Below are 72,089 nucleotides of genomic sequence, written 5' to 3' on the forward strand. Positions count from 1 at the left end.
GTGTCATACAAGCTTAGGTTGGGCTGAAGTTGGCAGACATGTATATTTTCACCATACACACAAGGGTACTCTGAGGGCCTAGACTCGCGAAATAAAGGGGCATATTATTAAGGAACAGGGAAAATTAATGCTAAGGGCGCTTAGCGTTCATTTTTTTAACGCCCGCTATTACTGGATAATATCACCTGGTTATTGCGTAATTAACAACGCTAACCGCCTAGGGGATAAAAAATCCAGCGATAGCGGCATTTTGGGAGGTTATCGCTGGTAATGCAGCGATAAAACTACAAAGATAGGGATATCCTTGTTGATAGCCCATTGTGGCCTTAGCCATGTAATCCACCTCCCATTGGATTACATGGCTAAGTCTGAAAATTAGCAGACGTAAAAAAGCAGCGTTAACCATGGTTAGCGCTGCTTTTTTTGCTTCTAACGGGGTTAGCGTGAAGCTTGATAATAGGAGAAATGTCGCTTAGTGACATTTTTCCTATTATTTTGCACTGGAACGCCCACTTTGCATCGCATTAGAGATGCAAAGGGAAGTGGAGTGAAAAAGGGTGCTAACATGCGATTTTGCATGTTAGCACCCTGTTGTTGATAGGACGATATTTTTATCTCCGCTTCTTAGGCTTTTAAAGCCAAAAAAGCTAAGATAAAGCCCTTGTTAATATGCCCCAAAGTTTGTGCGCAGAAGCAGCATATCGGATGGAGGGATAGTGACCAAAAAATCAAAATTCAAATGAAGACAGCCTGTGAAATATTTACACCTTTAAATAAATCGATCGTTTTCATTCGAGGAGCGTTATCAGGGTGATAAAGGTTCAGGTGAAGAAAGAACTGTTATTTGTATTCCGCAGCTGCTACCAGAACTACATGTGATCTACAAAAAGCTCTCTCATTTTATTACTCGCCCCATATTGGAGCCAGTGTAGTATATAAGTCTACCCTCTTCAAGAAGGGCTTTGGGGACGCCCGTCTTGCAAGAATTGCTTTTGATACATGGGCCCAGGGGATTCATGTATTTGTCACATTGTCAAAATATATTATCTAAAAGGCCATGCTACGTCTGCCACAGCCCCGGGGACATTGTTTCTCAATTAGAGGTTTCCCCTCTTCCATTTGGACAATCCAAGCCTGGTCGTTCACCCTCGGTAACCAGGCTCTGAACCAACTCCATCTTGAGGGGTTTCATTGGCAGCTTTTTATAACGCAACAAAAAAAATCTGGTAAAATAATTGTTTAGCCCTTCAGGTCACTGGTCATCAATACAGATGAAAAGAAGAGCACAGTCAGAGTGGGGGGTGGGGTGGGGGGGTGTCTCTCCAAACTGTCTGAGTGAAGTGATGAGTGCCTTAGTAGGCTACTGGTTTCACTTGTGCAGACGGTTTGTTACATTAGAGAAATTTGGAGCATTCCACATCATGCAAATTCCATGACATTTCAGAAATTACACAAGTTTACAATTTCTAAGACTTTTTTGCCACAGGAACTTTGGAGGCAGAAAGTGTATCACAGTAGACTGGTTCGAGCAGGCACGTTTTTTTTGCGCCAGACATCTTGTGCTAGTTTCTTGAGCGGCTTTTGAAGACAATGTATATACCGTTATGTTTAAAATGTCGGTGTAAGGCCTGGAAGGTCTGGGCAGCTGACAGGAATCCCAGCACATCAGTAAAGGTCCAATGGTCAGCATAGGGGGGCCTTGCACCCAGAGTGCCTGGCCTGAAAGAGGAGTGGGCCAGACGGGTGGGTGGGCATGGTTGAAGTCTGCCTGAGCCAGATGACCAGCAGATTGAAGTTAGATTTTCCATAGAGACAGTGTCAGAGAATGCATCTATTCATGCAATGCCCGACACCCTGAGACGCGCTGACTGGACAAGTCCCATCCTCTAAAGGGTATCCTCCGCAGGTCCTTGGGAGGATGAGACCGGTACAGCCTGACATGCTACCTGATGATCCATGGAGCTAGTGTACACTCCCTAGGCCTTCTGCGGGGTCAGTCCATTGCCTTTTGTCGAGGCTGGGTGCAGTCCTGTAGCCTAGGTCTGCTAGGCATCATCTAGACATCCTAGAGTTAGCCATCACAAATAGCCCACTCCACATATGAGTTCCCTGGAAGAAGGGACACAAGGGAGAGTTCCCTCCTCAAGACCCCAAAAGACACTGCCTCATCTATGTGGTTATTTCACTTCCCTCCTCGCCCATGGGAGCCCCCACCACCAGGGATGCATCAGAGCCTAGGACATGAAGTAGCCTGGAGACCCCAGAAAGTGTATTAACCGTAGGGATGCAGGTGAAGCCATGACCCCATTAGCCAGCACCCTATGCTATGTGTCATAAAACCTCTCAGGCGGTTACACTGAATGAGTACCTGTGTCCTTATGCAAATGGGATATGACGTATGCCACTGTTGGCTCATGAGGGCAGGCTAACCCTAATGATAACACCTTTTTGTGAGAGTCCTGGAGAGTTCGAAGCCTGCATTCATCGATTATGAGTGGTTTTGATGTTGATGGGTATAAGGAAAATGTCAGGAGTCACTTAGGGGCATTGCTCTGCTGCGTGACAGGGAAAGGGCGAGAATCTGCTACATTTATAAGAATACGGCACTTTCCTTTCTTTGTTCCTGCGCTGGCACCATTTTGGCAAGATGCAAGGGAGCATGTGTTGCATGCAGGATTGTTTTTGAGCAGGAAGGACACCTTCCTGCACAAAAAACAATCCTGCGAGGCATATTCCTCTTTCTATGTGTGCTGCATAATGCAACACATATAGAAAGAGGAAGTAATGAGGAGAAACAAAGATATGTCTCCTTGTTACACCTCCCCTGGGAAGGTGCATCTTTTTGGCGCATTCCTAGGTATGCCAATTTTGGTAGATCTGGGAATACATCAAAAACTGTGGGAGTTGAGTGGGAACAACCACGCAACACCCATGGAATGCCTTCCCAAAGCAGAGTAACGCAACGCAGCGATTTGTGCTGTGTTTGCTTTATTCCAGCTTTATGAAGCCACTCAGGGTGGCCTTGCATGGCTTCATATATCGCATTTTGGGCTTGTGTCCCGCTTGCACCATGTTGTGTGGTGCAAGAGCGATGATATATATGAAGACACACAAGGCCACCTTGCGAGGCCCTGAGTGGCTTCAGAAATCTTGGGTAAAGTAACGCAGCGCAAATTGCTGGTTTGCCTTACTCTGCGCCAGGGAGGCTTTCCATGGGTGATGTGTGGGTGTTCCCACGCAACATCCATGGATTTTGACGTATTTCTAGATTTACCAGAAGGGGCAGACCTGGGAATGCGCCAACAGCCTACACCTTCCCAAGGGTGGTGTAATGAGGAGGAATATGTTTGTTTTGCCTCGTTTCTTCCATTTTCTATGTGTGCTGCCTTCTGCAGCACATGCAGAAATAGAAAAATGCCTCTATGCATTGCTTTTGTGCAGGATGGTGTCCCTCCCTGCACAAAAACAATCCTGCATGCAAAACAGGCACCCTTGCACCAGGGAGCAACGGTGCCCGAGTTGGCTCTAGGCTGCAAAACGGCGCCAGCGCAGGGAAAAGGCAGGAATGAGCCATATTCATTTAAATTCTGCACCTTCCTGCCCTTTACCTGTCATGCAGTGCAGTACAGCAAGATGTCTTGATGCGCTGCGCTGCGCTGCGCTGCGCTGCGCTGCACGACAAACTCATAAACATGCCTCTTAGTTTCTATGGCTGAAGTAAAGACACTCTAAAGAGGAGTGCCCTTCCAGACTGGCTTGAGGCTGTGTTTGCTGCGCTGCACCGCCGAGGGACGGTCGTGCCCTGACACCATTTGGTTGAAATGATGAGTCACGGGTCCAGGTGGGCTTGCCCTGACACCCTTTGGTTGAAATGATGAGTCACGGATCCAGGTAGGCTTGCTCTGATACCATTTGTTTGAAATGATGAGTCTCGGATCCAGGTGGGCTTGCCCTGACACCCTTTGGTTGAAATGATGAGTCACGGATCCAGGTAGGCTTGCCCTGATACCATTTGTTTGAAATGATGAGTCTCGGATCCAGGTGGGCTTGCCCTGACACCCTTTGGTTGAAATGATGAGTCACGGATCCAGGTAGGCTTGCCCTGATACCATTTGTTTGAAATGATGAGTCTCGGATCCAGGTGGGCTTGCCCTGACACCCTTTGGTTGAAATGATGAGTCACGGATCCAGGTGGGCTTGCCCTGACACCATTTGTTTGAAATGATGAGTCTCGGATCCAGGTGGGCTTGCCCTGACACCCTTTGGTTGAAATGATGAGTCACGGATCCAGGTGGGCTTGCCCTGACACCATGTGGTTGAAATGATGAGTCTCGGATCCAGGTGGGCCCCCTGTAGGTTCCCTTGCACTGTAGAAATGCGTCCCAAAGCACCACATCCTGGTAGGACAGACCGCAGCGCGTAACCCCCTTGGGTGTGGGGGGTCCTGTTTCCCAAGCACTGGCTTCCTCTGTCCCCAACCACAGTCACGCGCCACTTCCTTTTTGTGACATTTCTTCATCCTGCCCAGTTACCTAAACTTCCCTGGGTGCCGCGGCTAGTCGTCACTTGGACTCGGTAGCCCTCGGCAGCATCGGCTGGAAGCCCTCCGCGAGCGGGACATCCTTTGGAGAGAGGTAACTATATCCATTATTGCATCCACCTGTATTAGAACAGCTCAGGGGGTGAGAGCGCCTGCTGCAAACATCTGTACGGATCCTGTCACCTTACGATTCCCTCAGTGCAGCTCAGTCGGTTGAGAGCCTGCTGCTGACGTCTGCTGCACCCTTCACGCATTTGAACCCATGCATCGGTCAGTTCAGCCTTCCATCCTTCCGTGCTCGGTACGCCAAGGAGCATTGCATGAGGCAAGGGCAACCCTGCTGGTTAAAGTTCAAATAACGTTTGATATGAAACACAACTTGTTAATATGACTGCAGTGTGGCAAACACAGACGTTTATCATTGTAGAGTTGATATAAAGACCGCCATTGACCTGGGTGATAGTAACTACTTCCGTAGCATCACTTAGATGGAACATGGTGAAAAAAAACTCACTGTGAACTCCTGTGAAGCCCAATATAGAAGTATTATTATTGTTGGTTTTGTTGAATTACCTCTCAATTCATTTGATCATCATCATCATCGGTGTGTTACTGTTGCTGGCTCCATGGAGTCCGCGAGGCTGTGGCGAAAGGCTCCGATGCAAGTAGCCAGAGTCCACTTCACACCGTTCTTCCTTCGATCACTGCGGAGCCTGTTGCAGCCGCATTGCTGGGTTTTGGGGATTATTGCACCCGAGGTGGGCTTCCGCCTTCCGCCCCTGCACATCTGAAGTATCTTCGATGCGTCGAAGAGCACGGTAATATGTCTAGAAATCTGCACAGTATTTTCTGATCTGCGAACCCCCGGGCTGTCCCCTCGTGTGTGAGGAGTAGTGCAGACCCCGTGTCAGGGAATACTGAGTGCACCGGGTGGAGGCTGAGGTGTGAACTTCCATTGATCGCACCTCGGAGTTGCAGTCAGCTGTTTAACAAACAAGCATTGACAAAGCCAATGGTATTTGCTTTTTTTTAATGAGAGGTTTTTTTTCGGGCATCACTAACAGTGCAAGCGTCACTCATACATTGAACATACACAACACAACAGCAGTTTAGCGAGCATACAAGGCGAGGGGCCAAGAGGGTGAACATAGGCAAGGGAAAAAACGGGAGTAGGGGCGCACTAGGGAAAAGGTACATTTCAACTTTTATAGGTCTGCTTTAGCAGTGCATCTGTAGCTGTACCTTATGTAATCAGAAACAGAGCTTTTGGTAGTACTACAGGCAGGGACTGTGGATCCGCCCAGATGTTGGCTTGCCTTAGTACAGCTTTTGATTTGCCAAACGTGTGTGCTTCCACAGAAAGAGTGCCTTCCTTTCAAGCACCTGCCCTCATCTGTTTATCAAGCTGCAGTGAACCAGGGCTGGTTATCAAGTCAAGCTTCAGTGCTGCAACAGGGGTAGCTTGGCCTAAAGTCTGTTCAGTCTCAGACACACACCCCTCGTCGACAGCAGCACAGATGGGAGGAGGGCAGCCAGGAGGAATGTGCTGCTGGGCTCTAATCCCAGCCACCCCTTCCCTTTCTATCATAAAATTCAGAGTCACCTTAGCCTGGCATCTTTCAGAGAATGGTATTTTGTATTTTTAATTCATATTTGAAAGATTCATGGGCTGGAGAGCGTCAAGCTCATTGGCTCACCTTTGCTTATTGCTCTCTGTAGTTGTGCCCACGGTCCTGTCTGTTCTTTCCTATCTAACCCTTATATTGGGTGTCATTACATCAAGGTGTGTCCATCGGGAGCCCCTTTACATCTTCGTTTTTCACATCTGAGGGAGGTAGCGTTAAGCAGTACTAAGGGGTTTTTAGGGTTCAGGAAAGGGTAGCATTGAGCGATAAGAAGGGGGTTTTAGGGTACAGAGAAGGGTAGCGTTGAGGGGCAGGAAGGGATTTTTAGGGGGCAGGGAAGGGTAGCATTGAGGGTTGGGAATGAGGTTTTAGGGTGCAGGGAATGGTAGTGTTAAAGAATAGTAAGGGTTTCTTAAAGTTCACGGATGTGTAGTGTGGTGCATGTTTTAAATGGTTAATTAAATAATACAATAGTAATATGTTTAATTGAATTCAAATGTATTTGTATGTATTAAATTAATCTATTTATTTAATATAGTTTGGTTTTAAATGACCCTTCCCTGAACCCTACTTCCCCTCTCCAGCTCCCACCGCGGGCCTGTGCCCATGGTTGGTAGTCACCCATCCTTTCTGCGGCTCCTCGTGGGCTCTTCCGTCCATGTGGCTTCAACAACGCTGCGCTTCCCTTTTACAGCTGTTGTCGCAGGAGCAGTTACCCTGTGAGGTGCGGCTCCAGATCTTACTCTCCTGCATGACCTGGTGTCTTTTCTCACTCACAGAAACCTATATTTTTAATTTTGAGAGTCTGGTGGCTTAAGGAGGGCACTCACAGCTCGGAGAGGTATGGGCCTTTTCTTGTGCCTCTGGTGGGTGAAGTCCTCCTGCCTGCCCCCCTCTCTGCTACCAATGAGGAGAGCAGTGTTTATTCCTCTCCTCCTGTGTGTCACGGATCACGCACTTCCACATTCTCCACCCATCAGGGCAGATTTACAAGCCTCGTATGCCACTTTTGTGCCGCCGTTGCGTAGAGCCAGCGCCATGGTGCGGGGTATTTACAATGTGACACATCTAGGGAGATGCGTAACGTTGTAATCCTTCGCCACATGAAACCTGCGTCAGGTTTCATGTGGGTGTTCCAGAGCAGGGTGGGGCGTTCTGGCGCAGGAACGCCTCGCAAAAGTTGCTGATTGAAATCTACAAGATTTCACTTAGTCACTTTTCCAACCCCGCAGCGTCAAAACCTTGCGCCTGCTTCGAGCAGGCGTAAGGCTTGACGCACCATGTTGGACATAGGGAGGTTTGGAACAGTGCTGGAGTAGCGACGCGCCCACTACGCAACTCCAGCACTTTGCCAACCTTACGCTGGCAGATGTGACACACATCTGTTTATCCTTGCACCATGATATGCCGCATTGTAAATGCGGCGTATCTGTGGTGGCGCAAGGGTAAACTTGCGTGATGCATCTTTCCTGATGCATCCCTGCTGCTTTGCAGGGATGCGCCAGGAAACGTAAATCTGCCCCTAGGAGGTCTCGTGCAGCCTAGGGTTGCGTGTGTCTTGTATGAGACCTTAAAAGCTGTCATGGAGGCTGTAAAAGGCTCTGGGTCTAAAGCCCCTGCAATGAACTCTCCAAGAGGTGGTGAGAGGAAACAGCAAACAAAAGTCCCTGTTCAGATTTACGAGCCACTCCCTATGACCTCTTTATTTTCAATTACGTTCTTCATCGTGTTCTCTCATAAGAGCATCTCTACGAATTGATACCTCTGTACCCACAGCCCGCACGTGTTTCGGGGACACACCCCTTCCTCAAGGCAACCCTTGAGGAAGCCATCAACGCTTTAATAGTATTTTCTTGTATTTTCTCTCCCACTTCTTGGAGTTGGGAGTCAAAAACGAACTCTTGCAGACAAGAAGAAACTTTAGTTGTGTTTTCTTAAATGACTATCCTCTCTCCTGGTCATGGAATGCGGTGTCAAGACGAACTCTGCGGGTGTTCCTGGTTTCTTTGATGCACTGCCCCCTGCATGGCTCCAGGGAGCTGTGCCTTCATGCTGAGTGTCTCTTAGTAAATTGACTCTGCTACTTTTCCCTCAGTGAACCCTCAGAGGCTTCTCCCAGTTTGTTTATGAACCCCAGACCTGCGTTCTGAGAATGAGGGTTACCCAGAGTAAGTGAGAGCGTAAACGTGCCGGCAGTGTATTTACGGTGAAGGGGCAGCGAGTCATATCTGTGCTCCTAGGCAGGGGTTCCTTCTAGGGTCTCCTGTTGTAAATGCCATGCCTGCAACATGCATGGAGGATGCACACAGGGGCTTAACACTGGTCCCTGAAGCCCCTGCCGCACAGGAGGGGGGCACCTTTCTGGGGGCCCTTCACAGCCTTAGGCCTGTGAATATTTGAGAGATCTGGAAGCATCAGTGCCCTCACCACATTCTGCATGGAGGCACTTCGGGCCCTATTCACAGAACTAACTTAAGACAAAATCCTAAACTTACTATCATTTTGGTATTCACAGAAGGCACTCACTCATTTTGGTATTCACAGAAGGCACTTACTCATTTTGGTATTCACACAAGTTAGGACTCCTAACTTTAGGACTCCTAAATGCCTTCTGTGAACACCAAAAGTCATAAAGTTAGGATTTTTCTCAGTTTAGGAGTAATACATTTAGGACTCCTAACTTTAGGACTCCTAAACTGAGAAAAATCCTAACTTTAAGACTTTCGGTATTCACAGAAGGCATTTAGGAGTCCTAAAGTTAGGAGTCCTGACTTCTGTGAATACCGAAAAGAGTAAGTGCCTTCTGTGAATACCAAAATGGTAGTAAGTTTAGGATTTTGTCTTAAGTTAGTTCTGTGAATCGGGCCCTTCATTTTGAGTTATGCCACTTCGGTGTCACTACATGTGTGTAGGCTTGTGCTTGAGGTGCATGGGTATGCTTAGCTGCATGCACGGGGGAGCCTGTTTGCCACTATGTGTGTGTCATTCAAAGTTACAGCTGCCTTGTGGAAGAAGGCACACTTGCCAGCCTGTGGACAAGATGCCGGACTTCATCTATCCGGATGTGTGAGTGGCTGCCAGAGAGGTACCATGATCACTGCCAAAGGGAGATTTGGTGAGACTCGAGAATGAGCGTCCTTCACCACTAATGTCCCTAACAATGGGGAGCCGGTGTGACCATCCTGTGGTCTCCAGAGTCCTTGAAGATCACATCAACCTCAATCACCCATCTGTGAATCCAAAGAGATACCTAGAAGATGTCTTTCTGAGTGCGTGCCCCATGGCCACAGGTTTCTAGACTAAGCCATTCCTGAGATGTTCATATTTGCACCCTTCAATCCCCACCCAAACACTGCATTGTCTCCATCTTTGTTTTTGTTGCTTCTGCTTCAGTAGCCATTGCTGGTGCCCCTGGCCCTGTGCCACCCGGCATCAGAATTTACAAACGATGCCTGGTGAGCTTTACGCCACAGGTATCCTTTCATGCCATTTCTGGGGGTATTTGGGTGTATTAGCACTGGAAGCTGCTGAAGCCCCTATGGACCAGCCTGTCCCTACCTGGACCCCAGTAGACTGTGCCCTACACAGGCCACAGCACAACGTCATTATCCCCCAAGAGAAATTATTGGCATTCGCCAGGGGTAGGAGGATAATGTATTCTATGGGCAGGGGCACCCTGAGGCTTTCACCCCCATTAACATCCCATCAGGGGTACCTGACACTTGCATCCCTGCACTTCAGACAGAGATACAGTTTCCTTTGAAGTGCAGCAACGTGAAATTCGTCTACTTTGTACTTTTGCACTAACAGATTGAGATGTAGGGCAACTGTTTCCCCAGTTGTTTTGCACAATAATTTTACATCAGGAGCTGTGAGAACTGTAACTATGTTTACGGCCAATCTCTGGTCAGGAAGGTGCTAGAGACATCATTCCGCCTTTGCTACTCATCATTTTCTGTACAGGTTACTTATTGCATGCATATTAAAACATTTCCTTAGGTACTGCAGTGGTTAAGTGCCAGCCTACTTGATGGGCATCACTGTGTCCTGGTGGTTCAGGGTGTCTAACCCACATCTCGTCATTGAGGTGGTCTGAGGCTGCTTTGCTTCATTACCCTGAGAGAGCCCAGTACTAACGGAAGACACTTGACCATCCCCTTTGGGACCAGACCTGTGGCCTCAGAACACCTGTCGAAAATGACTCCAGTTGTCATAACGGGTGTCCAATAACCATTGATCCACCAAAAAAACAGCTTTGCATGTCCGTGACACAAAGCTATCAGGCCGCTGTAGTTAAGTTTACATCAACAAATAGCCTTCTCTGCAGGTGTAAAATCCACGTTTGGACCACAAATTCATATAGGATCCGATTAGATGCACTGGTGGAGCAAGGGCTCCATAACCCATGATGAAATGAAGGATATTGGTCCGCCCATCCCTGACTTTTTTTATTACAGCCACTAATTGGGGTGAAGTGGGCGCTGGTGCCACTGCACCTGATGCACTATTGCTAACACACCTTTGCTTAGAGGTGGGTGCGTGGTGAAGATGCACACTTTAGTGCAGCACTGCCAATGTTTCAGAAGGTTTCATACAGACTAAAGGCTCCCATGTGCTGACATTCAGCATCATTTAGTGTTGTAGAGACAAGCGAGAAAGGCAGTGTTCCACTTCCTGCAGAGGAAGAGAGCACAGAAGGCACATTCCTTTTAGACATGCTCCCATTTCAAGCCTTAATGCAACTGAGTCATGTTTTCAAAACCAGTTTTCTAGCGCTATTCTGTTGAATAGAGAAATTGAGCCATTTACAGTGGTGTGATCTTAACTGCCCATAAAATGTCCATAGAAGTGATCTTCTACTCAACTGCGTTCACCAGAGCTAACTACAACCGAGCCTTCATCACCCGATGGAACAGTTTGTCCCACTTCTGGAATGATACAAAGATGATTTGGTATGCTAATCTAACATCCACCTCACGCATTCATCAAATGTCTCTGATGATCCTTCCTGTTAAAGCTATCTCTCAGAGATTCAATTTACTTAGGGCATATCATCAACATGTAGCGATAATTATCGCTAAACGTGCTTACTGCGTTTTTTGCTATCGTTGGATTTAATCACCATGATAGTACTGTATCAAGAAAGCTTTATGCATTGGCGATTTAAATTCCAGTGATGGCGGCAAAATGCTTGAATATCGCTGGAAAGCCAGCGATGTAAACTCACCAATGGCGAAATCCTTGTTGATACGCCCTGGTGGACTCAGCCTGACAATCCACCTTCCATTGGTAGGATGGCTAAGTCAGGTTTCCACTGCTTATGGTTTCTTCAGTTGAGGTTTATTATTAAGCAGACACATATTACAATGTTTTGCATAGTATTCCACCGATCAATCGAGGACCGGCCACCGAAGGTCTTCACAAATTCTCCTTTTCAATGCTTGTGGACTTCATGGGTCAATTCGCGTGCCCTTTTCGATACCCCGGCAGGTGTCACTAACAAATTCAACTGCTTACCATGCCTCCAGCACAGGCCAGATTATTTCTAACCTGATTGTAAGCACCCAACTCTGGTACCACTTCTTGCCCTTTGGCTATCCCTCCATCACACAAAGTTAGACTTGATTGAACTCTCTGTCCTCGTCCATTTTCTCCATTCTTTTTTACTCAACACTCTCCCAGGCAGCACATGTTCCTGGCTTATCATGGGCACTTCTTCGGTGTTGTCTCCTGCACTGTCTCCACCCTCTTCAGACAAAGGCAGCCAAGAGAAAAAATAATTTCTGAAGTTCTTCCCCCCTTGGCACATACTCCGGAATGTACTGGTACACCTGAACGCTGTAATGCCACTTTGGGATGCATTGTGTGGCACGATCTCCCCCTTGTGATGCTAAACAGATGTGTGTGGTCAGGGCGCAGGCTGAATGTTTTTTGGCTTGACACCTCCAGGTTTTAGTGCGCTTTACAAATATTATCCTATCCTATCCTAACCCAAAACTATGTCTTAAAATACTGAGCACCCCACCCACAAGGCTAACGCTTCCTTTTCTATAACTTAAAAAGTCGGCTCAGAGCCCTATACGCGTCTAGATGTAAACACCACCCTATTTCCTCCCTACCTTCTCCCTGTGTGGTCACATCACCAACACCACTGCAGCTGGCATCCGACATTATAGTAGTTTCATAATGGGTGTCATGTGGATAGAACAGGCGCATTTTCACATTACCCTCTCTTATCTGTTCTAATACCACCTAATGCTCTTGACTCCATAAACATTTCAATGTTTTCCTCATGAGAGTAATTAAGGATAACACTTCACTTCTGAAATGGTGTGCAAACATTCGTAATACTCCACACCACTAGGAAAGATGCTAATTAAAACTAAAAATCGTACAGGGAGCAGTGCTTAGTTTGTAAAAACAAATAAGTTCCAAGGCCGGTGTCAGGAGGCCGCTGCAGCTTGCACCACCCATTGCCCTGCCAGTGCCGCCAATGACAGTGCCAACACAACTACTACCAATCACTCGCTTAAAGTGTGGCAATTGAGACTATTGCAGGCCCCCAATTCGATAAGAATGGTTTGGGAAGCAGATATTAGACAGTTTATTGTTTTTTTAATTAATAAACAACTGTTGTTGTGTCCATCTCTAATTTAGACAAGCAGAACCACCATGAGGCAAAATGTTATAAGTGCCGGTGGTCACAATGAAGTGCCGGTACCAAGCACTGAAAACCACTGACTCAAATTAAGGACTGACTTGGAGCATCTTCAATCCTCTTCTACAATTGTCCTTAGGCTTTCCAGAATACATAGTGGGCAAAATAATCCACGCCAATCCCTTGCATACTTGCAGTTCTCACAAACAGGACAGCACACAATTAATCATCATGTTCCCTGACCTTTCTCCTATAAACCGAGTTGTCATCTTGAAAGAATGTCACACCCATTAATCTATGAAACTATTAAGCAAGATACCCATGATCTTTTGAAATGCTGCAGTTGTGGATGGCAGGCAAACTTGCATTCATTTGCAATGGTAGACACCTTCCAGAATAGCAAAAAGGTAAAGTTATATCATTCATGATGCAGTTCAATCTGCTGAATCTGCTGATGTATCAAGTGAAGTGCATACCTCGAAATCCTTTCTTTCAAAGTTATAAACATTTCAGATTCGCTCAGAAGTGATTGGTGATTCACCTGAATTTTGACATTGAGATAGTACAAATCTACACACAGTCTCAATGACTGGTCTGGTTTTCCTGCCAATACGTTGGGCACCAATCACTCTTAATTTTACATTTCCTGTGTGATTTCCAACTGGCACAATCTCTACAGTTCTGCTTTCAACCTGTTCTCTACATTTAACGTTACTCACAGTGCCCTATGTACTCTAGACTCAGTGCCTTCTTTTCATTCAAACTTGTGGCCGGAATTTTCACCACTTTCACAAATTGTCAGAAAAAAAACTTTGAACACTCTCTAACTAATTTATTTCCTGTTTCCTCCCGTGTCTACAGACTGATCTTGTTTTTGCATCTGTTAATGCTGTTTACTATGCTTTTGGTTAGAGACTCTTTTTTGGTTTCCCTGATCTGGCAGTAGTATTTTCTTTGGGCGGCTCTGATGGTGTCCTTGTCGGTCTCTTTTCTGCTGGTTCTCCTTTCCTCTGTAATTGTGTGCTGTGTACTTTGGTTGCTCTGAGGTCTTCTGAGTACCAGTTGGCCTGCTTTCTGGCTCTTTTGTGGTGGCTGTCTTTGAGGGGTGCCAGGGAGCTGTCCCAGTCGGATAACCAATTGCTGAGTTGGTCTGTGTTGGTGTTTATGTCTCCTGGGAGATTGGGTCTGGTCTTGCGTAGGGGGTTTAGACCAGACTTCTGCTGTTCTACTGTTAAGTGTGACTAGCCGGATGGTTTTGGTGGATATTATGAGGTGGAGGATGATTATCTGGAAGTGGACGATGGGGTGGTTGGTCTAAGTGAGGGATGTAGTGACAGTGAACTTAAAGGTAGCGTAGACTGGGTTGAGGGTATGTCCAGCAGCATAGGTGGGTTTGGTGACATGCTGGGTGAAACCGAGGATATCTAGGATATTGAGGAGTGTAGTGGAGCTGGGGTTGCTCTGAAGTAAGGTCTCCTAGGACGATGTAGGTGTTGGTGTACATGGTGAGGGGGTGACGAAGTCCATGATCTAGTGAATTAAATTAGTTAACTGACCCGGTGGGCGGTGAGCAATGGCCCTGGTCTGGGTGTAGCTAGCTGTCATTTAGAGCTGGAAGTGAAGCTGCTCCACTGAGGGAATAGTGTTTTCAATGGCTGTGATGCAGTTGAGAGATTCCATGGAGTCTGTCATGACTCCTCCTCCTGGTTTGTGTTGTCGGTCCCGTCTTGCGATCTTGTATCCTGCCAGCATCGCTGTGGTGATTTCTGGAGCCGACGATGAAGTCAGCCAGGATTCAGTCACAAATAGATCTGCGGCATCGTTAGAGAGCAGGTCCCAGATCTCAGTGGTGGGTTTGCAGACTGAGCAAGTATTAAGTAGCATTCATGCAACTGATTCTGGGGTGCTAGTATGCTGGTCTTGTTGGTCAGCGTGCTGTGGAAGGGTTGAGTGATTGTAAGCTTTGCCTTTGTTGGGGGTCTGGAGTTCCATGTGAAATTACAGATGGTGCATGAGTAGGCTCCTTCTCTTGTGTGTGGAGCGATGCGGCCAGAGGGGAGGATTTTGTGGCCAGTGATGGGCAGGAACGCAGCAGAGACCTCTTGGGAGTGTTCAGGCCACAGATCCTGGAGCTAGGTTATAGTCCAGGTGCAGATGGGCTTTCCTTTGGCGCACCAGCAGCACACCTGCTGCATGTGCCTGCTGTCAATCCATACTGCTGCCGCCATTAAGTAGGTACTGGGAGGGGATGGGGAACAGGAGCAGGGGGTGGGGCTTATCAGGAGCGGAAGCATTGGAGAAGCAAGTAAGGAGCACAGGGAGGAGGGAATGGTCTGCAGTTGGGGGCAGGCAGGAAGAGGAGCGCAGCACATGAGGCGAAAGTGTGGAAAAGAAGAGGCCCCAAGAGAGGCACAAAAGGGTGAAAAAGTGAAAGAGTGAGTAGAAGATACCCATAAAGGGCGAAAAAGTTATTAAAAGAGGTTCAACAGGATAAAAAGTGAGCAGAGAGAGGCACAAAAGTGTGAAAGAGGTAGAGAATCAAGAAGTTCAAAAGGGTGAGAAGTGAGCAAAAAGAGACACAAAAGGATGAAAAAAGAGAGAGAGAGTCACAATGCTCAAACGGGCGAGAAGCGAGCCAACAGAGGCACACAAGGATGAAAGAGAGAGAGGTGAAAAGTAAGCACAGAGAAACACAAAAGGGTGAAAAGAGAGATAGCGTGTCGAGAGAGAGAGTGGGAAGAGAGAGAATGAGGAGCATGGATGACGAGGCGGGTGCCTTGAGGCACAGGATCCTGTCCCCCGAGGTCCTTGACCAGTCGGATGACTTGTGTAGGTAAGTAGGGAGGTTTATAAGTAATGTAAACAATAGAAAAGTACACCAACATTTTTGTTATGAAAGCTATAGAATTAACACCATGTTATGTTATCCAATTGTTAAAGCGCAAACAGCTGCCCCAGCAACGGAGCGTCCCGGCGCTGACCTAACCAGTACCTGAGGGGATGAGGGGGATAGCCAACAGAAGACTAGATAAGGGAAAAGAGATGAGTTTTTAGTTCTTTCATTCACAACTTCTAAGCACTATACTAATTCTAGCACTTTAGCCTATTTTGAGTTTCAAAGATGATTCACGCCAGCATGCCTTATTGCAAACAATACGCAGGGCCACTGTAATTATGTGTTTGTGCGCCTGCGGCCATTTTCAGATAATTATAGATTTGCCGCATTTGCACATAATCCATCAGCAGCAGCAGAATCTTCAGATTTTAACAAAAATAGCTTTAGTTCTAGCTGAAACAGTTCAAAAGTTGCTAAAAATGCAGTGACACGTGCTGCCGTGCACGGAAGGCCCTCTGCAAAGGTTGACGAGTTCCATTTCTGTAACTGTTGCTTATTCCTCTCCTTGGGTGTTAAACTGGTACTAATGAGGTGCAACCAATGCCCAGACAGTGTTAACACGTTTGAAAATGACCGACTAATGAAGTAATACTATCACAAAATATGCCACGTTATGCTGCATAGTTTGCCTTTTCTTGCTGCAAAATTTACTCCTCAACCATGCTGCATAATCTGGCCCTCCCCTGCCACATAATTCCGGTGGCCCTGACAATACATTCTATTTTCAGCTCAGAAAGGCAGCTGTAGGTGCTTGTGATAAGGCACAGTCTACAGCGCTCCCACCCGAGCAGCCAATGAAAGTCAAATAAATACTTTGCAACTTCAGTTCCGATGGGTGTGGAATCGTCTCCCTATGTCCTTCTATCACCTGCTATAAAGTCCTCTCAGATGTTCTGCTCTCTATGTTTGTTTTTCATAGATCCTTCCTGGCTTTGTTAAAACGTTTTAGGATAAATTCAACAAAAAATGGCGTAATGCCCTTTCAGCTATTTTCAATCCGAAAGTGTTCTCTCGGAAAGACAACATATTTAACACATAATAATCAACCTTCATTACACCATATTGATAAAATATACACATGATTTAAAGCAATAATTAAATACTACAAATATATTAATGTAAGCCTTATTAACATATCTTCAGGAAGAGAACTTTTTTGAAAAGAATGTGCATTTAATTCGAACTCTGGTATGCCCTCTCTTATGAATTCAGTAGCACTCAAGTCATTCACAGAAGGGAAATTCCAAGAAGGGAAATTCAGCTCCTGAAAGGGGAAGTCAAAAGGTGATATTTATGACAAAGGCCTGCTGTGAAGAAGAACAGAGTTTGAAAGTGAACCAGGACATCATAATGGAATAGAGAACCTACATAGGAAGGACAAGGGCAAGATGTTGCAAACCAACACCACCGTATTACACTCGCATGACGGCCATCTGTTTATTTACAAGACCAAAAGCAGTGGCCGCCAGCACAGGATATGATGTAATGTTGTGTTTCTTCCCCTTCCGGTGTCGATGCTCCGGTAATAACTAGTTTATACTACGTATCGAATAGTGAGCAAATTGAGGCCGGAGAACCATATATTTTTCCTTCTAGGAAGAGACAGGTTCCAGAACGAAGAGTGCTGTAGACAACTTAGCTTTTGTGCATAGTACATTTTACATCTGGTGCTGTGCTTTGTTTATGCTGCTGCACGCTTTAGAGTAGTACGAATGATGCTGCCTTCGCGTGGAATCTTGATCACATTTCACATGTGAGTGTAATTGGGTCTTATAAATAGCAAGCATTGTGACTAGAGTAGTATAACAAGATGCACAGACTGTTACCAGCACCGTCACATTCCTAGTTAAGTCAATACTCCCAGTGAATTATGTGAAATCACATGTGATGCCAACTCCACAGACTCATCGGCTTCAAGGTACAGTAAAGGTCAACTAAGTAGTCACACTGTCAATAGTATAGTCACCTTCCGAGTCAAGTCAATGGCCCCACTGACTCTTTTTGAGTCGTGTTCCAAGTAAACCCAGTGGCCACTCTGCCTTGTGTGATGTCCTAGCGCGGGGTCTGGTGCGGCGGGGAGCAGCATACACAGAGACCACACCTCGGGTCAGGTCGGAAGTGACGTGCCCGCGAGCAGACGCCTTCCTTTTATTAGTTACCCGCAGGCCACGCCTGGCCTGTGGATGCATGATAGGCGACCACTAGACCGCCGACTATTACATCCCTATCCAACTCAGTTCTTTTGTTATAACTTGTTCTTAACATATTTACAACGATGCGCATACAGTATTCAGTCCAATACATGACAGGGGTACTTGCGTGATTGGCAGCTGGCGAGCCCCAGGTATTCAGCCAGCATAGTCTATCAACCTCTGACTCAGATGGGGGTTTGGCCTCAGGCAGTATCTTCGGGTGCCTGTACGCTCTCCCAATACGTTCCGGCCGGAGTCGTCGGGACAAACCTCGAGTTCTGGTGAGGGGCTTACTTCGGGGGTTTCACTGACTTGGCCACTCGCCGACTCATCAGCCCGTCCCCCGGGCGCCTCAGTAGCCATGGGACTTGGGTGGTTGCTGGTACTCTCTGGGCTTTGTTCTGGTGGGACTTCCTTAAACCACGAGATGTTTCTGGACACTTCCTCCGCTCCTCTCTGCGCCGTTATCATGGAGCCATGGTTGGCAGTGACGGTCCAGGTGCCCGGCTCGTAGTTTGTTTGGAATTTTCTCCCTGGCGCCGGCTCCGCAGGATGACTGTCGCTCCATGGTTAAGGCTCCTAGGAGTGGCGAGGCGTCTGACACTCGCATCATGGTTACGTCGCGTTCTCCGCTCTTGTAGTTCCCCGACGTTCAGTTGAGGTGGTGACCAACCCGGGCAGGTGGGGAGTAGGTCACGGCAGGGACCATGGAGCATGAGGGCCCATGGGCTCTGCTGAGTCGTACAGTGAGGGGTGCTTCGGTAATCTCTCAGAAACTTGTGGAGGCTCTGTTCCGGGTCTACTTGTTCCACGACTGCTATGCGGAACATCTTGTTTAGGGTTTGCATGAAGCGTTCAACGTCCCCGTTGGCTTGGGGCCACTGCGGGGTGATGCAGCGATGCAATATGCCTCGTTGTTGAAGGAATGTAGCAAACTCGGCCCCTTGGAACGGGGGACCATTATCACTGCGGACTTCCTGGGGGAAGCCAAACATGGCGCAGACCTTGTCTAATACTGGTCCGACATGGTTGAAGGCTGTCGATGTGACTGGTTCCACAATAGGATACTTGGAATACGCATCCACGATGAGGAGGGTGTGTTTTCCTCCGGGGAAGCTTCCAAAGTCTACGCTTATCTTGGACCATGGGACAGTGCATGCTTCTTCGGTGATAATCGGGAGGGGCCTCTCCGAGCCACTTGTTAGTTGGCACAGTGAGCACCCTCGGACGTATTCCTCTACCATATCCTCAAGTTCTGGGAACCAGACCTTTTCTCGCATCCGTGCCTTCATCTTGGTTATGCCCTGGTGTCCTCCATGGGCTAGTTGGACAGCCCAGTTCTTGAGGCTCTGCGGGATGACTAGCTGGGTACATCGCAGCAGGATGCCATCACTGGTGGCACTCAGTTCATGATGGACCCGCCACATTTTCGTTAGGATTTCTTGATCTTCCAGGGTCCACGAATTGGACTGGCAGAGGTAGTCTGTCCACAAGCCTTCCTGCACGGCGCTTAGTGTCTTGGTATAAATGGCATCGGTGGCAGCCGCTTCTCTTACTTCGTCTAGGGACATGCTCTGGGGGCATGACGCTAGAGCTAGAAGTTGGGCATATTCTTCAACATCCTCATCTTCTCCTTGTCTCCCGGACTGAACTGGGTGTCTTGAGAGAAAATCAGCCGGGTTCTTGGACCCTGGGCGGTACACCAACACCATCTTGTACGGTTGCAACTGGATGGCCCAGCGTTCGATGCATGGAGGCGGAGGCGGTGCAGTCCCTTTGAAAAGGGGGACCAGAGGCTGATGGTCGGTGACCATGGTGAACGGTTGTCAGTGGAGGTACAGATGGAAATGATTACAGGCCCACTTGATGGTAAGCGCTAAGCGCTTCGCACTCGATCTGGGCGTACCTTGTTTCCGTGGAGGTGAGGGATTTGCTGGCGAACGCTAGAGCAGCCCACTGGCCTGGTTCACGCTCCTGAGCCAGTACTGCACCAAGTCCTACTAGGCTTGCATCGACCAATACTTCCGTCCGTTTCGCGGGATCAAAGTATGCTAACGTGGCTTCTCATAAGAAGGCATCTTTTATCCCTTGGAAGGCTTCTCCTTCTTCTGGGCCCTAGTGCCAGGTTGCGTCGGTTTTCGTGAGTGCACGTAGAGACTCAGTCCGGGTGGACAGGCCAGGTATAACTCGCCCACAGTATGTGGCCATTCCCAGGAAGCTCCGCACTTTCGTCGGTGTCGTTGTTGCAGGGGTGTCCTTGATGGCTTGTGACTTCCTCGGGTCTACCTGTTTGCCTTCCTGATTGAACACGTAGCCGAACAATTCGAGTGAGGGCTGGAAGAACTGGCACTTGTCCTTGTGTAAAGTGGCTCCATACTCGCTGAGGCGCTTCAGCGTGTCGCGGAGATGTTTGTGGTGATCTGCGGCTGTTGCTGAGTGGATGAGGATATCATCGCTCACGTTTAGTACTCCCGGCAAGCCTGATAACAGCTTTCGTATTGTGTTTTGGAACACTTCGCCGCCGATGATATCCCAAAGTTCAACCGCTTGTACCCCCTGAATCCTAGGTGGGTGCTGAACGTCGTGATGAATCTGCTCTCTTCCGACAGGAGTAGTTGGTGATACCCTGCGTTCAGGTCAATTTTCGAAAACCATTTAGATCCGTTGACATCCGCAATGATGTCATCCATTGTTGGTGTGATGTGGCGTTCCCTTTTAATCGCTTTATTGGGCAGCCGCATATCGATACATAGGCGTATGGCTCCTGACTTTTTGGGTTTTTCCGTGATGACCATCAGGGATACCCATGGTGTGGGCCCTGATACTTTTTCAATGACTCCTTGCTCCTCCAAAGTTTCCAGCTCCTTCTCAACGAGCGGTCGTAGGTGAAAAGGGACTCTCCTGTGTTGCAGGGTGACTGGGGCGACCGACTTATCAATGTGTAGCTTGATGGGGTCACACTTAATGCACCCGAGGCCTTTGAACAACTCGGGGAACTGCCCAAGGAGCTCTTCCACTTGGTACATCCGGATTCGTCGAGCAAAAGCGATCAACTTCAAATCTTCGGCAGTGTGGCTGCTCAGGAGGGTATCTGCTTCCCTGTCGATGACGTGGATTGTGGCCATCACTTCCTGATCGATTCGCCTGATACATACCAACATTTTTCCTTTCAGTGGCAAAGGCGTGTCTGCCCCATACGCGTATATTCTGGTCTTGGATGGTACTACAGGAGGGCGAGGTCGTATGTTTCGGTTTTGTTGTAGGCCCATGACGTTTACCGTTGCTCCTGTGTCGATGACCGCTTTCACCTCGGTTCCCGCAACTTGCACTATGCAAGTGGGTTGTGGTCGGCGGCGCTGCTTGAGTTCCCTGGTGAAAGATACAATGTACACCTCTTCTTCGTCGTCCTCTGATGAATCCTCTATGGTCGGTAGGTGTTTCACAGGTGTTCTCTGTGTGTGTTTGGGAGGCGCAGTGTCTGCCACCGACAGCTGTCGAACGGCTCGCGTTGGGGGCTTCTGTCCTCGAAATTCTCAGTTTTTGTTACGCCTTCTACAGATGGATGCAAAGTGATTGGGTATTCCGCAATTGGTGTCTTCCCTTGGGCAGGACAGTCTTTAGCTGCATGTGGTTCGTACCCACAGTATCCGCACCTTGACCTGGAGTCGTCTCCTTTTGGCCCCCTGAACGTGCCTCCTCTGGGCTTGGTCCTTACCGCATCGGCTCGCTCCGTCTTGATGGAGTATGGTTTTGCATGGGGTTTGGTTAGAGCTTCATCCATTTCGTTTGCCATAGCTGAGGACAGGTCGTGCGATCTGGCTAGTATCAATATGTCCTCCAGTGTGATCCTTGGTTTGCGCAGTATGAGCCCTCGTAGGGTCTTATCATGGCACCCTTGGATGAGTTGTCTCCCTATTTCTTTTGGCTTTCTCTGTGCATGTGCTGGCAAGCTCTCGGAGGCGTGCGTAGAACACGTCCATGGACTCTCCTTCCCTCTGGCGGGCTTGTCCGAGTTTGAAAACTTTGAAATCTGGGTTTAGTTGCGGGTAAAAATGACCGCTTAATGCTGTCACTGCCGCATTGTAGTCATTGTAGTCATTTGCAGCTCCTGTGTTGGGCAGGTGCTTGAAAAGTTTGAAGATCTCGTCCCCAGCATAGTGTAGCAGCAGGGATCTCTTTACCTCCTCGTCTGTTTCTCTGGTCGCGACGAAGTAGTTATTTAGGCGTTCAATCCATATTCTCCACCGGGGGGCTGCTGACGCGGGATCTTCCAGCTCACTGAAAGGAGGCAGGACCCCTGACGCGGCATGCTGGATTGGGATGCGGGCTGGCGTAGCGCCATTGTTGTCCACCATAGCGCCCGGCAGTGAGCATCTGGGTGCGTTTAGACCGGTGGGGTGCCACGTGCTCTGGCAGGGCCTAGGGTAGGGTGGCGCAGAATGTCCCACGTGGTGCTCTGTATCGGTCTCAGCTTTGTTCTTTTGTCTAGAAGTGTGTTGATTCCCCCTCTCACTCTCCTTAGTTGAGTGCTGTTACATGTATTTTCCTATCCCCCTTTGTTTTTTTTCCACTCTTGCATTTGCCAATGCTTCTTGGGCCACAGGAGCCAGCAGCTGGGAAGTGTCTGTGCCTCAGCCCCGTGTGTGTTAACACCAGCGGCACTCACCAGGCAGTGTTGCAGGCAGTTTTGACCCCCTGGCAGGGCTCAGCGTGGTACAGCCAGGCGGGGGTTTGGCCAGCTTGTTCGGCCTGTCTTGGGGATACACAGCAGGGCAGCCGGTGAGGTTGCGTGTCCTTCAGATGCTTCCACCACATAAAACGTGGCTGGCACTGAGGCAGGGGCGGGCACGCACACGCTGCCGACGTCGCGCAGCTTCACACCACAGGCGGTGCACAGCCGCGCTCAGGCACACGGGAGGCGGCCGGTCGGGCCAAGCGTCACAAGGTGGGAGCGAGGGTTGGGTCCCCTCCGCTCGTCGCCAGTGTGATGTCGGGCATTCAGCACAAGGATTGCCACGGGCATGGAAGGCCTAGCGCGGGGGCTGGCGCGGCGTGGAGCAGCATACACAAAGATCACACCACGGGTCAAGTTGGAAGTGACGTGCCCCGAGCGGCCGCCTTCCTTTTATTAATTCCCCCGCAGGCCACGCCTGGCCTGCGGATGTAGGGGTGCATGAAAGGCGTCCACTAGACCGCCAACTATTACATCTTGCATAGGATCCCATCAAATCAATCAATCAATCATGGCATTTATAAAGTGCACTACATACCTGTGAGGGTCTCAAGGCGCTAATGGTGCCTTAATGCTGTTGTAGCACATTTATTGTTTGGCATACAAAACCTGTGCATTTCAGTTACCACTAAAACGTAGAATTTCCCATCAATAGTTTTAATTATTATTTTTCTTTTTTTGTGGGGGGGGGGGGTTAGATCGAAACAATGGCTGTCAAGCAGACCTACTGCTAAATTATCCATGGAGCAGGCTTCAGATCCGCCCCTCTCAGCCATTGGCTTTCTTAAACCAGTCCATTGGTTTAAGACTTTGTAAATCATGCCTTGGCTCAGCCCAGGTGAAGTATTCATCGCCCGCTAAACTATTGGCTGTGTGGGTGTGTCCTTCTAGCTCCAATTGAATGCTTGCATCGAACTACATGTACGGCTACTTTACAACTTTAATTCTCTCTGTCCTCTCTGCTGGCACCCTGCCATAATTCTGTTATAATGTGCTAATGTTGCAGCAGCACATTAGATCTGACATATTGGCTTTGCCAATGTTTGCAAATACCAGAAACCCTCTTTTATATGTCTAGATGACAGCCCAGGAGGCGTGGGATAATCTGGTCACTGGAATTGTGTTTGGAGGAGACTGAAAAGAAAGGAACAATCCTCAATTATTTCCAAAGCATGTCACTTAATGTGTAAAATCACAAGTCAGTTCAGTAGCACACCCGGGGAGCATGTAAGGATGTTTCTTCACACTTCAGCTCAGAAGCACAACTGGGTAGCTTGTAAGGGTGTTTCTACACACTTCAGCTCAGTAGCACATCTGGGTGGATGTATGATGTTACAATGCATACTTTTACCACGCATACCTTTACAACGCGGTATTTACAACGAATACCTTTACAACGCATAGCGCTTTGGGGTGCTGGATAGTGAATAGTTTAATTTACTATTCCAACTCCAGTCCCCGTGGACACTAGGGAAGGTTATTGGATAGTAAATTAAGCTATTCCCTATCCTAGAGCGCCCCCCAGCGCAATGCGTTGTAATGGTTTGCGTTGTAATGACCGCGTTGTAATGGTAGTGCGTGGTAAAAGTTTTGTTGTAATGGTTTGCGTTGTAATGACCGCGTTGTAATGGTAGTGCGTGGTAAAAGTTTCGTTGTAAAGGTTGTATACCCATCTGGGTAGCATGTAAGGATGTTTCTTCACACTTCAGCTCAGTAGCATACCCGGATAGCATGCAAGGGTGTTTCTTCACACTTCTGCTCAGTAGCACACCCAGGCAGCATGTGAGGGTATTTCTTCACACTTCAGCTCAGTAGCATACCCGGGTAGCATGTGAGGGTGTTTCTTCACACTTCAGCTCAGTAGCACACCCGGGTAGCATGAAAGGGTGTTTCTTCACTCTTCAGCTCAGTAGCATACCCGGGTAGCATGTAAGGGTGTTTCTTCACACTCCAGCTCAGTAGCACTCCCGGGTAGCATGTGAGGGTGTTTCTTCACACTTCAACTCAGTAGCATACCCGGGTAGCATGTGAGGATGTTTCTTCACACTTCAGCTCAGTAGCATTCCCGGACAGTATGTTAGGATGTTTCTTCACACTTCAGCTCTGCAGAATACCCGGGTAGCATGTTAGGATGTTTCTTCACACTTCAGCTCAGTAGCATACCTGGAACCTGGAAAGCATGCTAGGATGTTTCTTCACATTTCAGCTCAGTAGCATACCCGGATAGCATGTTAGGATGTTTCTTTACACTTCAGCTCAGTAGCATACCCGGATAGCATGTTAGGATGTTTCTTCACACTTCCGCTCAGTAGCACACCCGGATAGCATGTAAGGATGTTACTTCACACTTCAGCTCAGTAGCATCCCCGGATAGCATGTTAGGATGTTTCTTCACACTTCAGCTCAGTTGCATACCTGGGTAGCATGTAAGGATGTTTCTTCACACTTCAATTCTGTGGCATACCCGGTTAGCATGTAAGGATGAATCCTCACACTTAAGCTCAGTAGCACACCCAGGTACTATGTAAGGATGAATCTTCACACTTCAGCTCAGTAGCATACCCGGGAAGCATGTAAGGATGTTTCTTCACACTTCAGCACAGTAGCACACCCGGGTAGCATGTAAGGATGTTTCTTCAAACTTCAGCTCAGTAGCATGCCTGGGTAGCACGTATTTATCTATTTAAAGAGTTTTATATAGTGCTGGCTAGACCCGAAGGTATCAGAGTGCTTTACATTAGATTCCACAATATAATAGAAAATGATAACAATTACACAATATGTAAAAAAATAAGCAATACATTGAGAGAGGAGAGAAGGAGAGACATAAATAGTGGAGGGGAAAAGGGGAAGTGTGAGGAGGGAGAATGAGGGAAGAGACGACAGGAGAGACAAAAGGAAGTCTGTCTAAAGACCGACTGGGTAGGTGACGTCCAAGGAGGGAATCCACGGCCGGTCTCCCTTTTAGCTAAACAAGGTAGCTCCATAGGGCATCAGTCAAAATAGCTAGGTCTCAATTGACGAGGGAAAGTTCACCGATAAACAGGGTGGGGACTAAGGGCAAGGACAGTTGAGGGCAAAGGTCAGTAGATGGGAAGAGGAGAAGAGTAGAGCGGCAAGGGGTAGGGGGAAGCGGGAGGAGGGAGATAGGGTCAGGAGAGACGCAGGAGGGTTTGCCCAAAGACTGGCTGGGTAGGTGATGGTCAAGGAGGGAATCCATAGCCCATCTCCCCTTTAGCTCGCTAGGAAACTCCACCAGACATCAGTCAAAATGGCTAGGTGTCAGCTGTCAAGGGAAAGTTCTCAGAGTAAGGGGCCTGCTGGGTGAGCGGAAACAGGGTAAGGAGTGAAGGCTGATCGAGGTTCGAATGATGCCCAATGATTTTAGACCAGGAGAGGAAAGAGGGTCGCAGAGGGTCTCACTGAGGTGGCCATCTTGAAGTCCGGCAAGGGGGACGAGTCTTTGAAAGTTCGAATTCAGTCAGCCCCAATGATTCTCTTTAGCCCAGAAGGAAAGCGGAAGGGCGGCCTTCTTGAGATCAGGTCTAGACATTGGGGCCGAGATTTTCGAGCAAGGTCGATGTTCTTTTGATGAGTAAAGCCCCGTGGTCCAAGTGAGGGGGGTGTCCGTGGTCTGAGAAGAGGCCCGCTTCATTTGGATGGACCGGGGGTCACTCGCATAGCTTCGAGTGGTCGGGAGTTACCGGGTGGCGGCCATCCCAGGGTCAAGCCAATCCAGCAATTGAGTGGGGTGGAACTTTACTGGATGCGTACCGACTGGCCATAAGATTAAAGGTGAGTTGTTAGTCGATCAAGACATTGAGTGTAAGGATTAATCCGCAATAAATAGAGTCTGGTTTTATGAGTTATCAAGGGAGAAAAATTGCCGGTGGGGGGGGGCCTAGTCGGCCATCTTAGGGAAGGGCAGTCTCAACTTATGAGATGATGCTCATTATAGGTCTATTGCAGATGTCTTCATTTAAAGGTCTCCTCCGGTCTGGTCATGGTGGCAGGAAGTTGAGGTTAGCTCCGCTGGGTGTTCCGGTGTTCGGCGGGTGTAATAGAAGTTGTGGGGAGAGCTGCCAGTGGAACAGGAGCGGCCATTTTGGAGTTAGTCAGTCTCTCTTTCGGGATGGCATTCTGGGCAGAACCGGCAGAGAAATGCACTCTAATCCAGGTTCCCAGGGTGGTTAACCATCTGTATATCACTGAAACTCTAGTTCTGTGTCAGTATTTTGTTATTTCCAGTTTTATATAACACAAACTCGACCAGAAGGTATTGGAGGTACATAAACACTGTTACTAATTATTTTTAAACAAAGTCGCACTTTTTTAAGGCATGTGATTTGCCCAGAATCACACGTTGTTGAGCGGACGCCAAGAATCAAATCTGGTTCCTCGGATCCAATGTTTGCAGTTCTGGCCATAACGCCAGATCTCCTCCCCTAGTAGAGAAATCTATCTGTATCATTTCCAGACATAGCAGTGTGCACTTAAATGGACTATAGCACATAGTTTAAAATAAGACTTCAAGTGCTGCAATCAGCTGTTATTTTTGGGCTTAAGGTGGCCACTTCTTTACCCGGGTAGCATGTAGGATGTTTCTTCACACTTCAGCTCAGTAGCATACCCAGGTAGCATGTAAGATGTTTCTTCACACTTTAGCTCAGTAGCATACCTGTGTATCATGTAAGGAAGTTTCTTCACACTTCAGCTCAGTAGCAAACCCGGGTAAGATGTAAGGGTGTTTCTTCACACTTTAGCTCAGTAGCATACCCGGGTAGCATGTAGGATGTTTCTTCACACTTCAGCTCAGTAGCATGCCTGGGTAGCATGTAGGATGTTTCTTCACACTTCAGGTCAGTAGCATACCCAGGTAGCATGTAGGATGTTTCTTCACATTTTAGCTCAGTAGCATACCTGTGTATCATGTAAGGATGTTTCTTCACACCTTGGCTCAGTAGCATACCCAGGTAGCATGTAAGGATGTTTCTTCACACTTCAGCTCAGTAGCATACCTGGGTAGCATGTAAGGATGTTTCTTCTTGTCTGTCTCTTTTCTCCTAGATCATCAAGTTTAATAACTGAACAACGTAGACGGTGGCGATTGAAGATGAACTTGCACCTGAAATTTGCAACTTTTTTGACACTCTGCTTCAGCGTCCTCTTTATCATCATTACTTTGTCGTCAAACCATTGGATCTCCACCAATCAACGCAATGATTACGAGTTCATGGGGCTCTGGAAGGCCTGCAACCGCTTTGGTTGTGTGAGCTTGACTGGTGGAGGTGAGACATGCTCTGCTACTCTGCCTTTTTGTGGTTAAGGTCCTGGGAAGGCACTTTGATCATGAGGTATAGGTGAAACCTAAAAGATGATCCTTATAATATATATAAAATTGTATTCCAAGGAATCAGTTGTCAGAGGTGCACTGACTACAAATAGATTAAAATACAGCACTAATTAAAATACAGCGTATTTGAAGTGCTATGTTATTTTCCTTATCTGTCCCATATAAAATATAGCAAATTGGCAAACCCTGTTTCAATAGAGCTAAGGGGGCCTTAACCATATTTATTTTATTTTATTCAACCTAACTGTCCTTCCTTCTTTTCCCTCTTAAAATTGGTTTTGTCCACACCCTTACTAACAAGGCTTGAGAGACAAAGTCAGCAGCTCAGAGTCTTTGCATGAATAGTTTATTGCATTTACAAGAGGGTAGATGCAGCCCATCAAATGTGGTAACGCAGCAGGTCCAGTTGCCATGAGAAGCACCCACAACCTGAAAAGGAAAAGCCTTCTCCTACCTGGAGAGAAATGCCATCTTCCAGTCCCCTCTCGGTCCTGGCTCTTTAAAAATGTTTTGCCATGGTGATGGGAGCGATTTCCTCTCCCAACAAGAACTTTTGCTTTCTCAAATATGCAGACTTATGGCTCTGAATACCTCTTTTCTGGCTCTCACTGCCTCTTTGATGGCTCAGAATACCTCTCTGATTGCTCTGAATACCTCTCTTATGACTCTCAACACCTCTCTTATGACTCTCAAAATCTCTCTTATGACTCTTTTACCTCTCTTATGGCTCTGAATACCTCTCCTATGGCTCTCAATACCTCTCTTATGGCTCTCAATACCTATCTTAAGACTCTAAATACCTCTCGTATGGCTTCCAATACCTCTTGTTTGGATCTGAATACCTCTCTTATGACTCTCAATACCTGTCTTATGACTCTCAATACCTCTCATATGGCTCTCAATACCTCTCTTATGGCTCTGAATACCTCTCCTATGGCTCTCAAGACCTCTCTGATGGCTCTAAATACCACTCTGATGGTTCTCAATACCTGTCGTATGGCTCTCAATACCTATCTTATGGCTCTGAATACCCCTCTTATGACTCTCAATACCACTCTTAAGGCTTTCAATACCCTTCAATACTTTTCTGATAGCTCTCAACACTTCTTGTTTGGTTCTGAATACCTCTCTTATGACTCAATACCTATCTTATGACTCTCAATACCTCTCGTATGGGTCTCAATACCTATCTTATCGCTCGGAATACCTCTCTTATGACTCTCAACACCTCTCTTATGACTCTGAATACCTCTCTTGTGGTTTTGAATACCTCTTCTATGGCTCTCAATACTTCTCTAATGGCTCTAAATACCACTTCGATGGCTCTAAATACCTCTTGTATGGCTCTCAATACCTATCTTATGGCTCTTAATACCTCTCTTATGACTCTCAATACCTATTGTATGGCTCTCAATACCTCTCTTATGAATTTCAAAACCTCTCTTAAGGCTTTCAATACCTCTCAATACTTCTCTGATGGCTCTCAACACTCGCATGGCTCTGAATACCTCTCTTATGGCTCTCAATGCCTCTTTGATGGCTCTCAATACCCATCTTATGGCTCGGAATACCTCTCTTATGACTCTCAACAGCTCTGTTATGGCTCTCAAAACCTCTTGTATGGCACTCAATACTATCTTATGGCTCTGAATACCTCTCTTATGGCTCTCAATACCTATCTTATGGCTCTCAATACCTCTGTTATGACTTTCAATACCTATCTTAGGGCTCTCAATACCTCTCACATGGCTCTCAATGCCTCTCTTATGACTCTGAATACCTCTCTTATGCCCTCAATACCTCTCCTATGGCTCTCAATACCTCTCTGATGGTTATCAATACCTATCTTATGGCTCTCAATACCTATCATATGGCTCTCAATTCCTCTCGTATGGCTCTGAATACCTCTCTTATGGCTCTCAATACCTATCTTATGGCTCGCAATGCCTCTCTTATAACTCTCAATACCTCTCTTATGTCTCTCAATACCTCTCGTATGGCTCTTAATACTATCTGATGGCTATGAATACCTCTCCATGACTCTCAATACCTATCTAATGGCTCTCAATACCTATCTTATGGCTCTCAATACCTCTCGCATGGCTCTCAATACCTCTCTTATGGCTCACAATACCTCTCTTATGACTCTGAATACCTCTCTTATGGCTCTCAATACCTCTCCTATGGCTCTCAATACCTCTCTGATGGCTCTAAATACCACTCTGATGGTTCTCAATACCTGTCGTATGGCTCTCAATACCTATCTTATGGCTCTGAATACCCCTCTTATGACTCTCAATACCACTCTTAAGGCTTTCAATACCCTTCAATACTTTTCTGATAGCTCTCAACACTTCTTGTTTGGTTCTGAATACCTCTCTTATGACTCAATACCTATCTTATGACTCTCAATACCTCTCGTATGGGTCTCAATACCTATCTTATCGCTCGGAATACCTCTCTTATGACTCTCAACACCTCTCTTATGACTCTGAATACCTCTCTTGTGGTTTTGAATACCTCTTCTATGGCTCTCAATACTTCTCTAATGGCTCTAAATACCACTTCGATGGCTCTAAATACCTCTTGTATGGCTCTCAATACCTATCTTATGGCTCTTAATACCTCTCTTATGACTCTCAATACCTATTGTATGGCTCTCAATACCTCTCTTATGAATTTCAAAACCTCTCTTAAGGCTTTCAATACCTCTCAATACTTCTCTGATGGCTCTCAACACTCGCATGGCTCTGAATACCTCTCTTATGGCTCTCAATGCCTCTTTGATGGCTCTCAATACCCATCTTATGGCTCGGAATACCTCTCTTATGACTCTCAACAGCTCTGTTATGGCTCTCAAAACCTCTTGTATGGCACTCAATACTATCTTATGGCTCTGAATACCTCTCTTATGGCTCTCAATACCTATCTTATGGCTCTCAATACCTCTGTTATGACTTTCAATACCTATCTTAGGGCTCTCAATACCTCTCACATGGCTCTCAATGCCTCTCTTATGACTCTGAATACCTCTCTTATGCCCTCAATACCTCTCCTATGGCTCTCAATACCTCTCTGATGGTTATCAATACCTATCTTATGGCTCTCAATACCTATCATATGGCTCTCAATTCCTCTCGTATGGCTCTGAATACCTCTCTTATGGCTCTCAATACCTCTCCTATGGCTCTCAATACCTCTCTGATGGCTATTGATACCTATCTTATGGCTCGCAATGCCTCTCTTATAACTCTCAATACCTCTCTTATGTCTCTCAATACCTCTCGTATGGCTCTTAATACTATCTGATGGCTATGAATACCTCTCCATGACTCTCAATACCTATCTAATGGCTCTCAATACCTATCTTATGGCTCTCAATACCTCTCGCATGGCTCTCAATACCTCTCTTATGGCTCACAATACCTCTCTTATGACTCTGAATACCTCTCTTATGGCTCTCAATACCTCTCCTATGGCTCTCAATACCTCTCTGATGGCTATCAATACCTATCTTATGGCTCTCGATGCCTCTCTTATAACTCTCAATACCTCTCTTATGTCTCTCAATACCTCTCGTATGGCTCTTAATACTATCTGATGGCTCTGAATACCTCTCCTATGGCTCTCAATACCTATCTTATGGCTCTGAATACCCCTCTTATGACTCTCAATACCACTCTTAAGGCTTTCTATACCCTTCAATACTTTTCTGATAGCTCTCAACACTTCTTGTTTGGTTCTGAATACCTCTCTTATGATTCAATACCTATCTTATGACTCTCAATACCTCTCGTATGGGTCTCAATACCTATCTTATCGCTCGGAATACCTCTCTTATGACTCTCAACACCTCTCTTATGACTCTGAATACCTCTCTTGTGGTTTTGAATACCTCTCCTATGGCTCTCAATACTTCTCCATTGGTTCTAAATACCACTCCGATGGCTCTAAATACCTCTTGTATGGCTCTCAATACCTATCTTATGGCTCTTAATACCTCTCTTATGACTCTCAATACCAATTGTATGGCTCTCAATACCTCTCTTATGAATTTCAATACCTCTCTTAAGGCTTTCAATACCTCTCAATACTTCTCTGATGGCTCTAAACACTCGCATGGCTCTGAATACCTCTCTTATGGCTCTCAATGCCTCTTTGATGGCTCTCAATACCTATCTTATGGCTCGGAATACCTCTCTTATGACTCTCAACAGATCTGTTATGGCTCTCAAAACCTCTTGTATGGCACTCAATACTATCTTATGGCTCTGAATACCTCTCTTATGGCTCTCAATACCTATATTATGGCTCTCAATACCTCTGTTATGACTTTCAATACCTATCTTAGGGCTCCTAATACCTCTCACATGGCTCTCAATGCCTCTCTTATGACTCTGAATACCTCTCTTATGGCCCTCAATACCTCTCCTATGGCTCTCAATACCTCTCTGATGGCTATCAATACCTATCTTATGGCTCTCAATACCTATCATATGGCTCTCAATTCCTCTCGTATGGCTCTGAATACCTCTCTTATGGCTCTCAATACCTCTCCTATGGCTCTCAATACCTCTCTGATGGCTATCAATACCTATCTTATGGCTCGCAATGCCTCTCTTATAACTCTCAATACCTCTCTTATGTCTCTAAATACCTCTCGTATGGCTCTTAATACTATCTGATGGCTCTGAATACCTCTCCCATGGCTCTCAATACCTATCTTATCGCTCCCAATACCTCTCGCATGGCTCACAATACCTCTCTTATGGGTCTCAATACCTCTCCTATGGCTCTCAATACCTCTCTGATGGCTCTCAATACCAGTCGAATTGCCCTCAATACCTCTCTCATGACTCTCAATACTTATTGTATGGCTCTCAATACCTCTCATCTGGCCCTCCATACCTCTTGTATGGCTCTCAATACCTCTTGTATGGCTCTCAATACCTCTCGCTTGGCTCTCAATACCTATATTAAGGCTCTGAATACCTCTTTTATGACTCTCAATACCTCTCCTATGGCTCTCAAATACCTCTTCAATGGCTATCAATACCTATCTTATGGATCTGAATACCTCTCTTATGACTCTCAATACCACTCTTAAGGCTTTCAATACCCTTCAATACTTTTCTGATAGCTCTCAACACTTCTTGTTTGGTTCTGAATACCTCTCTTATGACTCAATACCTATCTTATGACTCTCAATACCTCTCGTATGGGTCTCAATACCTATCTTATCGCTCGGAATACCTCTCTTATGACTCTCAACACCTCTCTTGTGACTCTGAATACCTCTCTTGTGGTTTTGAATACCTCTTCTATGGCTCTCAATACTTCTCTAATGGCTCTAAATACCACTTCGATGGCTCTAAATTCCTCTTGTATGGCTCTCAATACCTATCTTATGGCTCTTAATACCTCTCTTATGACTCTCAATACCTATTGTATGGCTCTCAATACCTCTCTTATGAATTTCAATACCTCTCTTAAGGCTTTCAATACCTCTCAATACTTCTCTGATGGCTCTCAACACTCGCATGGCTCTGAATACCTCTCTTATGGCTCTCAATGCCTCTTTGATGGCTCTCAATACCCATCTTATGGCTCGGAATACCTCTCTTATGACTCTCAACAGCTCTGTTATGGCTCTCAAAACCTCTTGTATGGCACTCAATACTATCTTATGGCTCTGAATACCTCTCTTATGGCTCTCAATACCTATCTTATGGCTCTCAAAACCTCTGTTATGACTTTCAATACCTATCTTAGGGCTCTCAATACCTCTCACATGGCTCTCAATGCCTCTCTTATGACTCTGAATACCTCTCTTATGCCCTCAATACCTCTCCTATGGCTCTCAATACCTCTCTGATGGTTATCAATACCTATCTTATGGCTCTCAATACCTATCATATGGCTCTCAATTCCTCTCGTATGGCTCTGAATACCTCTCTTATGGCTCTCAATACCTCTCCTATGGCTCTCAATACCTCTCTGATGGCTATTGATACCTATGCACAATTCACAAGAGTGTGATAGGTAAAGGCCCTAAATATCTGGCCAACATCTTCCTACCTTATGCCCCTGGGCGCATCTTGCGCTCATTGAACCAACAGCTTCTGCAGGTGCCCAGAATAAAAAAGGCCAGACAATGGGGGCGAGCCCTGGCCCACCTTGGACCAAAGCTCTGGAATTCTCTGCCTCTTGAGATAAGGACTCTAACCAATCATCTGACCTTTCGTAAGGTCTTGAAAACATATCTATTTCCCAGTAACTGATCTCTCTCTCTAAATGCTCCATTTTCCTCCCCAATTAACATCTGAGGACTTATTCACTGGCAAAGCGCGGAGATACCCCTCCGGGGGTCTATTCTTGCGCTATAGAAGAATATAAAATAAATAAAATAATAAAATATCTTATGGCTCGCAATGCCTCTCTTATAACTCTCAATACCTCTCTTATGTCTCTCAATACCTCTCGTATGGCTCTTAATACTATCTGATGGCTCTGAATACCTCTCCATGACTCTCAATACCTATCTAATGGCTCTCAATACCTATCTTATGGCTCTCAATACCTCTCGCATGGCTCTCAATACCTCTCTTATGGCTCACAATACCTCTCTTATGACTCTGAATACCTCTCTTATGGCTCTCAATACCTCTCCTATGGCTCTCAATACCTCTCTGATGGCTATCAATACCTATCTTATGGCTCTCGATGCCTCTCTTATAACTCTCAATACCTCTCTTATGTCTCTCAATACCTCTCGTATGGCTCTTAATACTATCTGATGGCTCTGAATACCTCTCCTATGGCTCTCAATACCTATCTTATGGCTCTGAATACCCCTCTTATGACTCTCAATACCACTCTTAAGGCTTTCTATACCCTTCAATACTTTTCTGATAGCTCTCAACACTTCTTGTTTGGTTCTGAATACCTCTCTTATGATTCAATACCTATCTTATGACTCTCAATACCTCTCGTATGGGTCTCAATACCTATCTTATCGCTCGGAATACCTCTCTTATGACTCTCAACACCTCTCTTATGACTCTGAATACCTCTCTTGTGGTTTTGAATACCTCTCCTATGGCTCTCAATACTTCTCTAATGATTCTAAATACCACTCCGATGGCTCTAAATACCTCTTGTATGGCTCTCAATACCTATCTTATGGCTCTTAATACCTCTCTTATGACTCTCAATACCAATTGTATGGCTCTCAATACCTCTCTTATGAATTTCAATACCTCTCTTAAGGCTTTCAATACCTCTCAATACTTCTCTGATGGCTCTAAACACTCGCATGGCTCTGAATACCTCTCTTATGGCTCTCAATGCCTCTTTGATGGCTCTCAATACCTATTTTATGGCTCGGAATACCTCTCTTATGACTCTCAACAGATCTGTTATGGCTCTCAAAACCTCTTGTATGGCACTCAATACTATCTTATGGCTCTGAATACCTCTCTTATGGCTCTCAATACCTATCTTATGGCTCTCAATACCTCTGTTATGACTTTCAATACCTATCTTAGGGCTCTCAATACCTCTCACATGGCTCTCAATGCCTCTCTTATGACTCTGAATACCTCTCTTATGGCCCTCAATACCTCTCCTATGGCTCTCAATACCTCTCTGATGGCTATCAATACCTATCTTATGGTTCTCAATACCTATCATATGGCTCTCAATTCCTCTCGTATGGCTCTGAATACCTCTCTTATGGCTCTCAATACCTCTCCTACGGCTCTCAATACCTCTCTGATGGCTATTGATACCTATGCACAATTCACAAGAGTGTGATAGGTAAAGGCCCTAAATATCTGGCCAACATCTTCCTACCTTATGCCCCTGGGCGCATCTTGCGCTCATTGAACCAACAGCTTCTGCAGGTGCCCAGAATAAAAAAGGCCAGACAAGGGGGGCGAGCCCTGGCCCACCTTGGACCAAAGCTCTGGAATTCTCTGCCTCTTGAGATAAGGACTCTAACCAATCATCTGACCTTTCGTAAGGTCTTGAAAACATATCTATTTCCCAGTAACTGATCTCTCTCTCTAAATGCTCCATTTTCCTCCCCAATTAACATCTGAGGACTTATTCACTGGCAAAGCGCGGAGATACCCCTCCGGGGGTCTATTCTTGCGCTATAGAAGAATATAAAATAAATAAAATAAATAAAATATCTTATGGCTCGCAATGCCTCTCTTATAACTCTCAATACCTCTCTTATGTCTCTCAATACCTCTCGTATGGCTCTTAATACTATCTGATGGCTCTGAATACCTCTCCATGACTCTCAATACCTATCTAATGGCTCTCAATACCTATCTTATGGCTCTCAATACCTCTCGCATGGCTCTCAATACCTCTCTTATGGCTCACAATACCTCTCTTATGACTCTGAATACCTCTCTTATGGCTCTCAATACCTCTCCTATGGCTCTCAATACCTCTCTGATGGCTATCAATACCTATCTTATGGCTCTCGATGCCTCTCTTATAACTCTCAATACCTCTCTTATGTCTCTCAATACCTCTCGTATGGCTCTTAATACTATCTGATGGCTCTGAATACCTCTCCTATGGCTCTCAATACCTATCTTATGGCTCTGAATACCCCTCTTATGACTCTCAATACCACTCTTAAGGCTTTCTATACCCTTCAATACTTTTCTGATAGCTCTCAACACTTCTTGTTTGGTTCTGAATACCTCTCTTATGATTCAATACCTATCTTATGACTCTCAATACCTCTCGTATGGGTCTCAATACCTATCTTATCGCTCGGAATACCTCTCTTATGACTCTCAACACCTCTCTTATGACTCTGAATACCTCTCTTGTGGTTTTGAATACCTCTCCTATGGCTCTCAATACTTCTCTAATGGTTCTAAATACCACTCCGATGGCTCTAAATACCTCTTGTATGGCTCTCAATACCTATCTTATGGCTCTTAATACCTCTCTTATGACTCTCAATACCAATTGTATGGCTCTCAATACCTCTCTTATGAATTTCAATACCTCTCTTAAGGCTTTCAATACCTCTCAATACTTCTCTGATGGCTCTAAACACTCGCATGGCTCTGAATACCTCTCTTATGGCTCTCAATGCCTCTTTGATGGCTCTCAATACCTATCTTATGGCTCGGAATACCTCTCTTATGACTCTCAACAGATCTGTTATGGCTCTCAAAACCTCTTGTATGGCACTCAATACTATCTTATGGCTCTGAATACCTCTCTTATGGCTCTCAATACCTATCTTATGGCTCTCAATACCTCTGTTATGACTTTCAATACCTATCTTAGGGCTCTCAATACCTCTCACATGGCTCTCAATGCCTCTCTTATGACTCTGAATACCTCTCTTATGGCCCTCAATACCTCTCCTATGGCTCTCAATACCTCTCTGATGGCTATCAATACCTATCTTATGGTTCTCAATACCTATCATATGGCTCTCAATTCCTCTCGTATGGCTCTGAATACCTCTCTTATGGCTCTCAATACCTCTCCTACGGCTCTCAATACCTCTCTGATGGCTATCAATACCTATCTTATGGCTCGCAATGCCTCTCTTATAACTCTCAATACCTCTCTTATGTCTCTCAATACCTCTCGTATGGCTCTTAATACTATCTGATGGCTCTGAATACCTCTCCCATGACTCTCAATACCTATCTAATGGCTCTCAATACCTATCTTATCGCTCCCAATACCTCTCGCATGGCTCACAATACCTCTCTTATGGGTCTCAATACCTCTCCTATGGCTCTCAATACCTCTCTGATGGCTCTCAATACCAGTCGAATTGCCCTCAATACCTCTCTCATGACTCTCAATACTTATTGTATGGCTCTCAATACCTCTCATCTGGCCCTCAATACCTCTTGTATGGCTCTCAATACCTCTCTTATGACTCTCAATACCTCTCGTATAGCTCTCATTACCTCTCTTATGGCTCTCAATACCTCTCTGATGGCTCTCAATACATTTCTTAGCCATGTGTTCTAGCACAGTTTGCCTAGTCTGCATATAGCCCAAATGAATCCCTTCATGCTTTTGAGGGGCTGTGGATCTCAATTAAGACTCTTACAAGTGGAAGTAGAGGAATTTACCCAGAGTTTCACTGAGAAAAGCAAAGACTGGAGAAGCCTTGCTGGCTGTGTCGAGACCTCTAAAGACCAACCTCTTGCTTCAGTGGCGCTAAAATAATTTGAGAAAATCTAATATAAAACCAGTGCCTCTAGAAGCCAGAGATACCATATTGTGATTGGTTATTTACAGTGAAAGAAAAAAGCGATAAACTAGGTACTTCCAGTGAATTGCTTTTGGTAGTCCTTGAGTGCAGGAAGATAACAGGTAAACTTCTTGCGTGAAGCGTGGGCCCATCACTCAATATTTCTTATAACAAAAATGTATTTTGAAGCAGAAAATACATCAATAGACCTTATCCTACGCACCAAAGCAGCAATATTCCAAGACAAGCTCAGTAACTCCACCCTCCAGTCAGGTCTGGCTTTCTCAGTGCTGCCTCTATATCAATCCACAGAGTGTTCAGATTAACCATTAGTTACTGCAGAGGGTTGGAGTTGTATGGCTGTGGTCAATGGCCCCTCTCGGGGACCTTGTGTAGATGTGCCATCAGATGGAGGTTGGACATGCCAGGCTAAAGGATGTCATGCCATGGGTTAAGATGTCATGCAGGATCTTGTGGCACTGCAGGAGGTGAGGATGGGTTAAACCTAATTCACCACCGCTGTTTGTGGCAACCAAGATGGTAGTGATGTCATCGGTGATAATGGACATAAATGAGCCCTGTCAATAAGCTGCGGGGCTTCTGCTCTTCCACTTTCGAGTGGACCTACAAGTAATGATTTTGACTGTCCTTTATGACTAAAGCATATGGATGAGTTTTAACAACAATGTATGATGCACATTCTGAGTCAGACAGTATTTGCTTGCCATTTAACCTTATTTAAATGAGATCTGTTGGAGCCATTGTAGACAAATATCTATTTCAAGAACATGGTTACCCTGTATTTCACAGATGCCTCCTGTTCATATATATGTAGTTTTAAAAAAGGCAGTATCTCTGAAAGGCGTTGTGAGAAAGTGGTTTATTAATATGGGCAGATTAATGGCCACCAAATGAAATAAAGTCACAGTCTTATTAGGTCCAGTCAAAGATTTCAGTAATTTAAACCTGCAGCTCAACTCCTGGTAACGGGTCAGACTGGTTCCAGGGTGGTTTGTTAGCACAGGCCCAGTCCAGGACTGTGCCTCACTGGTACTCACTGGAGTCTGGGCCCAGTTTTGGAGAAGGTGAGGTTGTATGGTTAACTTCTTCCTGGAAATTATTCACAGCTCTTGGGCTCTAGAGGCACTGACATGAGTGAAACTGATCTAGTCGACTGCCCCTAGTACTGATCCTACTTCATACAACCCCAAGATGCCCTCAAGCACTGTCAGTCAGTCCTCAGAGCCCCTCAGTCTGACCTCAGCCACTGCACTTTTACTTACACCAATCCAGGCAGCCCTCACTGCCCCTCAGTCTGCCCTCAGCCACTGCACGTTGGCTTACACCAATCCAGTTAGCCCTTAGAGATTCTCAGTTGACAAGAGACATCACAAGACACCTCCAAAAAACCTTAAGAATCTATCAGAGTTGTAATGATATAAGCCAGGTGTAGTCGGAGACTCTTGTTCTGAGAACACACTCATACAGCATGGCCTCAGTGGCTCTTACATTGCTCCAGCACTTAGCAGGTCCGTAATCACTACTATTCACCCTAAAAAAATTACAGTGCCCTCAGATACATTCAGCATGTCTAAAAGAGGTGCTGAGCATGTCTTCATTAACCAAAGCTGGACTTTACAGTCCTTCAGCTGACCTTAGAGACCCTCAGCCTGCCCTTACACACTCCCAGGAGACCCTAAAAATCAGAAATTGCACCCTACCCGGACCTCAGAGTTTGACTGCAGCAAGGCACAAGTCCTAAAAAGAAAAGTGGGGGGACGCTGTCACCGGACGTGACGTCACAACAGGAAGTGACGTCACTAAATGTGGCTCCGATCTCGTCCCAGCGAGGCCAAAATGGTGAAGTCCAGCTGTTTGGCAGGGGGGACGGCGTCCACCCTGTAAAATAAGTGGAGGGACGCCCTTGAAATTATTCTCAATTTGCGATTAGCAAATTTCGAATCGCAAATTGAGATTAATTTCACAATCATTCCTATGGGCCTACTGGCCCATTGGAATGAATGGGAAAATATTCCTTAATTGCGAATTCGCAAATTGCGAATTCGCAAATAAGGAAGATTAAGGAATCACTAAAAAATAGCGATTTTTTACATACATTCCATTTTGCAATTTGTAAATAGAGATTCCATAAAAATCGCTATTTGGAAATCGCAAAATGGAATCTTGATACATCTGTCCCTTACGACCACATGCATCAATCTTCCCGTTTGCAAATTCTTAATTGCGAAAATTAAGGAATCGCAATTAAGAATTCGCAAACGGCTATGCATTAAGAAATCGCAATTTTATTTTGCGATTTTTTAATTTTCTTTAATTGCGATTCACAATTTGCGAATCGCAATTAAGGAATCGCTTTTCATTGATTCCTATGGGCCTAGAGGCCCACAGGAATGAATGTGTAGGCATTCTCATTTTGCGATTCGCAATTAAGGAATCGCAAAATGAGAATGCAATTTCAAGGGTGCAGGGAGGGTCCAAAGGACCCCCCCCCACACCCCTGAAATGTACCTTTAAGTACTTTTTACACACACACATGCCCCAAGGGCATGTGTGTGTGTAAAATGTAACTTTCAAAAATGCACTTTTGTGCATTTTTTAAAGTTTTCGCAAATTAGCATGAAGTTTAACTTCATGTTAATTTACCACTTCCTATTTGCGATTTTTTAACTTAAAAAAAATCATGCATTGCATTTAAGAAATCGCAAAATTGCGATTTCTTAAATGCAATCGCAATTTAAGAAATCGCAAATAAATTGCGATTTTTTAAATTGCGAAAAAAGCAAAAAAGGTTAATGCATCCCAAATCAATGAATTGCATTCGCAAACGGCTGAATTTTGCGATTCACACCGTTTGCGAATGCAATTCAGTTTGATGCATGTGGGCATTAGAGTGTCTGTGTTCCCCTAGCCCGTCCTAGAAAGAGAATCCAAGTGTGCTTAGCGACTTTGAATGCTCTGCCCTGCTTGAATATATAAAGTGCCATACAGGACGCACATGAAAATCTTGCCCTAATATTATCATGCGTGTCACAGGTATGTATAGAAGGCTTGTATGCATACCAGTCTGCAGCTGCATCTGGAGATGCTGGTCAGGCACTGGATGCACTCAGTCTCTGTGGTTCTCTTGCCTTCAGGTTATTCTTGTTATTCATTAGTAAGGTTTCCTCTTGTGTCTCCTTCCTGACAGGCTATGTCAAAGCGTTCCTCGTCCTCTCCGTCCTCTTTGGCTTTGTCTGCATCCTGCTGGCGGCCGCGGCGCTGTACGTTCAGTCGGATGGTCCTGTTGGCGTCCTCAGTTGCGTGGCCTGGAGCATCTTTACCCACGGTACTACCTGAGGAGCAGTAGGCCAGGGGTTGGCTTCAGGGGCAGGACTGTCTGTAGGGTCAATGTGAGATGTCCACATGGCCTGGCACCTTTGAAAGAACAATGAGGTTGGGAAAAGGCATTTACATACCAGCTCTGTCTAACCATCTCCCTTTTAGGCTGTCCCTCTAACACACCCTTTAGCCTTTCTGGTGCCCACCTTATCTAACTCTCCCTCTATTTACCCTTCTCTCTCTCTCTGTAAGCCTCTTTCTTTTTCAAATACCCTCTCTCCGACCCCCTGTCTAACTTCCTCTCTCTGCCTCAATATTTCCATCCCTCCCTCCCTAAAGTATTTTCTATACCCATTTCTTGCCCCTCTGCCTGATCATCGTTAGGCAACTCTCTTTTCTAATCATCCCTCCCCAAATATATAATCTCTCTCTCTCTCACACTCTCTCACACACTCTCTCTCTCTCTCTCTCTCTCTCTCTCTCTCTCTCTCTCTCTCTTTGCCTACCCCTGCCTTTTCTTATTTACCTCTCAATTTCTTTCACTCTCAAGCCCCTTTGTTATCCCTACACTAGCCTCTCTCTCCATCTCACGTTCTCTAATTTAAACCATTTCCTTCACCCAATCCTCTTTGTCTAGCTCTGTTCCTTTCCTCCTGACTGTTCAAGTACCCTATGGCCAAGATGCCCTCTGTCTCTACGCCCCCCTCTCTCTTTCATCCCCAGTCTCTCTTTCTAAGTTTTCACAGATTGGCATCTCAAATATGGCTGCAAGTAAGGTTGTCCCTGTGGCATCGTATCTTTGAATGTAATGCGCAGAAGACCAGGGGTGTTAGTGGCCCAAGCATGAGTGGTGCATGGAGAACGGGGGAAGGGAGGGAGGGTGGGTGGGTGGTTGGCTGGGGGTGTTGACAGCAACACACACCAAGGCAGTTTTCCATTAACATGTTTATTTTTATGCAGCTCTTTTGGCAGCAATTGGCATGATTCATGGCAGCATTATTTTCGGACTGGATCTCAACTTCAAGGCGTTCTCCTGGTCCTTCGGCTTGGGGTGGTTTGCTGTTATATTGGCCTTTGCTTCTGGTAGGTGTTCCTCAAACAACCCTCACCCATGGACAGTTTCTACAGTCTGATTAAGAGCACTGCATGGGTTAACAACACTTTTCATGGTATGCTCTGACTGTGTGATTTTAAAGGCTTTTATCGAAATTTGTAAAAAGACACAGGGGGCTATGTACAAGTGGAGTGGCGCAGTGTGGCGTTAAACACAGGGCTGTAGCTTAATTACAAGGATATGGTGGACCCCTGTGTTTCCCCCTGCTCTGGCGCTACACTTAGAAGTGTAGTGCCATCGCAGGCACCCTTGCACCACAGTGCAAGGGTGACTTTGTGCAGTGGACGATGGTTTATGTGTAGGAAAGTGACCCTTCCTGCACATAAACAATCCTAAAATGCCATTTTGTCACTTTTATGTGCCTATGTACAGGAAGGGGGACCTTTCTGTACTTAAACAATCCATGCCATTTTGCTTTTGTCATATGTGTTGCACAAGGCAGCACACATGGAAACAGCAAAAACAAGGAGAAATGAAGCATTTCCCCTCGTTTCACCAAGTTAAGACCAGGTTTTCCCGGTCTTAATTTTGGCGCGGCCTCCTATGTACGATGCCCTTCTACATAGGGGGCAGCGTCAAAATTAATGGGTTTTACGGTGGAATGGCTACCGCAAAACCCACTGCCCACCCCATCCATGCTAACCATATCATGAAAGGGGGCCTTATTTACAAGGCAGCGTTGAGCCACGGTAAGTGGCTTAACGCTGCCTTGTAAATAAGGCGAAGCCCCTATCGCCACCACAATGTCGGTAAAAGTGATGCTGTGGTGGCGAGAGGGGCTTGTACATATGCCCCATAGTCTCATAATAAAGACAATGCATAATGGTTTGTCTTTTAGTTTTGTTACAACTTTTTAAAATACAAAGAGACTTACTATATGACGTGGCTTCATCTGAGGCATCATTGGTGATTAAGCCCAAAGATAGAAAGGCGAAGAGAAACAGAAGAGAAAGGAGATAGACCCAAAAACAGGGGTATCATTAGACTGGTATTGGATGAGCAGCTGCAGTGATCAGTTTAATAGTTACTATCAGTCTGAATCTATGCAGAAGAGATGTGATGAGATTCTTGTTGTATTGGTATGGAACATAGCTATAGGGTTTTCACTTTCTGAAAGTATAAATCCAGCTTGTTCCATAGATGGTGCAATGAGTGGTTGTGAAAGTTCATGTCGATCCCTGTGTTGTCCACACACTTTTAGCGAAGATGACCAAAGTCCACCAGTCATGATAAGATAAGTTCTTGAATGACTTCTATTCACATAATATTTTTTATTCCTATAGTCAGTAGAAGGTCAAGGAGGTGTAGGTCATTACCATTTAGGTGAGGGGTTGGTGAGAAGAACCACAGACCTAGGGTTACAGCATGGGTATTAGGGGAGTTTAAAATACTTTATTTATATTTTTCTCAATCTCCATCCAAAATGGTTTTTGCCACCTTACAATTGAGTAACATATGTCTATGCAGGCTGATGGGTTGTGAGAGTTCCAACATAGGTCAGATTCAATAAGACTAGATTTGAAAAGTTTATCTGGAATCGTAATAGCTTTTTGTCATGGTGCTGGAATCAGTGATTGTTTTGCCTAAGACTCTAATCTTACCAATTTTCTGTCAATCCTTCTGCCACTGTATTGCTTTTTCTCCCAGATTGGTGCTATTTTAATCATGCTTCCAATTCTTTTTTTCTCTTCCTAGCTATAATTTGCGGAATTGACCACAAATTGGAGCCTGCTTCTCAACAGCCGTTATTAGAACGTGTCCGGTCCTGGAGGGGGGGACCAGTTCAGCACCAAATTCATCCGCAAGTGGATACCAAACCACCCCCTTATTCACCACCAGAAGGGGCAGTTCTTCCACAGTTGGGGCCTCAGGGGCAAATTCAGACCTATCAGACACCTCCAATGACGTATGATAGCCAATCCGGATACACACCGCAACCGGGATACCAGCCTACATCAGTAGCACAGTAGTTAATTAGTAGCAACCAGAAAATCAAACATAGTCTCCAGCTTTAATACTCCTAGGAGACAATATTTGATGACACCTCAGGAAGTGATTTCATACAGCCTTTGCCGTGGTCCGCAAGATCTATAATATATTTTGTTTTTCAAATACGTTGCCCTTGTGGTGTAATTTGCATTTATTTTCTCTGCATGGGCTCCTACTTTTTTCTTGCTGGCTCCATTCCGCTGATTATAGTGCAATATGAGGTTTTATTTGCAAATGTATTTTGCTCGCAAAATCCGCCTAGTGTAAATTCCACTGTAATATTCCAGTCGGGAAGAGTTGGTGCTTTACAGCAATGACGTGTACAGCAGCTTTTCGAGTAGGTCTATAAATGTAATATATGTTGAGCATCAGTTGTGGACATGCTGTGTAATAATCATCCACTAAAGTATAAGGGAAGAACACAGCGCACAAGTGAGGACCTTACCCAATGTCAGATAAAGAAGGCCTCGCTGTTGAACTTGATACTTTGTTGCTCTTTCTTTCTGATCTAGCCAAATTGTGTTCTTACTAACGTTTTTCTTTTTCTTTCTGGAACTAAAGTTGCAAACATGATTAGGGCTATAAGTATTGCCGTCAGCTCCTCCACACAAAATCTGACTATTTTATACATCAAATTGATGGGATTTTTAGCTCAGGGAACTTCCCTGAACTATGGAAAAAGGCCTCCATTCTACCACATCTTAAAAAAAACTATTTAGAAACAGATAATCCAGCAAATTATCGCCCTATCTCAAGGCTGCCATTTCCAACAAAGATAGTGTAAAAACAAACTAATTTTGAATTCACACGGTTCATGCAGGACAATCAGATATCGGACCCTGCACAATTCGTCTTTAGGACCAAACATAGCATGGAGATGACTTTAATAAAGACTACAGATGAAATAAAAACTATTTTTGATAAAGGAGGGTCTGCAGCACTTATCTGACTCGATCTGTCGGCGGTGTTTGATACTGTTGACCATGCCACCATTCGAGGAGCCGCATGGAACCTTCTGCAGGCGTTCCTGTCGGAATGTTCTCAAACAGTGGACCTCGGCCACCATAGGTCAATGCCATTTACTCTCCCTTGTGGGGTACAACAGGGATCATCATTAAGCCCAACAATGTTTAATATATATGTGATCTCCTTGGCAGCCCTTATCAAATCCTATGGCTTTCAAATAAGTTCATATGCAGACGATACACAAATAGTGTTATCAATCACACACGGACGGGAGAAGAAAACTGGGGCTCGCTTTCATAACTGCATGAAGGCCATCTCCGGATGGATGTCAGCCAACTGCTTAAAATTAAACTCTGGTAAAACAGAGCTCCTTATATTTGGAAATATCCCCACTATCTGGACGCCAGAGTGGTGGCCAGACGTGCTGGGCACATGCCCATCACCCACCAGGAAAGCAAAAAACCTGGGGCTGATTATGGACAATAAACTCGCTTATGGCGACCACGTAAGCATGGTGGTCTCAGCCTGCTTCCTAATCCTCAGGATAATAAGAAAATAAAGATCTTTCTCCCTGAAAGAAGTCTCAGGACAGTGATCACATGCCTCATTATGGCAAGGATCGACTATTGCAATAGTCTTCTTCGAAATACTCAAAAAAAGCACATCAATAGACTGCAAATCGCTCAAAATGCAGCAGCAAGATTAATCCCAGGCACTCCCAAATGTGTCTCTGTAAAGAAAGAGCTGGCACAACTTCATTGGCTCCCCATGAGGCTAAGAGTACATTTTAAGGCCCTTTGTATGGCCTTCAATGCCCTCAATGGAACTGACAGCAACCATCTGAGGCAGAAATTTAAGTGGTATGTGCCCACTAGAAATCTTCGGTCCACAGAAGCAAAATTATATGTAACTTCCCTGATCAAAAAGGCCAGCTGTGGTGGCAGAAGCTTCATCAAATGTGTCTCCAAAGCTTGGAATGAGCTCCCATTCCACCTGAGGAACTCTCCAGATCTCCTCTCATTCAGGAGGGGGCTGAAAACAAGGCTCTTCACTCAGTAATTTCTCTTCACAGACATCCAGCAGGCATGCACAGCGCCAGGACACCCCAGGGTAACCGTGCGCTATACAAGTTCCATTAACATAACAAAACATAACACCCTCAATGACTGTCTTAAAAAATTGGGCATCACTAACAAGACTTACTCCAGTCGTTTTTAACAGACAGGGAGCACTCAGGCATGTTGGGAAATTTTAAATCTAAACACTTTCCCCTCCCGTGTGGGGTCCCCCAAGGATCCTCCCTGAGTCCCCTACTCTTCAATATTTATATCATCAAACTCTACTCTCTGATTAGATCTTTTGGGTTTTCATCCACTTCGTATGCAGTCGACATGCAGATTGTCGTTTCGGCATCAAACAAAGCAGATTGTATATACTTCCCAGTTCCAGAACTGTTTAAGAGTGGTCAGTAACTGTATGGGTAGGCACTGCCTTAAATTGAACTCGCAGAAGACCGAGGCCATTCTATCTGTCAACAAAACACCAATTCTGGAACCAAGCATGCTGGCTTACAGAGCTGGAAACTCTTCCCATCCTGGTCCAAAAAGTTAAAAATCCTGGAATAGTCATTGACGAGAAATTAAATCTTCATAAACACATTTGTTCAGTTATCTCTTCTAGCGTTAATACTCTGAGAATTATTAAGAAGATTCTCTCGTTTATTCCCCTTACCTCCAGAAAAACAGTGATTTCACTACTAATCCTTTCCAAATTATATTATTGTAATGATCTGTACATTAAGCTCCAAAAACAGTACAAATGGAAATTGCAAAGTATTCAAAACACAGCAGCTAGGCCTATCCTTAATGTGCCCAAATTTCACCCTGTCTCAGCTTCTAATAAAAAGCTCCACTGGCTTACAGTGGCCAACTGGATCAAATTTAAGGCACTTTGGGCCATATGTATCATGCAAATTAGCTGCAAATTTCGGCCTTTGCGAATGCAAATTTGCTAAATGGGATGTATGAATGAAAATCAGGTGCAAAATAAGGAATCGCAAAATTTGCGAATTCCTTATTTTGCAATTGCATTTAAGGAATCACAAATTTTGTGATTCCTTAAATGCAATGTATGAAGCTAAAAAAGAATTGCAAATTGTCCCTAAGGAATCGCAAATTACCACCAACTTCAAGTTGGTGGTAATTTGCGAATTTCTTGAAAAATTCCCATTTTGGCATTTTTCAAAGTGACATGTGATGCACATACATGCCCTTAGGGCATGCATGTGCACCACATGTGCACCCATGCTTATTTCAGGGGTGCAACAGGGTTTCCTTTGGACACCCCTGCACCCTTGAAATTATTCTCAATTTGCGATTAGCAAATTGCGAATCGCAAATTGAGAATAAATTCCCATTCCTTCCTATGGGCCTCCTGGCCTATAGAAATTAATGGGAAAGTATTCCTTAGTTGCGAATTCGCAATTTGTGAATTCGCAATTAAGGAATATCAAGAAATCGCTAAAAAATTGCGATTTTCTTGATACATACCAATTTGCGATTCTGAAATAGCGATTTCTTAAAAATCGCTATTAGAGAATCGCAAATTGGTACCTTGATACATATGGCCCTACGCCTTACTTATAAAACCGTACATGATTCCGGCGCCAGGTACCTTAAACAATCCCTCTCCAGGTACATGCCCAATCGAGACCTAAGATCCAAAAATACGCTGATGATCTCTCACTCTAGATTTAAGAGACTCAAATGGGGGGACAGTTGTTTCTCCTCTGAAGCTTCAGTGCTGTGGAACAGCTTGCCCATAAATATCAAAGCAGCTCCCACTTTACTGAGTTTTAGGAAACTTGTAAACACTTGGCTTGTAAGCCCTTGGCCTCCCCTGTCCCTTCTACACTGCAATACCCCAACTCAGCGCCAAGACACCCTTGGGTAATCATGCACTTTAGAAGTTTCCTTAACATAACATCACACAGCAGTGAATGTTTACTGCCTCACCATAAAGCAACATCTCACTAGGCCATGGTCTTTGCCCTTCCTCTGTCTCCATCTTCTCCAGCCCTGGACAAGGTTGGAAAGGCCTAGTCAGTGAAAGAGGTGTCATCTCCGCCCTCCCCTGGGCCATCATTGCTTGTGTGCCTTCCATTCACACAGTGCTAGTGGATGGATGGACTACTATGATCTGCCAGCCCTCGGTTTATCCTCTGAGCCCCCTTATGTCAAGTAGACCCAGCTGGCCAGCTCGCTCCATGCCGAAACTAGGCCTCTTCATGTCTTCCCCCCCTGAGCATTGTGATGGAGCTTACTATTTGGCTAGGTAGGGGCTGGTCCAACAACCTCTCTTCGCATTACTTACTGATGCTGCCGGATATTGCATATGGCATTATCTAGGAGATTAGAGGGCTGCCCTAGAGCTGCAGAGCCATGGACTTTGAACCGGCATGGGATCACTGCCACCTCTTGGTATGTAAGCATTGCGGAGGAAGGGCAGGGACCAGCATTGATACCATTAGGCGTGTCACAGTGTTTTAGGATATGAATGCCTTCTTCTGCATAAGTGAACATATATGTGTATTTGTGCGTGTATTTTTGATGGTGTGTTAAGTCAGGGACAGTGAGTTACAGGCATGCCAAAATCGAACCCATCCATGACATAGTGTGACCTCACTGGACACATGCTGACTAACCCTCATATAATAATGACACATTAGTGGAATATTGGGGACATTTCTGTAAAAAACATGCTAGGTCACCCTCACAAGGCAGGCTATGAGGGACATTTCTGGGTATTCCTGACAAAATGCAAATGAAGGCCAATCTCCTACCTATTTCATACTGGCTACCCCTGGCAGTGATGCAGCATGAGCGACTTACTTATGTACATTCTTGGTGGCACACTAGCTAACCCAGAGATGATGATGACCAATTAGTTACATATTTGTTCCCATTATTGGCATAGTTATGCCTATCCCTAACATAACAGTGATGAAATTCTTCACCGTTTGATGGACATAAGATATTCAATGATAAATCATAAAATGAATGTATGTTAGTGTTTGGTGAAAATGGCAAGAACCTGTATTCCCTGAAAATGTACATCTGGAATTGCATGACAGACATACCCGTTTTCTTTCATGGAAAAGTCAACTTATGTTTGAGCTTTTACATGCAAAATAAAAATGTATTTTGTGGAGTTTTTTTTTAATACTTAGAAACATGAGAGATGATGTTTCAAATAGAAAGAATGTATGTGTGAATAAACTGTAATAGCAAAAACAGCAAATTGTGGTACCTTGATACAAGAGGCACTTCCTGCCATGGCTGTTTATTGGAGGTAGTTTATCATCTATACTGATAATGCCTTTAAGATATTCTCACTACTGTTATGTGAGCTCAGAATGTAAATAAAATGTACTCTGTCTTTTATGTGAGCAGAAAATGTAAATAAAGCGTAATCTGTCTACTATCTGACCGTGTGATGTGTATATAACTGAGCAGTAACCGGGCTCTGTGAGCATGTAGGATAGATCTAGCTCTAATATGTGCTGCAGGATATATCTCGGTCTACTATGTGTTTTAAGTTATATCAATAGCTGCTATGTGTTTGATGATATTAGCTCCGCTGCTGCTATGTGTTGTAAGATATATCTTGGGCTGCTATCTGTTGGAAGATATAGCTAGCTGTGAGGTGTGTTGTAAGATATATCTAGCTCAGCTATGTGTTGTAGGATGTATCTAGCGCTGCTGTGTGTTGTAAGATATATATAGATCTGCTATTTGTTGTAAGATATATCTAGCGTTGCTATGAGTTGTAACAGATATCTATGGCTGCTATGTGTTGTAAGATATATCTAGCTATGCTGTGTGTTTTAAGATATATCTTGTCTGCTATGAATTGTAAGATATATCTAGGGCTGCTATGTGTTGTAAGATATATCTAGGAGTGCTGTGTGTTGTAAGATATATTTGGCTCTGCTATGTGTTGTAAGATATTTCTAGCTTTGCTATTAGTTGTAGGATATATCTAGCTCTGCTGTGTGTTGTAAGATTTTTCTAGCTTTGAGATTAGTTGTAATACATATCTAGCTCGGCTGTGAGCTGTAAGATATATCTAGCTTTGCTATGTGTTAAAAGATGTATTTAGCTGTGCTAAGTGTTGTCTGTGGCTGTGAGAGATAAATAACTTACTTAATAAATGGTGTGAAAGGGAACATCAAACATTTAACTAGACCATATAAGCCATTTGAAAAGCAACAGGCAGTGTGACCTTAAATATACTGACATTCCTACTTGTTTTTACTACATAAAGCTCTTCAGACAACTTTCCAGGTATATTTCATTTAAAAATTCAGGTTTTGCTGCCGTTTTTTCTGAATTATTCTTAGGGAGTCCCTAGGGAAAGATAAGGGTTGTCTACACAGTAATCAAGTATTTGTATCGTTTGCTAGTGCCCCTTCTGAATCCTTATAACACACAATCCTTGGCATTTGAGATCAAAGTGTGTAATGACTGTGGGGCAAAATACTCAATTCGCCCTTTTTTAAAACAAAACCCTTGGAATGAGAACCCCATAAAAATTCTTAATGGACGTCTATCTGACTCAGCCGAAATCAGAGCTATTATTAATGCCCTACCATTTTCACAGTTTTCTGGCAACCAACACCTATGACATCAATGGCAAACTCAGGCAAAGGCATCATTTAAACCATAAAAAGTGCTGTGAGTAAATGTAAAATGTAAATAAGGCCAACCTCACTGTTGTAAGTGGTATTCAGTGGCATAGAATGGATTATATACGTAGGCATGTAAATAAATTATCCCTGTAATGAGGAGCTTAGTGGTGATGTATGGTGAATTGCTACTTTAATATAGCATTATAACACGCTGCCAGGTGCTGTACCTTTTGTTAAAGGCCCTGAACCTGAGTTTAGTGGTGGTGTACGCTGAACTGCTACTTTAATATAGCCATATAGCCTGCCGCTAGGTGCTTTCTGTTTGTTAAAGCCCTGAACCCGAGTTATAGGCCCAAATGTAGTGGTGATGTACGCTGAAGTGCTACTTTAATATAGCCTTATAGCCCGCTGCAGGGTGCTATACTGTAGATGTGGCTTCCCTTAGAGCTGTTCTTCACACAACAACTTTCTTTGTTTCTGGGTGCAAGAAATGTTACCACCTTACATTTTCCATATTAACTCTACTGTGACTTCTCATTGAAGACTGAACACAATTTAAGACTGTTTCCATCACTCACAAAGCCCTACACAAAACCACGTCTTCCTATCTAGGTGAGAAACTGAAAATCTAAGGTGCTCAAAGGTGCTACCAAGAAATGCAGAATCCCTTTTTATATTTAAGCAAGAGTGGTGTGTGAAGTGATTCTTTTCTGAAAGTGCAAAATGTATCTAGAATTCACTTCCATCAGCTTTACACATAACTCTCTGACTTGCAACTTTTAAAAAGAAGTGAAAAAACGTCTATTTGAAAGACGCCTGTTTGAAACTGAGAACCTCAAAGTCACATCCCCCGATTCCCGCTGGTTGGACATGACTATATTGATTTAATGCTTAATTTTGAGTATTATTGATTGTTATTCAAAACTCAATTCTGATCATTTGCAAAGTGCTCTAATCCTCTTAAGCCACATTCGCACTATAGAAAATTGTGTATTTTAAATATATAAACAAATAAATACATAAATCCCCTAGATCACCGACCAACTTTATATTTCTTCTGGTCCATTTTAGCTCACCAAGCATGTGTTGGAGTCTTCCAGCTATCCTCTATCCTCTGTACTCTTAAAGCATGAAGTCACAAGTCTGAGCCGTGGTCAGAACACCTGTCCTTGTGGGCTTAGGGCAGAACACAACTGGAAGCTGCAGCTTATATTTTCCTAACAGACTGGTGACCCTCCTTTTACTGGTCTGTATCAGAGGTAGATGGCCTTGTATGGAAATCGAGTATCAAGAAGCCAGTGTCTTTTCAGGCATCCAAGTGATTCTGCCCCAGTCCAGCCAGTTCTTTTAAAGCAATTGCTATTGTAAAGTATCATAGTTTTACTCTTGCTCAGTGTGCATCTTTTGTGCAGCCATAGGGACATATTTACAAGAAACGTTGCATCGCTGAGCAAAGGCAGTGATGTGTCAAACTTGATTGCCAGCGTGAAAAATCCTTACGACACTATGGATGTGACGTATTTACAATATGGGGTCCATGGTGAAAGGTTCCAGGGATGTGTCAGAAATTCTGACATACCCGTGAGAAGGATGCTGCAAGACAACCGACCCAAAAGAAGACCATTGCTGTAGTTGGTCATAAAACTGATTCAACTACAGCAATGCGTCAAAAAACAGAGGTGATGATCAGTTTTGACTGACGCAAGAATCCTACTGTTTGGAGGCCAATGTTATAGAGTGTGAAAAGGTGATAAACTCACCTTGCACTCTATTACATTGGTCCTGGATGTCCGTATACAAGTGGGCATAGTGTACTTATGTGTACCACTATGCCTACGTATGTGTGACGGATCACTGAAAGAATATCGATGACACAAATATAGACTTACCAAAATATCGAGTAAAACAGGTAAGTACAAAAATATTTAATCAAAAATATCGTTGTAAAAAATATAGTTAGTCAAAATATCGAATTTTTTAAATGTCTTAAAAGTAATTGAACATTTATGAAATAATATATCTAATTAACTTAAACATACTTAAAATACTTAAATATCCTTAAAATTAATAAATAATTAATGTAACTTAAAAAAAATTAAATTTTGTAATACATATATATATATATATATATATATATGTATTTATATATATATTCACTGAAAAAACGTAGGTTTTACACACGTTATAGTTAGGAATTCAGCATTTAAACAACCTTTGAAATTCACTGAAAAAACCGTAGGTTTTACACACCTTATAGTTAGGAAGTAGCATTTACAAAACCTTTGAAATTCACTGAAAAAAATGTAGGTTTGACACATGTTAGAGTTAGCTGGAGATTTCACTCATATAAAACCATTGAAATTCTCCCGTTATAGTTAGTGCAGCTAACTATAACTTGCGCACCCGCAATGCACTGCTGATGACGTCACATATTACATCACTCATGACATGGTCAGTGACATCACTCATGACATCACTGATGACATCTCAAATGACATCACTGATGACATCACTGATAAAATCATCCAGTGAATGGGTGTTTTTCTGAAAATTAAATATGTTTTATATATGTATATTTGAAGGTTGATGGAAGAAGAAATGGGTATATAAGTGTATAAATGGCTGCCTTTTGGTGAAAAATAGATTGTATAACTGACTGATTACGTGTATCTGAATGAATACATGGGTTAGTGAGTAATGTTTAAATATATACATTTCTGTATCAGATTCTCACTTCCTGTATAAGTGGCTGCATGTGTTGGTGAGTAGCTATATGAGTGATACATGAGTGTCTATATAGGTTATTGTTTGTTTGATTATCAGTAGGAGTGTCTGAGTGTTTGAGTGTCTGTATGCTTCGTTGGGAGGTCTTACGTAGTGCACAGATGCATGAATGAGTGACTTACTGCTTGTATGTGTGGAAGGCAGCATATGTGCAGGACTGTATGTGTGGATGAGTGTGTGTGGTGAGTAGCTATATAGGTAATGTTTTTTTCTGTATGGGTGGATGAGTGTATATATGGGTGTGTTAGTGAATGAATGACTGTTTTAATAGTGTATTTGTGAGTAAGTACATATGTTTTAAACTAGTACATATGAGTTATGTGTGAGTAACTCTATGGATGAGTGTCGGTGTGTAACAGGATGATCAGGATGTATCAGTGTATGAGTACATATGATGAGTGAGTACATGTATGAGTGACTGTATATGTCTGTTGATGAATGAGTGGATGTGTGTATAGATCTTGGAATTACTAAATAGGTGTGTTGTAAGTGGCATTGGTATGTCTATTGTATTGAAAATGTTATTTTCTATTTTTGAATGTGTGTAATAAAAGTTATATTAGGGTGAGAGATCTGCCACTCTTCCACAAGGATGATGTCATCAGTGATGTCATTTGAGATGTCATCAGTGATGTCATGAGTGATGTCACTGACCATGTCATGAGTGATGTAATATGTGACGTCATCAGCAGTGCAATGCGGGCGCGCAAGTTATAGTTAGCTGAACTAACTATAACGGGGGAATTTCAATGGTTTTATATGAGTGAAATGTCCAGCTAACTATAACATGTGTCAAACCTACGTTTTTTTCAGTGAATTTCAAAGGTTTTGTAGATGCTACTTCCTAACTATAACGTGTGTAAAACCTACGTTTTTTCAGTGAATTTCAAAGGTTTTTTAAATGCTAATTCCTAACTATAACGTGTGTAAAACCTATGGTTTTTTCAGTGAATTTCAAAGGTTTTTTAAATGCTAATTCCTAACTATAAAGTGGCTGTAACCTATGGTTTTTTCAGTGAATTTCAATGGTTTTGTAAATGAAAATTTTTTAATGTAATAATTGTTATATTTTTTATACTGATTTACTATATTATTATAAATTATTTATTTTTAGATATATTATTTTTTAAATTACATTACATATTTTTAATATAAATTGATAAAAAATGTTTGTACACCTCTCTGCAACGCAGCCCCCTGACGCGTTTGCAGAGGGGGAACTAATTCCCCTTGCATACTGGGGGTCCCTGGGGGCCAACTAGCCCACCAGGAACCTCCAGTATTCCCGAGGGGGCTGCATAGCAGAGAGGTGTAATGAGGCCACACCCTTTTTTACACCTCTCTACAGAGCAGCCCACGGGCGAGTTTGCAAAGGGGGAACTAATTCCCTGGGAGGCAACTAGCCCACCAGGAGCTTCCAGTATGCGCTAGGGGGCTGCGTTGCTTTGCCCCGGAGGGCGGCGGTCCCCGGGGCAGTGTGGGGGGGATTGGGCACCCCCCACACTTCTTTATCACTATGCCCCACAATTTGGTCCCCCTGGGGGGTAATTTATAAATAAACATACCAGGTTTTTTTTTAAAAACATTTTTGGCCTTGGGGGTCCTTGTGGGACCCATGAGCAGGCCTAGGGGGTCAGGGTGCTTCTACCTTGCCCCCTTTTTGTGTTCTACACATTTGTTTTTCTGCTTTCTTGTGCCTCGGTCTACCGAGCACAAGATGGCTGCCAACACTTCCTGGTTTGAAGTGTTGAAAGCCAATGAGCATGCAGCTTGTGCTCGAGAAGTTTTAGAACTCAACAAGGGGGCAGGGTAGAAGCACCCTGACCCCCTAGGCCTGCTCAGGGGTTCCCACAAGGACCCCCAAGCCAAAAAAAAACAAAATTCTTTTATGGAATATCATGGGGTGCGCCTTGGGGGTCCCTGTGGGACCCCCTGAGCAGGCCTAGAGGGTCAGGGTGCTTCTACCCTGCCCCCTTTATGAGTTCTACACTTTTTTTTCTGCTTTCTTGTTCCTCAGTCTACTGAGGCACAAGATGTCTGCCATCCATTTCTGTTTTGGAGTGTTGACAGACAGTGGCAGCCAATCAGCATGAAGCTCGTGCACTGCAAGGTGCGCGCACTGTGCACGCCTATATATATATAATTGATTTCAACTTTAATTTTCTCAGGAACTACTGGAGGGATTTACACTATTTAACCAAAAGCGTGATCTGCGTACCAGACTCTACCATTTTGCCAAGTTTGGTGTAATTCCGTTCTGCGGATCGGGCTGTAGCCGGGTCTAAAGGTCCTATGGAAATTAACACGGGGAAAACACGTTTTGGGACCCCCCTTTTTCTCGGCCCCCGCTTGACGAATCTACCCGAGACTTTCAGGGAAGGAGCGGAGCGGGCCATCTTCTTTGAGAAATTAGCGGAGATTGATCAACCGGCGCCAAAGTTATTCCCAAAGAATGTTGTGGATTTCCTATGGAAACTAGGTCCTAACTATAACTACCTACTGGCGACCGCCAGTAGGTAATATATATATATATATATATATATATATGTATCGCTGCACGCTTTATGTGTCCGATCCCGGTTTCAGAAAAAAGAGGCTGGCACGCTGGTATCCATTTGCTCAATTTTAATCACCAAACCCCCCTCACCCCTTACAGACGCGTTTCGCCTACGACAGGCTTCGTCAGTGTATGTATATATATATATATACACACATATATATATATATACACATATATATATATATATTAATAAAAAATATACAATATTTTTACCGTAGGATAGCGGGAGGGTTACATTTACTATTACCACTCCAGTGAGTGCAACAGTATAGAAAACATTGGATAGCGTAGCAGTAAAAATGACTATTCCCACTCCAGTGAGTGCAACAGTAGGGAAGGCGTTGGATAGCGGGAGGGTAAAAATTACTATTCCCACTCCAGAGAGTGCAACAGTAGGGAAAGCGTTGGATAGCGTAGCATTAAAAATTACTATTCCAACTCCAGTGAGTGCAACAGTAGGGAAAGCGTTGGATAGCGTAGAGGTAAAAATTACATACCTACTCCAGTGAGTGCAACAGTAGGGAACGCGTTGGATAGCGTAGGGGTAAAATTTACTATTCCCACTCCAGTGAGTGCAACAGTAGGGAAAGCATTGGATAGCGGGAGGTTACAAATTACTATTCCCACTCCAGAGAGTGCAACAGTAGGGAAAGCGTTGGATTTCGTAGAGGTAAAAATTACTATTCCCACTCCAGTGAGTGCAACAGCAGGGAAAGCGTTGGATAGCGTAGGGGTAAAAATTACTATTCCCACTCCAGAGAGCGCAACAGTAGGGAAAGCGTTGGATAGCATAGAGGTAAAAATTACTATTCCTACTCCAGTGAGTGCAACAGTAGGGAAAGCGTTGGATAGCGGGAGGGTAAAAATTACTATTCCCACTCCAAAGAGTACAACAGTAGGGAAAGCGTTGTATAGCGTAGTAGTAAAAATTACTATTCCCACTCCACAGAGTGCAACAGTAGGGAAAGTGTTGGATAGCGCAGGAGTAAAAATTACAATTCCCACTCCAGAGTGTGCAACAGTAGGGAAAGCGTTGGATAGCGTAGAGGTAAAAATTACTATCACCACTCCAGTGAGTGCAACAGTAGGGAAAGTATTGGATAGCGTAGGGGAAAAAATTACTATTCCCTCTTCAGAGAGCGCAACAGTAGGGAAAGCGTTGGATAGCGTAGAGGTAAAAATTACTATTCCAACTCCAGTGAGTGCAACAGTAGGGAAAGCGTTGGATAGCGTAGGGGTAAAAATTACTATTCCCACTCCAGAGAGTGCAACAGTAGAGAAAGCGTTGGATAGCGTAGATGTAAAAGTTACTATTCCCACTCCACTGAGTGCAACAGTAGGGAAAGCGTTGGATATCGTAGGAGTAAAAATTACTATTCCCACTCCAGTGAGTGCAACAGTAGGGAAAGCGTTGGATAGCGTAGGGGTAAACATTACTATTTCCACTCCAGTGAGTGCAACAGTAGGGAAAGCGTTGAATAGCATAGGGGTAACAATTACTATTCCCACTCCAGTGAGTGCAACAGTAGGGAAAGCGTTGAATAGCGTAGGGGTAAAAATTACTATTCCCACTCCAGTGAGTGCAACAGTAGGGAAAGCGTTGGATAGCGGAGGGGTAAAAAGTTACTATTCCCACTCCAGAGAGTGCAACAGTAGAGAAAGCGTTGGATAGCGTAGAGGTAAAAATTACTATGCCCACTCCACTAAGTGCAACAGTAGGGAAAGTGTTGGATATCGTAGGGGTAAACATTACTATTCCCACTCCAGTGAGTTCAACAGTAGGGAAAGAGTTGGATAGCGTAGGGGTAAAAATTACTATTCCCACTCCAGAGAGTGCAACAGTAGGGAAAGTAAATACTTCATATATGAATAAAAATAAATTAAATATTAATACCAATTACAAATTAATTAAATGTAATTAACAATTTTATATAATATAATAATTAATCAATTAAAAATACAAATAATAATTAATCATTACAAATCATTACCTAATAATACAAATTATTTACCAATTAACAATTAAAAAAGAATAACAAATTACAACAAAAAAATAATAAATATATTAAAATATTTAATTAATTACAATTAAATTACTTCCCACCCTATTCCCCTATAAACCCACAACAGAAAATAAATTAATACAATTAACATAATTATCAATTAATCAATTAATTAAAATTAATTACCAATTATATTTTAATTAATAATTTAAATAACAATTAATTCAAAATAAATACCAATGAATAAATTTACAAATATAATTATTTATAATTACATTACTTCCCACCCTATTCCCCTATAAACCCACAACCCGCTACAGAAAATAAATTAATAAAATAATTATCAATTAATCAATTAATTAAAATGAATTACCAATTATATTTTAATTAATTACCAATTAACAATTAATTAACAATTAATTCAAAATAAATACCAATACATAAATTAAAAAATGTAATTAATTATAATTAAATTACTTCCCAGCCCATTCCCCTATAAACCCACAACCTGCTACAGAATTATATTACACAAAAATTAAATACCATAAAAATAATTAATTAAAATAAACTATCAAATAAATATGCTTTTTTCACACATACAAAAACACTTTAAAAAATTGGATATTGTTAAAAAATTGATATTAACTTACTTACCTCAAATTTGATATTTTTGCTGTCTATATTCTGTCCATTCAATATTTTTGTTGTCTATATTCTGACCATTCTATATATTTGTTGTCTATATTCTGTCCATTCGATATTTTGTCCATTCTATATTTTGAATTCGATATTACTGCTATTCTATTCGATATTTTTGTAGTCTATATTCTGTCCATTCGATATTGTGTGCATTCTATATTTTTAATTCGATATTAATGAAAATCGATATTTAAAACTCGATATTTTGAGTGTATACCATGTGTGACATAAGTCATTATTGGTGTGTAATGCGTGATTTACTGTGCTACCTACCTTATGTGTTGCACTTACCTTTTGAGGGGATGACTTAATTGCAGATTGCACTGTTCCAAGTCACTTCAGCTGAAAACAACAGAGAGTGGCAAGTATTACCACTGTCTATGCATGCTTGGAGTAAAATTGCATGACGCACACTAAACACACTGCTTATGTTTGTGGTGGCGAAATGAGTACACATCCACCCTGAAGAAAGCCCAGGACCGTCTAATAGTATAGGGCTGAAACATGTTGGTGATTTGAAATCATAGGACTATTACATCCTTTTAACCCCTAAAATTATTTTAATCTTTCACATCCACCCCACTAATAAAGGGATACCTGGGAGTCGATGAGGATTTTTTATCTTTAAAGTCATGCTCCCCTATTTAATTATCTTTGTAAGAGCTCCCTGGACTATGGTTGAGCCCATACTGACCTTTAGGAGTCAGGGTGAACCTGATGATGAAGAATACCCATACTAGAGTGGGCGAGGTATTAAAAAAAAAAGTTTTTTTTTTTCATTTCCCCACTCCTATAGAAGTTGTGCATAGGTTTGCCACGTTATTCCATTGTTTCCTTGAACATACGATAAAACTCGAGAGGTGATATTTCTATGTCAGCAGGAGAATGCAGAACACCTTGAGAGTTAGATACAACGTTTTCAAGTAAAACGCCTGACTTCACTAATTAAAAATTTCTCTGTTTTGTAATCTCAGTTTCAGAGTGAGTCTATGGTTACTAGGACAATTCAGCAAAATGGGCAACAATGCTAAGAATAAAAATAAAATTGCAATTGTGGATACAAGCAAAGTGGTATATACAGTTCTATGGTCTCAGGCCTCCTTTTTCACTGAGAGGTGAAACCCTAACAACAGTTCAATAGCTTACACTTTAATAACTTCAGTTTTGAATTCTTCGTTGTCACATTCTTTATCATCCTCAATACTGTCGAGCAATAAGCATAGGGAAGCACATATTCACTGCAAGCATGTTGGATGATGCATGGACCCAGTTTAGTCAGCAGAATGCGCAGTGTTATTATCATAAGAATTGCTGCAATCACTTGACAACCTAGATCAGATGCCACTCAGGCTGAAGTCTAAGCCACTTTGAATTTTATGTAACCTCCGCAAACTATGATCTATCTATTCATGGATGATGAGAGAGGGGTTGGGAAGAGGTGTGCAACATTCTGGCCCTACTTTAGTGCAAACCCACCAATTGCCCGGGAGTGCATAATCTAAGGCCAGCCTTTTCTGTAGAAGCAAGATTATTTAGGCATCTAACTGATTGAATATGAAACCTAAAGAAATGGATTTGGTACTGACCATTTCTTCCTGTATCTGGGCTTTGTCTCTCAGCTCGCATTCCCTACACCAAAGGTAGGAAATAAAATAAAGAAGAATCTGTTTATTTTGGAAACTTTGCTGTGCACCTGTTAAAATAGAAGACGTCTCGTAGACAGGTCATGTAGAAAAAAAGTTATACGTTTATTCATCAGGTTACAGGATCAAATATGAGTTACAGGATGATGGTAAGATCCATAATATGCCCCACCAAGAGCAGCCTCCTTGCTGCTCAGCCCATCCGCTCCAACTGACCTCTCCTCAAGCACAAACACTCTGAACATTCCAACGACATCACCATTGGCTGAGCAGCAAAGCAGAGAACAAGAATAGGGAGGATGCATTAACCAACAAGTAGGTTGTAGCAGCACCCTCCTCAGTTGAACGGAGTGAACGTGACAATGTCGATGTCAGGGACATAACCACATAACCGGCAAAACAAACCATGGCCCATATATAAAATGTGCATAGTCCTTTTGATATTGACATTTGAGAAACTACATGCCAGAGGAAAGACAATGTTCATAGGGTTTTGCCTTGTGACATATGGTCTCTATAACTGTCCTACATTCATTTTGTCCTACAAAGTCACTTCAATTAGTAAGTAGTTTCTTGATGGGCACAAACCTGTCCTCTTTCATAATGAACAAGTTAAGGAGCCAATGGTTTTGCTATAATCTTCAAGGCCTTAGTAAGACTCAAAGCAAGTGTTGTCACATTTGGGCAGTTGGTACCCATGGTAGAACAGATCCGAGCAAGTCTAATTTTTGCTGAGGAGTACTCTAATCAAAACCACACCCCAGAACATCAGCACGCAAGATCCAGAATAAAGAAAGATTAATCGCTTGATTGTCTTTATCAAGCCACAGCAAGTAGGAGTTTTTATCACACAGAAGGTGGCAGCTGCATTTAAGGACAGGTGGAGTACAGTTTATTTTTCCAAGAACTCCAATTTCCACAACAATGAAGTATCCTACAAGGGGAAATCTTCTCTCCCACAAGGATAATCTCCAACCCACCCATAAAAACATGCAAACAATTGCAAGCCAAGAAGAAAAAGAGGCACATTTTGGCATTTGGATGAAGTCCATTTGAAGGTGCTCATAGGGCTCCTGTAAGAAATTAGGTTACTGGATGAGGGGGTGAAACCCTTCTCAAGAAACAACCACAATCCTTCTCAGAATGAAGAGACCGTCAAACTACAAATTAACCTGTTTTCAACCCACACCTAGCTTGACACAGAGGAGTCAGGCTTTACTTAGAAACATGGTGTAAGGTATTTATGCAGCACTTAAAACAATATTAAAGTGAAGACACAACACAAGAAGGATCCCACACCAAATTATATAAAAAGAGTACGTTTTAATAAATAAAACAAAATGAAAGTGACAAAACTTCAGAGATTATAGTGCCAAAAAGTACAAAGCGACAACTGTGGTTATCTGGCCGCTCTGGACAGGGACTAAGTCACAAGTTTAGGCCAACTGTGATGGAGCGTGGACCAGCTACATGGAACCAGTTAGGGATGCATTGTGGAGCATTGGTTCTGAGGAGTTGTGAGGCTGCAATGCGAGTTCTTGTGCCATCAGTGAAGAGGCTGTCGAAACGAGGGATTTGCAATGCGAAGTACTGCGTGAAGGATACATTGTACACAGGCTGGTTCAGAAGAAGCTGTGAGGCTTGTGATTCAAAGTAAGCGTCATCATCAAGGATACCATCGATGAGAGGCCCATGATGTGAGGCCCTACGTTGAGGATGCGTCTCACTGCAGCGATTCTGTTGAGCCTGCAGGTTGCAGGGGTTGTGGAGTTCTTACACTGAGAGAGTGCTTGCAGCAGAGGTGATGCGTTAGTTCTGCTCAGGGTCGCACAGGGCAGCAGAGAAGATGTGTCAGTTCTGCTGGATCAACAGACCTTCAGGCCAACTTCCAAGGGTCTAGGCGTGGCATTACTTGGCAAGGCAGCACTTACAGCTGCAGAGTCTAGGTGCTGGTTGCTAGGAACTAGCTCTTGGAGTCACTCTGCTGGCCTTGGATGAAGGTTTCAGGCTCAGCTGGACAGTGGGGCAGCAGTTCAGCTGAGCGGTAGTCCTTTCAGCAACACAGCAGTCCTTACTAGTAGAGTCTTCCATGGGTCCAAAAGTGTAATGAAGAGTTGGGGTCTGAGGTCCAATATTTACCCTGGTGCCTTCTTTGAAGTGTGAGAAACGTCTAGAGGATTCTCTTTCAAGAGTTCAGGTTCCCTGCCTCCTCCGCCCTGATTCTAGACTAACTATAGGGGATATGGAGCCCTTTGTGTGAAGGCAGGACACAGCCTATTCAGGTGTAAGTGTGTCAGGGTCCAGCTCCACCCTCCACCCACCCATCCTGCCAGTGGTGGCCCATCCAGGCACACCTAAGCTCCACATGTGTGGTTGTCTGTGAGGAATACAGAAACATCATATGTCAACTACACCTAGTCATTTGACCCTGAGACAGGCTGCAGGCACTAAATGACTATGGCAGGAAAATGGCAACTTTATACAAGTGGCATTTTTTCAATTGTAATTCAAAATACAACTTGACAATAAAAGAGTGTTTTTTGGCAATTCAAAAGACACCAAACATGAACTATTCACAAGTTACCATTTGGAAGTTATCATTATAAATATAAATATAATAAGGTAACCCCAATGTTATCCTATGGGAGATGTATGCTCTGACAAGTCCAAAACAAGTTTTAGAGTTTCTCACTATCAGGATATTTAAAACTTAAATGTGCACATCCTACATTTAAAATACAATGTACCCTGCCCTGTTTGATGTTTAGGGCCTATCCTAGGGTTAATTTAAATGTATTAAAAAGGAAGTTCTAAGCCTGGCAAAAGTTGTGTTTTCCAGGTCGAAATTACAAAAAACACAGTTGATGGACAGAATGTAGAACAATGTCATACATTCACCCCAGTACAAGGATCTGGGCCTAAATCCATCGTTTTTTTCACTCCACACCACCCTGGGTTAGACACTGGCTATATGCAAATCAGCTCTGACCCTTTGCCTCATGGGAAAAGTCCAGTCCGAACTACCAAGCCATGTCTTTCCCAGACCGGAATAAAGCATCCAAGGACCGGTTTCTGGCTATCAGCCTTCATTCAGCCTGGATAGCTTGACTCCAGTGGCGTGGAGAGCCTGGGACTCACGTCTGAGCATACCCAGCCCACTCGGGGTGAAAATTACAAAAAACACAGTTGATGGACAGAATGTAGGACAATGTCATACATTCACCCCAGTGCAAGGATCTGGGCCTAAATCCATCGTTTTTTCACTCCACACCACCCTGGGTTAGACACTGGCTATATGCAAATCAGCTCTGACCCTTTGCCTCATGGGAAAAGTCCAGTCCGAACTGCCAAGCCATGTCTTTCCCAGACCGGAATCAAGCATCCAAGGACCAGTTTCTGGCTATCAGCCTTCATTCAGCCTGGATAGCTTGACTCCAGTGGTGTGGAGAGCCTGGGACTCACGTCTGAGCATACCCAGCCCACTCGGGGTGAAAATTACAAAAAACACAGTTGATGGACAGAATGTAGAACAATGTCATACATTCACCCCAGTACAAGGATCTGGGCCTAAATCCATCGTTTTTTTCACTCCACACCACCCTGGGTTAGACACTGGCTATATGCAAATCAGCTCTGACCCTTTGCCTCATGGGAAAAGTCCAGTCCAAACTACCAAGCCATGTCTTTCCCAGACCGGAATCAAGCATCCAAGGACCGGTTTCTGGCTATCAGCCTTCATTCAGCCTGTATAGCTTGACTCCAGTGGTGTGGAGAGCCTGGGACTCACGTCTGAGCATAGCCAGCCCACTCGGGGTGAAAATTACAAAAAACACAGTTGATGGACAGAATGTAGAACAATGTCATACATTCACCCCAGTACAAGGATCTGGGCCTAAATCCATCGTTTTTTTCACTCCACACCACCCTGGGTTAGACACTGGCTATATGCAAATCAGCTCTGACCCTTTGCCTCATGGGAAAAGTCCAGTCCGAACTACCAAGCCATGTCTTTCACAGACCGGATTCAAGCATCCAAGGACCGGTTTCTGGCTATCAGCCTTCATTCAGCCTGGATAGCTTGACTCCAGTGGTGTGGAGAGCCTGGGACTCACGTCTGAGCATACCCAGCCCACTCGGGGTGAAAATTACAAAAAACACAGTTGATGGACAGAATGTAGAACAATGTCATACATTCACCCCAGTACAAGGATCTGGGCCTAAATCCATCGTTTTTTTCACTCCACACCACCCTGGGTTAGACACTGGCTATATGCAAATCAGCTCTGACCCTTTGCCTCATGGGAAAAGTCCAGTCCGAACTACCAAGCCATGTCTTTCCCAGACCGGAATCAAGCATCCAAGGACCGGTTTCTGGCTATCAGCCTTCATTCAGCCTGGATAGCTTGACTCCAGTGGTGTGGAGAGCCTGGGACTCACGTCTGAGCATACCCAGCCCACTCGGGGTGAAAATTACAAAAAACACAGTTGATGGACAGAACGTAGAACAATGTCATACATTCAGCCCAGTACAAGGATCTGGGCCTAAATCCATCGTTTTTTTCACTCCACACCACCCTGGGTTAGACTCTGGCTATATGCAAATCAGCTCTGACCCTTTGCCTGATGGGAAAAGTCCAGTCCGAACTACCAAGCCATGTCTTTCCCAGACCGGAATCAAGCATCCAAGGACCGGTTTCTGGCTATCATCCTTCATTCAGCCTGGATAGCTTGACTCCAGTGGTGTGGGCAGCCTGGGACTCACGTCTGAGCATACCCAGCCCACTCGGGGTGAAAATTACAAAAAACACAGTTGATGGACAGAATGTAGAACAATGTCATACATTCACCCCAGTACAAGGATCTGGGCCTAAATCCATAGTTTTTTTCACTCCACACCACCCTGGGTTAGACACTGGCTATATGCAAATCAGCTCTGACCCTTTGCCTCATGGGAAAAGTCCAGTCCGAACTACCAAGCCATGTTTTTCCCAGACCGGAATCAATCATCCAAGGACCGGTTTCTGGCTATCAGCCTTCATTCAGCCTGGATAGCTTGACTCCAGTGGTGTGGAGAGCCTGGGACTCACGTCTGAGCATACCCAGCCCACTCGGGGTGAAAATTACAAAAAACACAAAGTTGATGGACAGAATGTAGAACAATGTCATACATTCACCCCAGTACAAGGATCTGGGCCTAAATCCATCGTTTTTTTCACTCCACACCACCCTGGGTTAGACACTGGCTATATGCAAATCAGCTCTGACCCTTTGCCTCATGGGAAAAGTCCAGTCCGAACTACCAAGCCATGTCTTTCCCAGACCGGAATCAAGCATCCAAGGACCGGTTTCTGGCTATCAGCCTTCATTCAGCCTGGATAGCTTGACTCCAGTGGTGTGGAGAGCCTGGGACTCACGTCTGAGCATACCCAGCCCACTCGGGGTGAAAATTACAAAAAACACAGTTGATGGAAGGAATGTAGAACAATGTCATACATTCACCCCAGTACAAGGATCTGGGCCTAAATCCATCGTTTTTTTGCACTCCACACCACCCTGGGTTAGACACTGGCTATATGCAAATCAGCTCTGACCCTTTGCCTCATGGGAAAAGTCCAGTCCGAATTACCAAGCCATGTCTTTCCCAGACCGGAATCAAGCATCCAAGGACCGGTTTCTGGCTATCAGCCTTCATTCAGCCTGGATAGCTTGACTCCAGTGGTGTGGAGAGCCTGGGACTCACGTCTGAGCATACACAGCCCACTCAGGGTGAAAATTACAAAAAACACAGTTGATGGACAGAATGTAGAACAATGTCATACATTCACCCCAGTACAAGGATCTGGGCCTAAATCCATCGTTTTTTTCACTCCACACAACCCTGGGTTAGACACTGGCTATATGCAAATCAGCTCTGACCCTTTGCCTCATGGGAAAAGTCCAGTCCAAACTACCAAGCCATGTCTTTCCCAGACCGGAATCAAACATCCAAGGACCGGTTTCTGGCTATCAGCCTTCATTCAGCCTGGATAGCTTGACTCCAGTGGTGTGGAGAGCCTGGGACTCACGTCTGAGCATACCCAGCCCACTCGGGGTGAAAATTACAAAAAACACAGTTGATGAACAGAATGTAGGACAATGTCATACATTCACCCCAGTACAAGGATCTGGGCCTACATCCATCGTTTTTTCACTCCACACCACCCTGGGTTAGACACTGGCTATATGCAAATCAGCTCTGACCCTTTGCCTCATGGGAAAAGTCCAGTCCGAACTACCAAGCCATGTCTTTCCCAGACCGGAATCAAGCATCCAAGGACCGGTTTCTGGCTATCAGCCTTCATTCAGCCTGGATAGCTTGACTCCAGTGGTGTGGAGAGCCTGGGACTCACGTCTGAGCATACCCAGCCCACTCGGGGTGAAAATTACAAAAAACACAGTTGATGGACAGAATGTAGAACAATGTCATACATTCACCCCAGTACAAGGATCTGGGCCTAAATCCATTGTTTTGTTCACTCCACACCACCCTGGGTTAGACACTGGCTATATGCAAATCAGCTCTGACCCTTTGCCTCATGGGAAAAGTTCAGTCAAACTACCAAGCCATGTCTTTCCCAGACCGGAATCAAGCATCCAAGGACCGGTTTCTGGCTATCAGCCTTCATTCAGCCTGGATAGCTTGACTCCAGTGGTGTGGAGAGCCTGGGACTCACGTCTGAGCATACCCAGCCCACTCGGGGTGAAAATTACAAAAAACACAGTCGATGGACAGAATGTAGAACAATGTCATACATTCACCCCAGTACAAGGATCTGGGCCTAAATCCATCGTTTTTTTCACTCCACACCACACTGGGTTAGACACTGGCTATATGCAAATCAGCTCTGACCCTTTGCCTCATGGGAAAAGTCCAGTCCGAACTACCAAGCCATGTCTTTCCCAGACCGGATTCAAGCATCCAAGGACCGGTTTCTGGCTATCAGCCTTCATTCAGCCTGGATAGCTTGACTCCAGTGGTGTGGAGAGCCTGGGACTCACGTCTGAGCATACCCAGCCCACTCGGGGTGAAAATTACAAAAAACACAGTTGATGGACAGAATGTAGAACAATGTCATACATTCACCCCAGTACAAGGATCTGGGCCTAAATCCATCGTTTTTTTCACTCCACACCACCCTGGGTTAGACACTGACTATATGCAAATCAGCTCTGACCCTTTGCCTCATGGGAAAAGTCCAGTCCGAACTACCAAGCCATGTCTTTCCCAGACCGGAATCAAGCATCCAAGGACCGGTTTCTGGCTATCAGCCTTCATTCAGCCTGGATAGCTTGACTCCAGTGGTGTGGAGAGCCTGGGACTCACGTCTGAGCATACCCAGCCCACTCGGGGTGAAAATTACAAAAAACACAGTTGATGGACAGAACGTAGAACAATGTCATACATTCAGCCCAGTACAAGGATCTGGGCCTAAATCCATCGTTTTTTTCACTCCACACCACCCTGGGTTAGACACTGGCTATATGCAAATCAGCTCTGACCCTTTGCCTCATGGGAAAAGTCCAGTCCGAACTACCAAGCCATGTCTTTCCCAGACCGGAATCAAGCATCCAAGGACCGGTTTCTGGCTATCAGCCTTCATTCAGCCTGGATAGCTTGACTCCAGTGGTGTGGAGAGCCTGGGACTCACGTCTGAGCATACCCAGCCCACTCGGGTGAAAATTACAAAAAACACAGCTGATGGACAGAACGTAGAACAATGTCATACATTCACCCCAGTACAAGGATCTGGGCCTAAATCCATCGTTTTTTTCACTCCACACCACCCTGGGTTAGACACTGGCTATATGCAAACCAGCTCTGACCCTTTGCCTCATGGGAAAAGTCCAGTCCGAACTACCAAGCCATGTCTTTCCCAGACCGGAATCAAGCATCCAAGGACCGGTTTCTGGCTATCAGCCTTCATTCAGCCTGGATAGCTTGACTCAAGTGGTGTGGAGAGCCTGGGACTCACGTCTGAGCATACCCAGCCCACTCGGGGTGAAAATTACAAAAAACACAGTTGATGGACAGAATGTAGAACAATGTCATACATTCACCCCAGTACAAGGATCTGGGCCTAAATCCATCGTTTTTTTCACTCCACACCACCCTGGGTTAGACACTGGCTATATGCAAATCAGCTCTGACCCTTTGCCTCATGGGAAAAGTCCAGTCCGAACTACCAAGCCATGTCTTTCCCAGACCGGAACCAAGCATCCAAGGACCGGTTTCTGGCTATCAGCCTTCATTCAGCCTGGATAGCTTGACTCCAGTGGTGTGGAGAGCCTGGGACTCACGTCTGAGCATACCCAGCCCACTCGGGGTGAAAATGACAAAAAACACAGTTGATGGACAGAATGTAGAACAATGTCATACATTCACCCCAGTACAAGGATCTGGGCCTAAATCCATCGTTTTTTTCACTCCACACCACCCTGGGTTAGACACTGGCTATATGCAAATCAGCTCTGACCCTTTGCCTCATGGGAAAAGTCCAGTCCAAACTACCAAGCCATGTCTTTCCCAGACCGGAATCAAGCATCCATGGACCGGTTTCTGGCTATCAGCCTTCATTCAGCCTGGATAGCTTGACTCCAGTGGTGTGGAGAGCCTGGGACTCACGTCTGAGCATACCCAGCCCACTCGGGTGAAAATTACAAAAAACACAGTTGATGGACAGAATGTAGAACAATGTCATACATTCACCCCAGTACAAGGATCTGGGCCTAAATCCATCGTTTTTTTCACTCCACACCACCCTGGGTTAGACACTGGCTATATGCAAATCAGCTCTGACCCTTTGCCTCATGGGAAAAGTCCAGTCCGAACTACCAAGCCATGTCTTTCCCAGACCGGAATCAAGCATCCAAGGACCGGTTTCTGGCTATCAGCCTTCATTCAGCCTGGATAGCTTGACTCCAGTGGTGTGGAGAGCCTGGGACTCACGTCTGAGCATACCCAGCCCACTCAGGGTGAAAATTACAAAAAACACAGTTGATGGACAGAATGTAGAACAATGTCATACATTCACCCCAGTACAAGGATCTGGGCCTAAATCCATCGTTTTGTTCACTCCACACCACCCTGGGTTAGACACTGGCTATATGCAAATCAGCTCTGACCCTTTGCCTCATGGGAAAAGTTCAGTCAAACTACCAAGCCATGTCTTTCCCAGACCGGAATCAAGCATCCAAGGACCGGTTTCTGGCTATCAGCCTTCATTCAGCCTGGATAGCTTGACTCCAGTGGTGTGGAGAGCCTGGGACTCACGTCTGAGCATACCCAGCCCACTCGGGGTGAAAATTACAAAAAACACAGTTGATGGACAGAATGTAGAACAATGTCATACATTCACCCCAGTACAAGGATCTGGGCCTAAATCCATCGCTTTTTTCACTCCACACCACCCTGGGTTAGACACTGGCTATATGCAAATCAGCTCTGACCCTTTGCCTCATGGGAAAGTCCAGTCCGAACTACCAAGCCATGTCTTTCCCAGACCGGAATCAAGCATCCAAGGACCGGTTTCTGGCTATCAGCCTTCATTCAGCCTGGATAGCTTGACTCCAGTGGTGTGGAGAGCCTGGGACTCACGTCTGAGCATACCCAGCCCACTCGGGGTGAAAATTACAAAAAACTGTCCCATCAACTGTGTTTTTTGTAATTTTCACCCCGAGTGGGCTGGGTATGCTCAGACGTGAGTCCCAGGCTCTCCACACCATTGGAGTCAAGCTATCCAGGCTGAATTAAGGCTGATAGCCAGAAACCGGTCCTTGGATGCTTGATTCCGTTCTGGGAAAGACATGGCTTGGTAGTTCGGACTGGACTTTTCCCATGAGGCAAAGGGTCAGAGCTGATTTGCATATAGCCAGTGTCTAACCCAGGGTGTTGTGGAGTGCAAAAAACGATGGATTTAGGCCCAGATCCTTGTACTGGGGTGAATGTATGACATTGTTCTACATTCTGTCCATCAACTGTGTTTTTTGTAATTTTCACCCCGAGTGGGCTGGGTATGCTCAGACGTGAGTCCCAAGCTCTCCACACCACTGGAGTCAAGCTATCCAGGCTGAATGAAGGCTGATAGCCAGAAACCGGTCCTTGGATGCTTGATTCCGTTCTGGGAAAGACATGGCTTGGTAGTTCGGACTGGACTTTTCCCATGAGGCAAAGGGTCAGAGCTGATTTGCATATAGCCAGTGTCTAACCCAGGGTGTTGTGGAGTACAAAGAAACGATGGATTTAGGCCCAGATACTTGTACTGGGGTGAATGTATGACATTGTTCTACATTCTGTCCATCAACTGTGTTTTTTGTAATTTTCACCCCGAGTGGGCTGGGTATGCTCAGACGTGAGTCCCAGGCTCTCCACACCACTGGAGTCAAGCTATCCAGGCTGAATGAAGGCTGATAGCCAGAAACCGGTCCTTGGATGCTTGATTCCGTTCTGGGAAAGACATGGCTTGGTAGTTCGGACTGGACTTTTCCCATGAGGCAAAGGGTCAGAGCTGATTTGCATATAGCCAGTGTCTAACCCAGGGTGTTGTGGAGTGCAAAAAAACGATGGATTTAGGCCCAGATCCTTGTACTGGGGTGAATGTATGACATTGTTCTACATTCTGTCCATCAACTGTGTTTTTTGTAATTTTCACCCCGAGTGGGCTGGGTATGCTCAGACGTGAGTCCCAGGCTCTCCACACCACTGGAGTCAATCTATCCAGGCTGAATGAAGGCTGATAGCCAGAAACCGGTCCTTGGATGCTTGATTCCGTTCTGGGAAAGACATAATAATAATAATAGGGTGTCTTGTAGAGCGCATGGTGATGCACAACGGCGTGTCCCCGCGCTGAGGTGCGAGCATGGCCAGAGAGTGTGCTGAGGGGAAGGCCCGCTATCTGGCATAAAGAAATGTTTTTAGCTTGGCTCTGAAGATAGACTCTGCAGGTTCCAAACGCAGCGCTACCGGGAGTTTGTTCCAGCTGGATGCGGCAAGGTACCTGAAGGATCTGCCACCCA

At 44.6% G+C, this 72,089-nt stretch overlaps 1 protein-coding gene across 1 annotated transcript; it reads left to right on the forward strand.

Annotated features, from left to right (window-relative positions):
• Positions 1-4,506: 4,506 nt before the first annotated feature.
• On the forward strand, positions 4,507-50,143 carry LOC144770720 (uncharacterized). The gene is made up of 5 exons (XM_078655452.1): positions 4,507-4,634; positions 27,711-27,931; positions 41,460-41,597; positions 42,551-42,673; positions 44,400-50,143. The coding sequence occupies exons 2-5, from the start codon at positions 27,757-27,759 to the stop codon at positions 44,672-44,674; spliced, it is 711 nt and encodes a 236-aa protein (XP_078511578.1). The 5' UTR covers positions 4,507-4,634; positions 27,711-27,756; the 3' UTR covers positions 44,675-50,143.
• Positions 50,144-72,089: the final 21,946 nt, after the last annotated feature.

The sequence above is a fragment of the Lissotriton helveticus genome, chromosome 7, assembly GCF_964261635.1.
Source record: "Lissotriton helveticus chromosome 7, aLisHel1.1, whole genome shotgun sequence".
NCBI classification, from domain to species: domain Eukaryota; kingdom Metazoa; phylum Chordata; class Amphibia; order Caudata; family Salamandridae; genus Lissotriton; species Lissotriton helveticus.

What these genes read in the sequence shown, in the direction of transcription:
- LOC144770720 (XM_078655452.1), top strand. Translation starts at nt 27,757, where the DNA reads ATGAACTTGCACCTGAAATTTGCAACTTTTTTGACACTCTGCTTCAGC. An exon ending in TGTGAGCTTGACTGGTGGAG is followed by an intron (nt 27,932 to 41,459) that starts GTGAGACATGCT and finishes CCTTCCTGACAG; the next exon opens with GCTATGTCAAAGCGTTCCTC. An exon ending in CTGGAGCATCTTTACCCACG is followed by an intron (nt 41,598 to 42,550) that starts GTACTACCTGAG and finishes ATTTTTATGCAG; the next exon opens with CTCTTTTGGCAGCAATTGGC.